This window comes from Dermacentor variabilis, chromosome 3, assembly GCF_050947875.1.
Source record: "Dermacentor variabilis isolate Ectoservices chromosome 3, ASM5094787v1, whole genome shotgun sequence".
In the NCBI taxonomy this organism is placed as follows: Eukaryota; Metazoa; Arthropoda; class Arachnida; order Ixodida; family Ixodidae; genus Dermacentor; species Dermacentor variabilis.
The window spans coordinates 160,254,212-160,326,300 of NC_134570.1; the positions used below are offsets into that span (position 1 = coordinate 160,254,212).

Consider the following 72,089-nt stretch of genomic DNA (forward strand, 5'->3'; position numbering starts at 1 on the left):
TTGTTGGATGGACTTGTTGGAACACCAAGTTGCGGCCTCGAGTGTACGTCGTGGTGGCCGCATTTCAATGGGGGAAAATTAACAAAAGACACAAAGATTCGTCCACGTATACTGATATGCACATTAAGAAAAAACCTGGCTCTAAAAATTATTCTTCAGCTATCTACTGCGGCATCCTTCATAAACCACTACGCTTTTCAAGGTTGGTAAAACCCCTCTCCTTTTATTGTTTTGCATGCGTGATACCCAGATAAATGCAGTTGTCCCTACTAAACATCGCGCCTTCTCATAATCTACGGAGGTAAAAGTGATAAAGCAGTGTAGACCAAGGCGCATAAACGGGTGGCCGCTTCTCAAGACCACTTCGCGGCCGCTTGTACGAAATGTACAGGCTGCGACTGGGTGACTCGCGGTTTGAAGCGAACGCCGGCTGTCCGCATAGGTCGCCGCAAACATTCTTTTTCCCGTGTTTACAGCGGCTCATGCCGAGGCATGCATTTCCGGCAGGCATGCTAATGGAATCGGCCAAAAAATTTACGTGCTTGAGCTTCAGAGGCGCGGAGTGGTGCCGAAATGGTGGAGTTGTGACAGCAGCATGTGCAGCACATGACATTTCTATTTCATGAAATGCACCTGCTCGTGACAGCTTTAAAATGGAAAACAAAACTTAAATTACAGATAGTGTCTGAGCAAAGTCGTTGGGTTAGTTCGCTGAAGCCTATGCTGGAAAACAGTTCAACTCTGCCGTCGTTTCGATGTCCGCCATAGAGAAGTGACACGTGATCTCGGAGTCAGTGAGTACGGCTTCGCGTTTGGGTACGACGGCGTGCGGCAGACGAGTCGTATGAAGCTTGCTTGCACTGCATTTGATTCTTGTTTCTTGGGTGAACGGTTGGCCGTTAACTACCTCCAGGGCTAGTTCGCCGTGCGGCTAATTACGTGCTCCACGCAGAGACGCCAAGTACAGCTGCACGTACCGCTCACTCGCTACGATCGCGACACATCAGCTCGTAGGTTCGTTTCTAATTCATGACAGCCTTTTGGAAAGCTCGCGACAGATCGTCACGCTGTTTGACCCTAATACATTGACAAGGAGAGACACGAAATTACGCTCACCATAAGTTCACAAGTGTGCTTCAGTACAAGAGGAAACACTTTGGTAGGTTGATATGGGGGCTGTTTATGCCGTGACCCCACAGAAAAAGAAACAACATATTAGGTTAATTAGTATGTTTTATGGCCATTAAGTATTTTAGCAAATACTTTCCTGAGGTCAGTGTATTGAAAAATGTGAGAGTTCCGTCAGCGAAAAGTGAAACAGGTTTGGGAAGCTGTTGCACGCTAGAGATTTTGTAAAAGTTCTCGAATGATTGGTTTTAGCAGATTCGCTTACTGACATCCAAGGCGCTTGTTAACATTGTGTTCGTGTTTCTAACAATATCTCTCGTCGACAAATTGCTTATTCCAACATTTTAGTTCTTGAATTTTCAGTGGTGACTGGCGGATCACAAAACTGTGTGAGCAGTAGTGTCTGTGCAGCTGCAAGGATCTGCTGTAAAACCGGCCACGCCACCTGCGACGATCGCAAACAAGTTTGAATTTTGTTACTAGGTCTGACCGCAACTTAGTGTTTCCATTTCAGTTGTAGCAATGCGCATCGTAGCGCATTGCAAATACAACTAAACACCGAACACTCAGTGAAAAAGAGGCATCGTTTTCTTGGCCTCATTTTGCTGAAGTATCACGAAAGCAATCATTTTTCAAACTCGGGTACATCTTTATCATTCTTTTCTGTTTTGTTTTTCTTATTTTACAGCGGTAAAGTGGTAAATGTGCAGCAGCAAGCTGCGTTGATGATGTCTCCTGAATTCGTTTGATTGATGTGCTGACGTGCAGTGTTCTGCAAGGGTCAAGTGTGCAGTACAGGCGCTCTCTTCTCATAGGACAGACACTTATGAAAAAAAAACAGTATTAATGGGCTCGCAGTAAAGTGTTGCTGCAAGGAAAGCCTGCATTCATAATTATTAGCGAGCACTAATTGATGCTTACCTATGTTTTGCCCATGAACACCGATTCACGTTAGGTGCCTCTGATGAATCACCGCCGAAAATGTTCAACGCGGGCGCTGTGGAATGTCTTAAATAAATTATTGTTTACAATAAAAATATGTATTTGTTTTTGCGCAGACTGTCTGCGAGATGTAAGTTTCAGCCCCTGCTCACTTAGACTGCCAAGAAACCGCCGTAGAGTTGCTGTTGGCAGGACAATTACTGTTATGACAACCGTCGACTTAAGCCAGAATGGCCAAGTGCACGACTTAGCAATTGAAATTGTTTGGTTTAGGAGCAGCTGCTCCGGTAGCTGAGTGGCTATCGCCCTGCGCTGGTCAGCTCAAGCCCGCAGGTTGCATTCAGCTGCCGTGGCCACGTTAGAGTTCGCCCTGAAGGCAAAAAAAAAAGAAAACGCTATTGTGCCCAACGTTGGCAGCACGGTAAAGAATCCCGTGGGGTCAAAAGTGATGAGCAGTCACGCCCTGCGGTGTGGCAGGTTTTGTCATGCGAAACCCCGTAAGTCATTTTACCGCAAAAGCAAGTCGTCTCAAGGTCTGCCGCCGCGGACTTCCGTTCCAGAGAAACTGCGCCATCGCACGAGATTGCCGAACACATGACAGGTTCGCGTATATAGAGTCGGCGCATGCGCATAGCCATCTGTACTGCACCTGATAATGTGCCGGTCAGGGGCGGATCCAGGTGCCTAGCTTAGGAGAAGGGGGGAGGGGTGGCGGTTCCCTAATGTGGTTGGGAGGGGGATTGCGCAACTAGCCACACGTATGTAACCCCCAATCATCATGATTTGTTCTCAGTTGTATCCCTTAGCCCCATTTTCACGGAAACGTTGCAGGCAACAATGTTACCAGTTTGAAAACAACTTATTCACACCGGTCGGCATGGTCAAACCTTGTAATAGCACTAGAGACTAAAAACTGTAAGGAGACAGAAAAAAGGAGGTGCAACTCGCACTGAACCTTTTCACTACCTTAAAGAATGTAGGCATGAAAACAAACATTTTCAACGCTTCACTTGAAACGGTCTGAGAAATGCCGAGAAAAAAAATCGAGCGAAAATGTTCATTTTCAAACGGCACAAATGAATGTCCACGAACTAGAACGTTAGTTGGAAGCATGGTAAAATAAAAGAAATATGTTTACGCTTGCAGGCACAAGAAAACATAAGATTTCATGCACAAAACTCCCGACTTCGCTTTGCAATCTTGGTTGCTGCATCGCATTGCATCTTAAGGTTTATAACATTCTGGAAAATGGTCAAAACTATTTTGTCGTGTCGTCGTCAGGCAGCTAGGCTGGTCGGGTCTTTGGAGCGGATGGTATGCTTTCGTACCTTTGTTCCTTGGTGCCATTTCGATTTGGGTTATATCTAGTTATTATTTCGGCTGCATCCTCCCTGAAAGACAGGAAACGCCACACCTCATTTTATTGTAGGTGCAAAGCTGTTACGGTGTTCAACCCACGCATTGTAGACAGCAGTGTCGACAAAATGTGTGAGTATCCCAATGGCCCATTTCCTTGAGTTGACCTTCGTCCTAGTATATCAAGTATACCTGTCGGTAAGGTTTGCTCCCCTCATCAATTGGTTATATTCTAATACACTTCCCTGATCCTCTGGTAATATTTTTTATTGTCACGAGCATCGAGTGACACTCCTGTTTTTTGTGCAGCACTTCCGGTTAACCTACTGAGACGACTGGGGAGGAAAGTCAAAATAAATTAGTAAAGAAAAAGAAAAAAATTTACAGTACAAATTTCATGGGTATCATTATATATATTATATCAGAGCACCAGATTAGTTACAAGTTGAGTTACTGAAGATATAGAATAATTATAATTAATTAGAATTCACTGAGACTACCGGAAACGAAATTTAATATGAATAAAAAATAATAAAAAATCGTACAGTACAATATTCGTGGGTTCCATTATAGATACGATATCAGAGCATAAGTTCAGTTACAAGTTGAGTTACTGAAGTGTCGTGAAAAATTAGAAATAATTAGAAATCACTGATTACCGCATGTAATGGTTAGGATCGTCCTGTTGCAAGGCGTGTGACGCGAGGAAGATGGAGGAGACGGTGCGTGAATAGGAAACACCCGACAATTATATTAGACAGCACGTAAACAAGAAGAAGATCTTCAATAGAACCACGCATACAAGGTGGTTCGCAAACAGAAAAAAAAGAAAATGTAGTCGCACGAGGTTGCGGTTGAAGTCCGGAGCGTGGTGAGACTCGTAGAGTCTCTGAGGTGGAACACTCGCTGGTTGAGTGATGACCGGCGTGGAAAAGTAGACGCAGCAGTGCGGGGCAAGAAAGGGTGGACGACCCACAGCTCCGTAGACGGGAACAGGCCACTCCGAAGTCTCGGGCAAGAAGACAGCCCAAGGCGCTCGCTTCGATGACGGACGCCCGGTCACCCGAACCACGAGCGTAGAAATGGTTCCGAGATGTCAGCAGGCCGGCCTCAGGCCTCGTGCAAGGCGACGACACGAGACGCTCTTCGTCTCGATGAGGGACGCTCGCTCTCCGGAACCTCGCGCGTAGATGCGGGTTCGAGGCTGCAGCAGGCCACTCCGAGGTCTCGTGCCGTGCAGCGACCCGAAGCGTTCTCTGTCCCGAAGACGGACGCCCGGTCAAGTGAACCTCACTCGTAGATGTGGGTTCCGTAGACGCTGCGGCCCTAGTCGTGCCGACGTTCCAACAATCACCTCTGCGCGAGCCCCATTTTTTATTCGCTCTACGAGCCTTCCTTGTCTTTCTTTTCCTCTTGTTGAGGACAGCCGCACTGTCGTCTGCTCTTGTGTTCCGTACTTCGTGAGTACTTTTTCACGCCGCACAGCAAAGTGCAGAATCGTAGACTCTAAGAGACCCACCACGCGAGCACGGCTTTGGCAAAATTCTTGGAAACCCGAAAGCAGAAAGCGGAAGTAATGGCGCCACTAATGACGTCACAGAAAAGACGGTGGTTCGTGCGATGCGTTTGCCTAAAGTTAAGGAAGGAAGGAAAAAGTGGAGAAGGAAGGCAGGGAGGTTAACCAGTGTAGCGTAACCGGTTTGCTACCCTACACATGGGAGCGGGATGGGGGGGACGAAAGATGGGAGGAGGAGAGAGAGAGAGAGAGCACATAACACAGCAAACACATCGTCAGTTACAGTCCGTCACTCTTGCGCGGTACGTGACATCACTGTCACAGCCGCTTGTCCAAGCCCGTATCCTTCATAAACCGAAGTAGTCCCTGCGTCGCCTTCAGCTGCGATGTCTTGTGCTTGCACGGGAGATCACGCTCTCTCTATGGTGCACACCAAGCAGCCAGACCAACCGCAGCAATCATCGACACGACCTGCCCTCATTGATGCATCTGTGTATGCCAACTGGACTCCGCCGAAGTGAGGCCACCCTGCTTTATCGCTTATGGCTAGGGGTGGCCTTCACGAAATCCTACTCGTTTCGCATTGGAATGGCCGACAACGCTCTCTGCAATGCCTGTCTTTGCGAGGAGACGCTGGAACATATTTTGTGCGACTGTCCTGAATATAATGTTCAGAGACAGTCCATGGCGTCCGTTCTAGCGCACCTGGACAATAGACCATTGTCAGTTGCAACCATTTTCACATATCGCCTAAAGTTAACCTAAACAACACCAACTCGGAGGTGCGAATGCCATTAAGAGGCACCTGTGTGAAGGGTTTGTTTTGCCTACCATTTTTGGGGGTTTTATGCTCCGACCTGCACGCATGGAGACATAGAATCTATGAGAGTACTGCGAAAGGAAATTATGTCTTTGTTATCTTTCCATTCCACCAGACACACATTTCTCTTCTCAAACACGAGTGGTCGATGCTCCACGGATTACTTTGCTGTTCATTAGGAATGTGTGCAGCAGCGCCCTCAGTGCGGTTTGGATTTACTCTTCCAGGCAGGAACTTTTTCTCTTGAAGTAAGCAGTCAAAAATCTTCAATGTGGTAAAATATCGATTCGTGAAAATATGTCCCTGCTGCGCAGTTATCTTCACGATTTCTATTAACACTGCTCCGCCTAGGCCACTGGGTTTTATGCCATCAGCATGGACTGTAGCTTTGTCAGTGTATATAAAGAAGATCAAGCACTGACCTATTTTGGGAGGTTGAAACAAAATCCGCGCTATAACGTGTTACGAAACACGCAAAAGCACTCCAAATATACAGACCCACTACTTATGTCCGCGAACGGGACACCGAGGGCTCTCCGTTCACAACTTCTGCCCAAAAACGTGGACGCCCATTTAACAGGTCTGATAAATGCGAATTTGGGCTTTCAGTGCAACGGAACTTTGTTAAGTGATTCACAACGGGCAGGGCCATAAATTTTACCCGCTGTATTCCATATACGAGAAACATTAATTGCGACAATTTGAAAAAAGAAACTCACGCCTTAATCGCCGCACGAGTTGGTCGCCGCCAATTTGATTGTTTTATATTGGCCACTGTAGGTGACTTGTGGTGTCCCCTTTTCGAGCATGAGCAAAGCATACTATGTGCGACGACAGGCGCGAGTATGAGTGACGTCGAACGGTTTCCAGATCTATTGACACAGCAGTGCGGAATGTGGGAGCACGTGCATCTGAGTAAGGGAGGGCGAAGGGAAGACTCCCTCCTTGCTGCCGCAATGATGGGCCCGCTTATGTAAAGGACCTTCGACTCTCTGAAGGAGCTAAGAGAAGAAGAGCACAGCTCCCTTCCACAAAGGCGGCGGTTGCGTTAGCCAGTTTCGAGCCCAACAGAAAGGTAAAAGTGAGGGGTGCTTTGCTCGCCGCGGACAGCGATGGTCGCCGCAGGGGCTTAAAGAATTGCACGTGTCGAAAAAGTCGCTGTCGAGAGAGGTGGAAGAGGGGTGGGGGTGGATTAGTTAGCGGCATCGGGGGGCGGGGCGCAATCGTCCAGCTGCACCCCTCCTCCCCCTGGACCCACCACTGGTGCCGGCTGCCGGCTCTACATACATGCCTTCAAGCACCGTCCAACTTTATTAAATCCAAATTAACTTGGTTGCTTCTTTATGGCACTCAAAGCAAGAAAATAGCTTTCATTGGTTCTCCAGCCCATTTTGACACTCGAATGGCTGGGTTCTTTGCCAAATGCCAGCTAGCTCTTTGAAACCCTTAAAAAAATTCTTTACGATTACCACAACCTGCATCAAGTGGACGTGCTTCGTTAGGTAGCGCACACCTCTGCAAGCCGTAAGCCAAGCCCAAGCTGTAAAAACAACTTCAACGTCCCCACGAACCAGTGAGCTAGCTGCAAGGACTGCTGGTAGAGTGCAGATTTCTACCGGAGAAGGCCAAAAAGTCAAGCTGGAGTGAAGGGGCACAGTGACAGCGACTGTATCAGTTGTCGCGCGGCCAAAGTCCAGGGAGCCACCGGCTTTCCACGGATCATTCATTGAAGATATAGGAGGCTGGTTGTAGACACAGCAAATGGTGGCGACGTTTAACAACTGGAACTGTGACGACAAGTCATTCCACGTCTATTTCTGTTTGGGTGACGCTGCTTGAACGTAAGCCTAGCGACATAGGGTTATTTTCGGCGCCTTTATCTACAGACCTATACGAGCATCGCATGGAAAGTGCTGAAATCTTGCTAGGACTTCTAATGCAGCTTCCGAATGAAACAGTCCCTACCTTTACTGAGGAGATGATCTGACTGTTTCCTCATGCCAACCTCGGCATGTCAAAACAAACGAATAGTACTTCTTTGATGAGGGACGGGAAGAAAAGCCATTCGGCCGGATTATTACGTAAGACACCTAAGCCTATATCAGAATTTTTATCCCTAACCACGGCCATGGAGAAGACGCTGCAAATGCGCAGCAGGCAAAATGGCCGTCAGATACTTATCCCGACGTATCAATTTGAAGGACTACGCTCCAACGAGCTTCGAGACACCATCAGGGCCATTGTGTGTGAAGAACTACGAAAGATGTTCCCAGCCTCGAAGCTCCAGGTTGTTTTGATTTCTGACAGCATCTGTGGAAATATCAAGCAGTCTCTAGAAGCTTCAGAACTGCAGCTTGAACTGCGGCCCCAACCGGCCACCACGACCACCGCAGCCTCAGCTGAAAGAGATGAGGTATGCTGCTTCCTTCCACCGTCACGCTCACCCTCCGCACCCAGGTCAAATGCCCGCAACGCCTCAATTCCGGTTCACTGAAAGGACTCCATAACCGCAATTATACCATTCGAGCACACGCGATTGGAAAAACCTTTGTCAAGTACTGAGTGCCAATAACAATCCATATACCTCAAAGAAATGCACATGTAGATAACATCTGTGCGAGGCATTTCAATAGTTGCGCGTCTTATAGACAAAATTAAAGCCGAATGGTGAATAGCATTCAGAAAATGGCGCCTTCCAATTGTCTTTTTTCTCAGATTCATCATTCGGTCTTTTTTTTTTGTAGCACTCGCAGAAGAAGGAAATTAGTCTGAGTAAATCTTTCAGAATCTCATGCGTATCGCTTGGAGTAAACAACACCACATGCGCGCGGAACGACCGTCGAAAGGAGATTGCAGCTTCATTTACAGTAGAAGTAGCGATACCAGGTGGTGCATTACAGCAACGCGTACAGTCTACTGCTTGCTCCCATTTTCTATACTTTCTGTCGCATTTTACAGCTGGCTCTATTTAGGTACTTCCGCTCGGCGCTGGTTTATACAGATGAGCAGCTGGCACCGTGAGGCCGTCCTTTTCAGGTGCAGTATTCCTCTCATCAGTAATATTGTTGGAGCGACTTGGCTTGTGCCGCCAAATAAGGTAGCGGCAGCTTGATCATTCCCTGCGCATCCACGAGTTAATCATCATTCCACTTAAAGAAAGAGCGACTGACTGTGATGGCGACACAGTAGCCGCGTTAGAACCTATCCTGAGCAATCGCCAGGTAAGTTGAAGCCATCCTTTTGCCGTTTCTGCCAGGTGCTTGCAGCTTGAGAAGAAGCAACTGTGGTGCGACCTGATTCAAGTGTTTATCGATTTCTAAGCTCACCTAATATGCAACGACATGAGTACACATGGCCGTGGTCGGAAACGCGTGGGTCCTAAGCACAGTGAAGGGAAAGAAAGGTTTCTCATTGTCTGCATATCATTTGAGTAATGCGCACAATTTGGTTGTTTTGGGTGCCTTTAATCGTGTGTGTATGCTACTGAACAGTTGAAAGCACGAGAAACACTTAATCATTAAGCAACGAGCACAAGCACGCTCGTTTGAACAAATGCTCCGTGCACGATATAAAGGAAGTATTTCATGGAGCTAATGTTCATTGTCAGTGCATCCAATGACTATTATGGTAATTATTTTAATTGGAATCCACGGTACAACATAAGGCGCCACAAAAAAAAAATTCGTATCTCTACTCCCCAAATTTGGCGAAAATTAAAATTTCATTGTAATTCATGCTAATTTCATTGATTACGAGAAAGCGTTTGATTCACTCGAAACCTCAGCAGTCATGGAGGCATTGCGGAATCAGGGTGTAGACGAGCCGTATGTAAAAATACTGAAAGATATCTATAGCGGCTCCACAGCCACCGTAGTCCTCCATAAAGAAAGCAACAAAATCCCAATAAAGAAAGGCGTCAGGCAGGGAGATTCGATCTCTCCAATGCTATTCACAGCGTTTTTACAGGAGGTATTCAGAGACCTGGATTGGGAAGAATGGGGAATAAGAGTTAATGGAGAATACCTTAGTAACTTGCGATTCGCTGATGATATTGCCTTGCTTAGTAACTCAGGGGACCAACTGCAATGCATGCTCACTGACCTGGAGAGGCAAAGCAGAAAGGTGGGTCTAAAAGTTAATCTGTAGAAAACTAAAGTAATGTTTAACAGTCTCGGAAGAAAACAGCAGTTTACGATAGGTAGTGAAGCACTGGAAGTGGTAAGGGAATACATCTACTTAGGACAGGTAGTGACTGCGGATCCGGATTATGAGACTGAAATAATCAGAAGAATAAGAATGGGCTGGGGTGCGTTTGGCAGGCATTCTCAGATCATGAACAGCAGACTGCTATTATCCCTCAAGAGAAAAGTTTATAACAGCTTATGTTACCAGTACTCACCCACGGGGCAGAAACCTGGAGACTTACGAAAAGGGTTCTACTTAAATTGAGGACGACGCAACGACCTATGGAAAGAAGAATGATAGGTGTAACGTTAAGGGATAAGAAAAGGGCAGATTGGGTGAGGGAACAAACGCGAGTTAATGATATCTTAGTTGAAATCAAGAAAAAGAAAAGGGGGCATATGGGCAGGACACGTAATGAAGAGGGAAGATAACCGATGGTCATTAAGAGTTACGGAATGGATTCCAAGGGAAGGGAAGCGTAGCAGAGGGCGGCAGAAAGTCAGGTGGGCGGATGAGATTAAGAAGTTTACAGGGACAACATGGTCACAATTAGTACATGACCGTGGTAGTTGGAGAAGTATGGGAGAGGCCTTTGCCCTGCAGTGGGCGTAACCAGGCTGAGATGATGATGATGATGAAAAGAATTTGACAAATAGGGAAGCTGAGATTACAGAAAGAAGGTAAGAACCATTGCAAATTATTACCCGATTACCGAAATGATTAGGACGCTCGCCCATTCACGCGGCGAGCGTCGGCTTTGTCCCTCGTAACCGAGCGAACGAGCACAGTGAAGGATGAAAGCGAACGCGGAGCGCAGCGGGAGATGAAAGTTGGTGATAGCAAAGAGAGAGCGAGGCGGAAAGTGGAGAAGAAGGGCACACAGAAACCGTGAGAAGAAATATACTGTTGCGCAAGACAGGTTTTGCGGCGACGATGGCTACTAGATGGTGGCAGAATAGGCTATTTGGTCACAGCACGCTATAAACAAGGGATCTGTAAACGGGTAGCGAAGCTTCTATAGAAGCCCACATGTCAAGAAAATGGGACTCATTGTAACCGTCGCCATCTATGTACCGTAGGAATAGCTAAGAGTAAGCAAAAAATAAAAAGAAAGAAGTGACGTCACAACCGGAAATGGCAGTGATGTCAAGATCTTACGCTGCTTGGGGCGAATGTTTCAATTCATGTAGCGTCGGGCACTGCGGCCGTTACTACAGCAGTTATTTTTCTTTTGTGGCTGAGGCGATCTTACGACTCACGTCAGCTGAAACGCCAGCGTGTCCTTGAACTACAAGGAGTGACGCATGTCTTAATGTGAACGTGATTAGGCGTTTATTGACGGCAGTTGCTCCAGTAGCTTCCTTAGGAAGATAAGCGAATAGGATGGAAATCAGTGAGACTGCCAAAGTACTTTCAATATCAACTTCAATTTTATTGCTCTTCAATAATGCAACCAATATAACTGGGAAAAAAATGTTTCAATGATAAAAAGTACTATGACCAGCACAAAGTCGTAATGCATAGCAACCTATGCGAATCATTTTCACAGAAGCATTCGTAATTCCTTGGGAAACCATGTATTCATATCCAACAATTTTCCGACAACATTGCCCCACACTATCATTTAGAAAACATTCCAATTACTAATTTTGCTACCAGTCTGACACTCAAGAGCCTGTGTTATGGAGCGCAAACAAACATAGCGCGACGTTTCTACGCAGGGCGTTCCGCATTTATCGTGACAACGAGACAAGCGCGTCGCATGCCACAGCGTGAACTTGCACGATAACCAAAAACCTTGCACTCACACTGCTCACACCTTTCGCCAACGAATGCTTGAAGTTTGAAGTGAATGCCAACGAATGCTTGAAGTTTGAAATGTTTGAAGTGAAGCGCACGCCACTTTATGAAGAAACACGCAAGGAAAAAAACAACAACACGGACGAAACCGCTGCCTTCAAGTGAGCAACGCCATTCCTCACGACGTAATAGCCGGCTTGCACAGCTTTGCCAAGTCTTGTGCCGGAATCACTGGTTTGTAGGGGTCCCCGAGGAAGAAGTACAATAAATGGTGAAATAGAAAAATGTAACACTTGTTCTTTTAGTGTAGGAAAAATATTTGAAACCGGAAAAGTTATTCGTGTGCCAGTATCTTGATTAAAAATTTTAGAGTATTTTTTTTTTGCACATAGGCTTTTTAGTCTCAGTGGGTTTCATGTGCTCGGTAGCCATAGTATTATCGACTGAAAAGGGTATGAATGCGAGATAGTTGGTACAAATCCATCCGTGAAAAACAGCCCCCAAATATAAATCATGGACAAGGGACGAGCACAGGAAAAGGCCCACCTCGACAACAGGGTCCCCGGAGCAATGGTCATCCCTTCCTATGGCCCCAATTTATTTCATCCAGCTGGTCTCCCACTTATTTTTCTTACTCAATCCTGAACATGCGGTCATGAATGAAATATCGCAACTTCGCTTTGTCAAGAATGTTCCCAGCCTTGTTGCGATGTCAACGTGTATGCGCATACCAGATATATCCTGGTGTTTTCTTAAAGTGGGTAGCTGAGCCATTCCTTTCTTAATGAGTTCGTTTCATCAAGGAGAGTTTTCTTAATGCTTATTCAAAATATGCTCAACTCATGATATAGATACCAAGATGTGTTCAAATGCGTCTGCCGAATGTACCTGCCATCAAGTATAATTTCTTTCGAAAACAGCTCAAAGGAAACCTCTCTGCTAGGACGTGGTTGGAGGCGGAACGTTATGTGCGAAGTTCAGTACCCTGCCACCTATGTTCACAGGAAAGGTTCATAAGACACTGCTTCATAGACTCCAAAGACTCAATTTTTTTCTGGACTGGCCTTCAGGGAAACCTCAAAAACAATGTTAATACGGAATTCTTAATTTGTTCTCTGTCTTTCATCAGCCCCAAAGATTCCTTACGATATGGTTGCAGTAATTGGTCGCATTTTCCGTAGAAGAGCAACATGTGTGATAGGCATGCAGAAATCACGTGATCAACGAAATCATTTGGTTCATATTGGGTAAACGGTTCACAAGCCGCTTCCTGAATGAATAGCTTTGTTGCATACATGTGTTGGATGCATTGCTGAGTAATTCCCATGTGCGCACTTGAAGCTCAGCGCTTGTAGAAAGCTACTCTCTGTTTTTCCATGAAATATATACAAGAAAAGGAAACAGTAGCTCGGAAGTAAAACTTACGTATGCTACTCCATCAAACCGGAGCTCTAATTCCACAGGTGCATTGCCCATATTTTTCTTCATTTCTTTATAACCTCGCAAAAAAAAACTACTTTGGTATTCATCCGGCAGATCCTGGTTTACATCGAAATGAATGGGATAACCCACACCAACTATCGCTATGAAATATTGCGAAACCCTGAACTAGGGCGAATCTCACAGCCGACTGTGTAACTTGGGGTGCTGAATCCTGTCATTTGTTTATCCTAGTGGCGATAATGACAACGATTTACGCACGCGAGCGCTTATTTGCCAATCCTCCGTGCATTTTGCCGTCGTTTCTATGTTACCGGTAATGCAGTGTTCTGTTCGCAGGTATGTGTGCTTTAGAGATGCCGCTTACAGACTTGACATATGTGTACACACGTATAATGTCGAGAGTTACTGTCTCAGTGCGCACAGAGGTGCACTCACTCGTGCCGCTTCGCCTGTACAAATTGTCAGCTATATCAACCGCTTTGTTGGCCCTTGGATTATCTCTGAAGCTACGAATTGAGTGCTTGGTTGTCGTAGTGAAAGCTTTTTGTTTCCCCCTCCGCTTTATCGCAGGTTCAACGTGAAATCAGTAAATAGCCTGACGTCACAACGACGACGACGGCTGCCGTCGGTAACGGCCTCAAGGAAATGACGGAGAGACTAACGATTACAAATAAATTACAAATAACTCAGTTGTAATCTCTTAACGGCTATTGCAAGATAAAATAATGCGGTCGTTTACTACGCTGACGTTCTTACCTTGTGTAAGTTCACGTGTGCACTTACAGAAAGCTTTCCTTAGAAAACGCCTTCTGATTTTCATCTTCTCGCGTTACGTGCGTCAAGCTCGGCAATAAGCGTGAAGAGCCATCTGCACACGCTTGCTGCCATAGTTTGTCACTCGAGTGAACCCCACGACCACATTCGCATGAAATGTGCGCATTGCAGGAAGAACAAACACGCGCAAATCGCAGGCCCTTCCATTTTGCGTCCCATGGTAATGCCTGGAAGCCAAGAACGTAAGCTCATATTTTTTTTTCTAGTTTCGCAAACTAAATGCGCTAATATTTACCCTTTATTTTCGGTCAAGGTCAAAACATGAGTGTTTGACCTCACACATTTTGTGAAGTGTTATCTGATGCGAATGAAATTAAAATGATGGCGAAAACGTCAAACTTCAAAAAATATAGAAGACTATGAATCCTTTACTTCTTGTGATACAGATGCCTTGTCAGTTTTCTTCATGCTTTTTTCAATAATGGGGGCGGGGCAACCTCTTGTTAACACTAGAATACGGCATGTGACTCAGGACAAAGAAAAAGGTGATAGGGGGAAGTGAAGTAATACTAAATAAATATTTATGTTCAGATATACTAATTTATTGCTTCGTGACCGTTTGTAATAGGTAATAGCTTTCGGTTGCCGTATTAAGTTCACATACCACCTACGCGCCACGTGACTGCATCTAGCACATTTTGCACGTACCAGTTTGAGCGCGCCGCCGAGACTAAAGCAACGCACTAAACTCTTTCAGCAGAAAAAAAAGCGTTCTATATAGGCTAAACGTTTGTTCTGTAATTCTTGTTTGTTTCATTTTTAAAGAGATATTCTAGACACTAGCACAGTAGAAATTATATTTTTGCGGTCACATGATCTGCTATTCACGGGAAAAAGCGGATGTGAGAATAATCACCCACTTCTTTTTCTACGGCGTCGTCAGGCCAAGGGTGCGGAACAACCGCTATGGATCGCTGCTGGACGGTGCCTGTTACCATGGCGGCAGCTGCATTTCTGGTTTTCATGCCGTGGTCATGGTTTGGTCTCCTCCTCGTGTACTTTGTGGAAAATTTCCATATAACAAGGGGAACCGCTTCCTGGCCAAAAAGCGTAGCCATGACGCTAAGCAATGTTTCAGGTATTTATGCAGCTGTGTGCTAGTTGAGACAATCTCTTACGGTATTCTTCTCGGCTTGTTACACTACTTCATGAGGTGCTCTTTCGCACTGCCCACGTTCACTGCCACTGCCAGCAACCCACACACTAGAGGATATACCATAGTAATAAAATTGACGCACTCAGGTTGGCCGAACTTCAAATCACTAAAGAAAGCGAATCTGTGGCGTCGGGCTCATCGGTCTCACTGACTCTTCAAACGATACTGTGTTGGCTAAATCTCTCTCAGACTAATGAAGATGAGACGAAGCCTGAATCACATAGACTCACCAAAAGCTGACCTCACTGAAATCTCAAGTTCTCAAGATCTCATGTACTCAAGATCTGTACTCATGTACTCATGTACAGAAGACGGACAATCTCATGTACGCACACTCACTCGGGCTCCAGTTAGGATAGTGATCGGGGTTAGTGGTTTTGAGAACTACTTAGTAAGCTGAAAAAGTGAAACACACAACCCAAATCATATAAAGCCAACAGGCAATAAAGCCAAGGCAAGCATAGGGATAGTTAGCTGTGGTTGAAATTGAGATGTAAAAAAAGAATTAGGAAAAGCGAAAATGAACGTGGAAGAAAAGATGGCCTATCGCCGGTTGGAAACGGTTCCACAAATTCCGCATTACGCGTATGGCCACTGCTACAGCAGTGGCCATCAGTCCGTCCGCTATATTGGGCACTTGTGTGAGCTTGGTGGAACATTTGAGAATGTGAGCCAGCACCACTCAGAGTCATAGCGGAGAAATGTGAAACAACCCATTTTCCCGATGGCGTCACGTAACAGGTGAACTCAGAACCGCGGTCACGTGGCTAAGAAACGTTCGTATGCTACCTAATGGTATCAAGGATGCCTGATTTGAGACTCTCGCTTTGATTCATTGAGAAAAAGGGAGACAGAAGAGCTTAATTTTACGGCAAATATGTATATAGCTACCCTCTGGCGGTGGTCGATATCCATCCGTCCACGCGTCGCGTGGACACGAAAAACTTTACGTCTGCAGTTTCTGGTGAATGCTCTGTAGCTCTCAATCTAATGCGCGTATCTTGGAAAAAAAAATCATACTGAAACTGTCCGATAAGACAACTTTATCAGTACGTCAAGTTTAATTGTCAAGTTTAAGTTCACAGTGAAGTCGGATACGCTACCGAATTTCCGTCTGCTGGTAATACAGGTATATGGCCGTCTACGGAGGGAGTATGGTTACAGAAGACAGCTGTAACGCTTGTTTTATCGAAACTATCCGAAAAATATGATATGAAATTAGCCACTAAGAAGACTTTAACATTACCCCCACTTTCATTTACTTTTAGCAATTACGTAGTTCATAGTGAGGTTGTTAATATTGTGGAATTCCCTTCTGCCATGCGGTGGTACTTGCACACGTCACTACTTCGTAAATGAATCAGAATAAAGCCTTCCACAGTCAATAGTTATATTCTTTGTCGGTGTCCTTCAATAACATTATTATTAATCATAATAATATATACACAGATGCGTCAATTGATCGTAATATATATCGTGATATAGGAAGCAATTACAGACCTATTTCTGTCCTTCCTGTCTTCTCTAAGTGCATAGAAAAATTATCTTTGTTTATATTACGCGGTTCTTCATATATTAATTGTTGTAACAGATGCAGATTTTGGCTTTTGAAGTGGCGGGTAAACTGAAACTGCACTGATGACATTGAAACAAGCTATAGTTTATCAAATTGAAGAAAAAAAAACGAATTAACACTCGGTATTTTTTTAGGTTTCAGCAAGGCCTGATTCTGTTGACCTTAGTATTCTTTTGCACAAACTAGAATCAAATGGTATTCATAATAATTGCTCATTACTGCCTAAATCGTATCTTCAAAACAGATTGCAGAGTGTACACAACAATAAATGTAACTCGTAGTTCTTGCCTATCACTTGGTGTGTACCGCAAGGGAGTATTCTGGGACCCCTAATGTTCAGTGTTTATATCAACGATATCGTGAACATGGGCCCAGTAGTTAAGTGCGTAATATACGCACAAGTTTCAACGATACTTATCTCTAACATTAACATGCATCATTTAATATTGCCACATCCTATATAGTCGCCGCGGGTAGGTGCCAGGCGATGAGAACGACGCTGAAGTAGCGCGCGAGTGGAAAAACAGAGACGACAACGACGTCGCGTTGACTGCGCTGATAAAACGTTTCCATACGTCCTCTACGCCGGCTTTCCCGTCTTCTACTAGGCTGCGACACTGGTGGAGGTGCGGGGTAGGATTGCCTCATGCTCGGCACCCCTTCGCGGAGCCATACCTCGAAAACGGAATCACCTTCGTTCGTCGAAACGCCTGTTCACCGGTACAGTCGCCGCCTGCTAGGCCTGACGCCCGAGTTCAACCCTTTGCAGGACCCTGCTGGAACGCGTCTACCTACTTCCGCCATGGCTACTGCAACTCCATCGCAGGTGACGCTGCAGAATCCTAAGATACCAGAAAGTTTCCATGGCGACGCTTTTGAAGATGTCCAAGATTGGCTGGACCAATTTGAGCGTGTAGCCAGTTATAATGACTGGGGCTCCCAGCAATAGCTTTCTAATGTCTATTTCGCGCTTCAAGACAGTGCGCGGACGTGGTTTGTGAACCGGGAGAGAAGTTTGACCACATGGGATGCCTGCCGCACCCAGCTGCTAGACACCTTCACTAGTATCGACAGAAGAGACACTGCGCAGCGCCTACTCGAATCTTGTATTCAAGAACCAAACGAGAGCGTAGCCATGTATGCTGAAGATATGACCCGCCTTTTCCGCAGAGCAGACCCTGAGATGGCCGAAGAAACGAAGTTACGCTATCTCTTGTGCGGAGTGAAGGAGGAACTGTTTGCCGGACTCGTGAGGAAACCACCGACGACAGCGGTCGAATTCACCAAGGAGGCTACCGCTATAGAACGGGCACCAAAGCAACGGTACCGCTAATATGATCGCGCGAACTCTCCGGTGAATGCTTCAGTTCTACCTGAGAGCTACGGCACGTCTCTGCGTGAAGTCATCCGGGAGATTGTGCGAGAGGAGATCCGGCAGCTCGGGATGGCACCAGTGGTGGCTTCTGTCGCTGATATCGTTCGGGAGGAAGTTCGACAGGCCTTTTCGTCCCCCGACCGGCAGGCGGTGCCGCGACGACTAAACTACGCGGAAGCTGTCTGTCGTCCACCTCCCGCGACTTCGATGCTACTGACACCGTCGACCACTACGACGCAGCCATCACCACCACCCCCGACGCCATATTTTCGCCAGTCACAGCCGCCGCCAGCTATGCCGTATCGCCGCGAGCCGATCGCTGCGCCTCGGTCTTACGGCGAATCCCCTGTGGGCTACCCGCTTCGCAAGACCGATTTGTGGCGCACCGCTGACCGCCGGCCGCTGTGCTTTCATTGCGGCGAAGTAGGACATGTTTATCGAGCGTGCCACTACCGCGCAGCCGGGTATCCAAGGTTTCCCAACTGCAATTACCCTGTGTTTGATGCTGCACGTACCTGTGACGAAAATCCTACAAACTTTCGGCCGGAAGGTTTAGCGACGCCTCGATTGCGTTTCACTTCTCCGGCTCGTTATACCCCACCGACCCGTAGCGATTTTTCTGACGCCTCTAGGGGCAGGTCCCCTAGCCCGCACCGGGGAAACTAGAAGCAGCGACCTCCGGGGGTGAGGTTGCAAACCGTCTAGCTTTCCAAGAGCCCCCATCACCGACGACCGACTACTCTAAATTTCCGACGTCTCCAACCGCACCCCCTGTAACCGATGCCGTAAGCGCCGATCTGGTCGTTTTCATTGACGGCCACCAAGTGGCCGCTCTCGTCGATACTGGTTCGAATTTTTCGATAATAAGTCAAAAACTGGCCGACAAGTTGCGTAAAGTGAAGACGCCGTGGACCGGGCCCAACATCAGAACTGCCGGCGGCCAGTTGATGACGGCGATCGGAAAATGCACAGCCAGGATAGTAATCGCCGGTGAAACCTTCGTCGCCACCCTCGTCATTCTCTTTGAGTGCTGCAAGGAACTTATATTGGGTATGGATTTCTTGAGAGAATACGGTGCAGTGATTAATGTCCGTGACCTCGTCGTCACATTTTCTACGAGCTCAGACGACGTCGACCCCGCCGAGCACCAGCGACCCCGCTTACGTATCGCCGACGACGACGTCACGCTTCCGCCGCTAAGCTGTTCCCTCGTACCCGTTATCTGCGACAACTTGAACACCGGGACTGGTGTCGTTGAACACATCGACGCACTGAGCCGTAATTAACGTACACGACGGACGTGCTGAACTCCTGCTGACGAATTTTACCAGGGAACGTCGACACATTGTTAGAGGCACGGCTGTTCCTTACTTTGACGAATTTACCTCAATACAAGACTGCCTCTCAGTAGAGCACGCGACGGCCGCCATGGCCATGCCTGCCCCTGTGGTTGATATCAGTCCCACCTTGTCACCCGTCGAACGTAACAGCCTTCTTGAGCTCATCGATGAGTTTAAGAGCTGCTTTCCATCTACGTCACGAGTCAGCCAGACGCCGCTCACTAAGCACCGTGTTGTCACCGAAGCCGACGCCAGACCAATTCGGCAGAATCCTTATCGGGTGGCACCGAAAGAGCGAGAGGTGATACAAACGCAAGTGAAGACGATGCTTGAGGACTGGGTTATTCGGCCATCTAAGAGTCCTTGGGCATCGCCTGTCGTGTTGGTGAAAAAGAAGGACGGGAGCCTGCGCTTCTGCGTCCACTATCGAAAACTCAACCAGATCACAAAGAAAGATGCTTATGCGCTGCCGCGTATCGACGATTCACTGGACAGGCTACGAAACGCACGTTACTTTTCGTCGATGGGCTTGAAAAGCGGCTACTGGCAAATAGAAGTTGATGACAGAGACCGTGAGAAGACCGCTTTTGTGACGCCCGACGGACTTTATGAATTTCAGGTGCTCCCCTTCGGTTTGTGTTCTGCGCCAGCAACGTTTCAGCGACTAATGGACACGGTAATCTCAGGCCTCTAATGGCAAACCTGTATGGTGTACCTCGACGACGTGATTGTTTTCTCCGTCACGTTCGAGGCACACTTACGGAGACTAAAGACGGTCTTTGAAGCAATACGCTCAGCTGGTCTAACTTTGAAACCTGAAAAGTGCCATTTTGGCTTTGAAGAACTTCAATTTCTCGGTCACGTTGTCAGTCGTGAAGGTGTCCGACGTGACCCTGATAAAATCTCTGCCGTTGCTAATTCCCCAACGCCATCAGATAAAAAGGCCGTGCGACGTTTTCTGGGCCTTTGCGCCTACTACCGACGCATTAGTGCGGACATTTCGCGCATCGCATGGCCATTAACGCATCTAACCAGAGAAGATGTCCCCTTCGTATGGGGTGAGACCAGCAACGGGCATTTTACGACCTACGGCAACGGCTGCAGACGCCTCCCGTGCTCGCACACTTTGATGACGACGCTCCTACGATTCTTCATACCGACGCTAGTAATGTCGGCCTCGGCGCACTGCTTGTACAGCGGCAGGACGGCGCCGAAAGAGTGATTGCTTACGCCAGCAGGACGCTATCCAGGACGGAGGCCAACTACTCCACTACAGAAAAAGAATGTCTCGCACTGGTGTGGGCCGTCCTGAAATTTCGGCCATATTTGTATGGTCGGTGTTTGACCGTTGTTAGTGATCATCATGCTCTTTGCTGGCTGACTAATTTCAAAGATCCAGCTGGTCGGCTAGCGCGCTGGAGTCTTCGTCTCCAAGAGTTCCACTTCACGGTTGTCTACAAATCAGGGAAACGACACACCGACGCCGACTGCCTTTCTCGGTCTCCTGTTCAGACTGCAGTGCACGACGATGATGACACGGCTTTTCTAGGCGTGCTAGATACTGTCGCCGTTTCACGCCACCAACGCGAGGACGCAGAACTGGTTCCTCTTTTTGATTACTTAGAGGGAAGAACAGGCAGCGTGCCGAGGTTATTCGCCAGAGGGCTGCCTTCATTCTGCTTACGCCACGACGTTCTGTATAAAAAGAACTTTTCACCTAGTGGCAGCAGCTACGTACTCGTCATTCCCACATCTCTTCGCGACGAAGTTCTACACGCCTATCACAACGAGCCGACCGCTGGTCACTTGGGCTACACTCGGACATTGGCAAGAATTAGGCTAAAGTGCGATTGGCCTAGACTTGCGTCGATCGTGAAACGTTACACACAGACATGCCTGGATTGCCAGCGCCGCAAAGCCTTACCCGGCAAGCCAGCTGGACTGCAGCATCCTGTTCAGATACCGCAAGCGCCGTTCGAACAAATTGGCATGGACCTTTTAGGTCCGTTTCCGCTGTCTACTGCCGGAAATAGATGGATAATCGTCGTCACTGATTATCTTACTCGATACGCCGAAACAGGTGCTATCCAACGTGGAACAGCAGCCGAAGCAGCGCGATTTTTCGTCGAAGCCGTCGTCCTAAGGCATGGCGCTCCCGCAGTGGTCATAACAGACGGAGGATCTGCGTTCACGGCTGCGCTTCTGGATACCGTGTTGCGACTAAGTGGTACCACTCACCGAAAGACCACGGCTTATCATCCCCAAACCAATGGGCTGAGAGAACGTATGAATAAGACTCTGGCAGACATTATGAGTATTTACATCGACGTCAACCACAAGAACTGGGACGAGGTTTTACCATATGTTAGATTTGCGTATAACACGGCTCGCCAAGAGACAACACGCGTGACGCCTTTCAACCTCGTTTACGGACGCGAAGTGACAACAATGTTGGACGCAATGCTGCCGCACGAGTGCGGTGACGACGAGACTGGTGCCGAGGAGTTTACGCAACGCGCAGAGGAAGCCAGGCGATTTGCGCGTTTGCGAATCAAAGAACAACAGGAATACGATGCCCGACACTACAATCTTCGACACAGACCCGTCACGTACAACGTCGGTGACCAGGTGTGGGTCTGGACTCCGATTCATCGGCGGGGGCTGTCTGAGTAGCTCCTGCGAAGATACATCAGCCCGTACACAGTTCTGCGCCGCATCAGCGATGTTAATTATGAAGTTGTCCCCGACAGCCATAACTGCTCCAAACGCCTGCGGCATCTGCCCGAGGTTGTGCATGTGCTTCGTATGAAGCCATACATTTCCTTATGACCTCAACTTTGCACCGTCGGTGCACAGCGTTCGGACGTTGGTGCATCGGGACGATGCCTCTTTTTTTGAAAAGGGAGGCAAATGCCACATCCTATATGGTCGCCGCGAGTATGTGCCCGGCGATGAGAACGACGCTGAAGTAGCGCGCGAGTGGAAAAACAGACGACAACGACGTCGCGTTTACTGCTGTGATAAAGTGTTTCCATACGTCCTCTACACCGGCTTTCCCGTCTTCTACTAGGCTGCGACAATATCCAAAGTTGACGACATGCTTTCGGAGATTTCCTCGCGGTCAAAAATGAATCGACTTAAGATAGATCCAAACATAACTAAAGCTGGTATATTTCGTGCTAAAAATAATATAGTGACTACTCACCAGCCGTTAATTCTTTATTCACAGCGAATGCATACTGTTGATATACGCAAAATATACTTGGGGTTTACTTTTCATCGAACTTAGGTTTGGATGCTCCCGTTGACTACCCCTGTGGTAAAATCTCGCCTGTAACAGGAGTCATCTCTCACTGCCGTATTCTGCTGCCACTCAGGGCAGCAGAATACGGCAATAATAATAATAAAAAAATAATGCAATAAAAGCAAACATAAATAAAATTCTTGTTCTACGAAAAAGGATAATTCGCTACATTGGAAACATTGAACGTCTGGGAATAACTTGCAAATCGTTTGAAGGGTTCACTGTAGTACGGGTTGACAACATTACTCATATCGTTTGTTGAACACGCTCTAATTTTCAAACAGAGAACTCTCGAACTTCACTAGAGGCTTATCATGTCTAGAGAGTCGCGTTATTACAGCACCTACAAGAAACAACCATATATGGTCTGTACCTCGATTTCGTACAACTTATAAGTATCAAACTGAGGCATAGAACGCCCCTACAACACAAAACACATATGAAAACACAACCAGTTGGAGTAAAAACAGTGCATTCTTTCTTTTGTTCTATTGCTTCTAGCAAAAGATTCAGTATCTATAAATGATATCCGCGACACTGCTTGCAAAACAGACACTAAAATATAGAAATGTTTTAAAGCATTTTCACTGTATTTGTGTCAGTGATAAATACGTTGTACTTTGTGTTGCAATTTGTATATGCCTTTCGATGTGCATCGTATTTCAAGTCTATTCGTGTGATTTATGAACATGCTGCATTATGCATAGTAATCTGCATGTTTTCATTTTTGCCTTTGTCACGGCGTACCTTAGTCTCTCTACCTGTGCACCTTGTATAGCTGCTGCATCGTAACGGTCGCCTGCGCCCCGTCAAGCCGTGTTCACGGCTTTTAGCCCAGCGGACGTTGCAGCGTATTGTCTGGTAAATAAACTTGAATTTGAAGACACACGACAGCTTCGCTGCTCGTCCTCCTTCACAGAGTGGAAGGGCAGATGGATTTTTTTTTATTCACGGCCACATAAAGCCAACTGGTGTTAAGCCAAGGAAGCATAGCGGTATTTCGGTGTGGTGGAAAATGTAATGTAGAAATAATGCGTAAAAGGGAAAACCAAAGTCGACAAAAATATAACTTGTCGCCGGTGTGAGGGAAACCCACAGCATCCGTATTACGCGTGTGTTGTACAACCAATTGCGCTGCGGTGACGGCTATGAATCCGTTCACTATCTTAGGTACTTATGTGTACTAGATCTCACCCTAGGAGGCGTTAGCCAGCGCCACTTAGGGTCATAGCGGATGGGTGTGGAACATCAATTTTATTGGCAGCTGGTATCAGGTGACACGTGAAATTAGATGATCAGCATGTGGATCAGTAACCCTGATTGCCACCTAATGGCATCAAGGCTCCCAGATTCGACACCATTGCTATGAATGAATGAGAAGGGAAAGGGGGTGGATCTATCTTTTTTAATCACGAAAGTATAAAGTCAGCAGGAAATGAAGCCAAGAAAAACATAGAGGCAATTAGCGGTGTTTGAAATTAAAGTGTAGATGATATCAGGAAAATGGAAAATAAAAGTGGACGAACAGATAACTGGTTGCCAATGAAAGACAAATCAACCATCTCCGCATTACGTGTGCGCTGCACTACCAATCAACGCGTCTAATATCTTGGGTATTTATGTATACTAGATATATCCCTGGGAGACACCGCTTCACGACAGCAACCATTCATATAGATTGTAGAATGTGCGTTGGATGTGGACAATGCTTGCCTGATGTTACTTGTGACGCCTAACAGCGGCTCACATCGGTGAAAGTGTCGACCGGTGTCCGGCCGGCAAGTCACTGGTACGTGCGTGGCCTAGCGATGTGTGTTTCACTGCAGGAATCTGGAGAGGATGAGGAAGGCGGGCATGGCGAAGATGAAAATAAAAATAAAAGAAAATTTCGCAGAACCCATATCATCACGGCTGTAGACGGTGATGCGTTCAGCATTGAATCAATGTAGCGACATGGCGTATTGCTAACGTCGAAACGAGCTATGTGTGAGGCGTGTACATCAATGGGACCCCTCTTTGGCGCTTACCGGTTGAACACTGGGTGCCGCCTAGGTGCTTTGCCGGAAAGCCCGCTTGTGCCCTCCGATGGCGCGTCCATGCGTGCGAACGCCGCTAAACAGGTCAAGAGGTAGCCAAGCTCCTCTGTCGCACTTCTTTCTAGACACGCAGCGCCATCTGATGACGCTGCCGAGAAGTTTGCACCAAGTCCGACTAGAAGTGCCTACGCTGAGAATTGCTCCCTCGCTTGTCGAGCACCCTGGGGTGCATACACCGTGATACAAGGCCAATGCTTAAGCGGGCTGCGCCAAGAATGCACTGAGTATGGGCCGCTCTGCAACGAACCGCTGGCGATTTTAGGTCCCTGAGTGCGTTGCCATCGACGGAACCATTTTCGGCGTTCGCAGGCACCGGCGCGCCACGATTTTCATATCGGAAGCCACGCGCGGACATGTCGGCAGCGCCACTGGCGCAGCGTGTCCAGTGAGAAGCGCTAGGGAGGAGCTCGGGTGTCGCGTGAAGCGTTTCTAAGTGTTTCGCACGTACCAGCGCGAGGCTCATTTCAAAGGGTATGCGCAGCCTTCGCGGCGGCGGAGCTCAATCGCGCAAAATGTTCCTAGGGAAGGGCGCAGGAGTTGTCCAGCTGCCGCACACGGCTCACACATCACTCGTTTCGATGGTGGCAACACGTTGTGTCGCTAAGGCATTCAATGCTAACGCATTACCGTAGACCGACCGTCATCGTAAGATGGGTTCCGCCGAATTTTTTTCCTCGTTCATTAGAAAAAAAAAACATTTTTAAGCGGCAAATTCAGTGTGGCCCAAACTTAGCCAAGTTGGCGTCAAAGAGGTTCATTCAAGAGCAGCACAGACCGAGTGGTGGCACATACCCCGTGCTCCAAGTCGGCGTCAAGGAGTTTCATTGAAGAGCTGTACATAACCAGTCCCGCACGTTCTTTTGAAGAGCAGTGCACATATGCAGAGTTCCACATACTCAGTGGCTGGTTGTCTGCTAACCCTGTTCCCTCAGTACAGTAGGTGGATACGCTACCCATTCGACCAAGGACGACACAGTGACCTAAGTAGACGGGAAAACGGTTCGGCAGACACACACAAACACATGCACATACATACATACGTACATACATACGTACATACATACGTACATACATACGTACATACATACGTACATACATACATACACACATACATACATGCATACATACATAGTCGGCGGAAAGTGCGTGAGATACCCTAGCAATGCTACAAATCAATAAGGTCTCTCTTCCTAGGATTGATCGTCTATGCCCTTCAACGACGTATCAAGACATTCTATATCGTGTTGATTAGCACGATTCTCACATCTGTGGCGTTTATCTCGTCCACTTTCGCTCCCAACATCTTCTGGATGACAATAACATTGGGCCTTATCCACGGTAAGGAAGTCTCTTATTTGCCTCACTCAGACGATGCTTTCCGGTTCATACTACTCATTTGCTTCAATGATGTAAATAACTCGTACGACTTATACATGGCTGAAGAAGAACGATAAGTGTTCTGACGAAATTGACAGCTTTTTTTGTTTTAGTTATTGTTGCATGGACAGAATGTATAAGAAAATAACAACTAGCATTTACGTGAATACGAGGCGTCACGCATTTATAATGTTACTTCCTCTACGAGGATGTCGACTTACGTGCTACGACGGGACATCTGGCGGCATTACAGAAGCTTTTTACCCTCACGACCGCTGATCATTACCAAATGGCCAACAACGGTTTTTACCTAGTAGACAAATTGTTAGAGGTTTTTGATTGGGAGAGGGAGGGGGTTAAAAATGAAAAAAAAATATTTTGCAGTGCATAGGAACAATCAAAGGTGGAAGTCCTCGACAGGCGATAACTGGATCTGATAATGTCTTTATGGCCTGGCTACAGCTTCTTGGTCTCCATCTTTCCAGCAGCACGCATTTCCTGGATAACTTTAAACTTTTCGCCTGATCATGGGTGGCGCTCATTGACGTGCAAAAATATTTTTATGAGTGGCTACCCTTGGCGCATTCTGGACGCAATATTGTGCCAGACTGCAGCTATGGGCAGCACTACCGTCTATTGAGAATATAAAGTAACATATGGCATTTAAAATGTAGCATACGAAATGTTATTGACCATTAATAATGTGTGAAAAGGCTTTCAACAACCCACTATATATGTCATGGGTGAGATCGTACATTGTGTTGAAACAGTTTTAAGTGCAGGATCCTCTCTTCCCGCTAGAAAAATCAGTGTTATGGTCGATTCAGTGTCGCTTTTCCCTTGGCTGTAGATAAAAATTATACTTATATGTCGAACCAAGTACATAAAAACAAAGCAAAGGCATGGATCAGTTGAGCTTGAGTGAACGAACGCGACTACGCCTGCAGTCACAGTGACATTTTCAATCTATATTGTCTGAATGTGATTGTTTGAATGTTGCGCTGGTAATTATATGGACACTCAAGGTAAATTTTCGTCATCAGTGTTGTCAACGTGATATTCCGTAAATATATATATATATATATATATATATACATACATATATATATATATATATATATATATATATATATATATATATATATATATATATATATATATATATATATATATATATATATCAATATCATCAGCTAGTTGTATGTCCCTTCCAAGTCGAAGATATCTCCCTGCGATCTCCAATTAGCCCTGTCCTCCGCCAACTGATTTCAACCTTGTGCCTGCAAATTTCCTAATTTCGTCACCTCACCTAGTTTTCTACCGTGCACGACCGCCCTTGCCTTTCTATTGGCACCCATTCTGTAACTCTAATGGTCAATCGATTATCATCCCTGTTCCCATTACAAGGCTGCCCAGCTTCATTTTCCTTCTCCTAATGTCAATTACAATCTTGGCTGTCCCAGTTTGCTCTCTGTTCCACACCGCTCTCCTCCAGTCTCTTAACGTTTCGCCTAATACATTTTGTTTCATCGCCCTTTGCGGCCCTTGTTCTCAATGTACTCTGTCAACCTTCAAGTTTCTGCCCCGCTAGATGGGACCGATAGAATGCAGTGGCTGTACACCTTTTTTTTCGATGATAGTGCTTCCGAGTGAGGATCTGGCAATACCTGCCATATGCACTCCAACCTATTTCTTCTGGCAATTTTCTTCTTATGATCAGGGTTCCCTGTAATTGACCTACATAAATGTACTCCTTCACTGACTCAAGAAGCTGACTAGCGATCGCGAAGTCTTACTTCTTTTCCAGGCTACTGAACATTACCTTGGTCTTCGGCTTATTAATCTTCAACCCCACTCTTACTCTGTTTCTGTTAAGGTCCTCAATAATTTGTTGTAATTCGTCCCCACTGTTGCTGAACAGGACAGTGACATCTGCAAGCCGAATATCTGCCAGCAGAAGGTTGTTGAGATGTTCGCCGTTGATTCTCACTTCTAAGTCTTCCCAGTTTAATAGCTTGAGTACTTCTTCCAAGCATGCAGTGAACAGCATGGCAGAGATTGTGTCTTCTTGCCTGAACCCTTTCTTTACAAGTATCTCTGCTTTCCTTGTGGAGAATCAAGGTGGCTGTGGAACCTTCGTAGGTATTTCCCAAGATATTCGCGTGTGCCTCCTGCACTCCTTAATCCGTAATGTCTCTAATAGTGTTGCTATCTCTACTGAATCAGACGCCCTTTCAAAATCTATGAAAGCCGTATAGAGAGGTTGATTGCACTCAGGAAATTTCTCGATTTCCTGAATGATGCCAGGGATGTGCTCCATTGCAGAATATCCCTTCCTGAAGCCATCCTGTTTCCTTGGTTGGCTGAAGCCAAGTGTTGCTCTTATTCTATTGGAAATTATCTTGGTGAATATTTTATACAATACTAAAAGGAAGCTGCTGGGCGTATAATTTTTCAACTCGTTAACGTCACATTTCTTGAAGATTAGTATAACGTTGACATTTTTCTAGTTACCTGGCACACTTGAAGTCGTGAGGCATTGCATATAAAGGGCCACAAGCTTTCCAAGCATGATATCTAGTACATTTTTGATTGAATCGGCTGTTATTCCATCTTCTGCAGCCGCTTTTCCACGGGTCATGTCTTGCAAGGCCTTTCTAAGTCATTGCTAGTTATAAAAAATTGGCTGAAGGCTTCACTTGGTTAAGCCTGGAAGATTGCGAAAGCAATACCCTTGGCTGCGCCTTGGTTCGGCTGATGGTGTGCACATGGTTGCCCTTTGTTAAACTTATGGCTATACATCATCCGACATAGCGAAAGGCAGCGCGCCGACCACTGCGAGGAGCCGAGCTATAGCCCCATTTATCCTCCTAGCGTGACGTCACACCAGCGAGCGCCCTCTCTCGGTAGCGCCGCAGCAGCGGCGCACAAGGCTTCGCCTCCACCATCGATGCCGCGAGCTGGGGCCCCGTCTCTCGGTCTGGCGTGACGTCACACGGTCACGTGACGCGCAGCTGTGTAAGGAGGCGCCACGACCACCGATGGGCCGAAAGTGCGAGCAGTATTGCTTTCGCAATAAAAGGAGCCTCTGTGTCCTGTTCATTACTGCTTCAAATAAAAGTAGCGTGGCTGCTTTGGGTACTGAACAGGTCAATATAGAATCCTTCCACTGATCTTACTATATCTTCAATATTGCTGAAGATATTACCCTGCTCATCTTTCAGTAGATACATCTTGGCTCGTCCTATGCCAAGTTTTTGCTCGGGGATTTGATGCTGCGTCCATTTTTTTACTGCTTCCTCAGTCTTTCTCAGGCTGCAATTTCGAATAAGCCTTACTTTCTCCTTGTTGATCAATTTTGACAGTTCCGCGAATTCTATCTGATCTCTTGAGTTAGACGCTTTCACGCTTTGTCGTTCCTGTATCAGGTCTTTGGTTGCTAGGGAGAGCTTACCGGGTGGATGCCTTGGTGCCTTACCTCCCACTTCAATTGCTGCTTCTGAGACCAGCATTGTTTTGGTTTCAATAATTACCTCTATGTAATCTTCGACTCTCGGTTCTAAAACTGCATATTTGTTTCCCAGCACCAGCTTTAATTGGTCTGATTTTGCCCTTGCTGGTGTCTATGTTGGCCTGTTTCTTCTTGACTAATTTTACTCTTTATCTCTTCATACTGAGGGAAAGCCTAGACCTCACTAATTTATGATCACTGCACTTTACCCTGCCTAAAACTTCTACATCCTGTGCTAAGGTGGGATGGGCAGAGAGTATGAAATCAATTTCATATCTTTTTTCTCCATTAGGACTTTTTCAGGTCCACTCCCTTTTTCTACGCTTTCTAAAGAAGGGACTCATTATACGAACGTTACTGCTTTCCGCAAACTATACCAATATTTCTCCTCTGCTGTTCCTAGAATCGATGCCTTATTGCCAGTTGTTTGTTCACCAGCCTGCTTTTACCCCACTTTTGCATTAAAATCGCCCGTGACTACAGTATACTGACTTTTGATTTTTACCATTGCTAATTCGACATCTTCAGAAGCATGTTCTATTGCTGTATCGTCGTGACTGCAGGTTGGAGCGTAGGCTTGTACTACTTTAATTTTATACCTCCTAGTGACCTTTATTACTGCTACTGCTACCCTCTCAGTATTGCTATATAGTTTATGACTGCTCCCCGCTGTGTCGCAATGGATCAGGGGTCCCATCCCGTATTGCCTCTTCTCTTGAGGTCCTCTGTAGCAGGGGACGTGGGCGTTAGTCACCACTGTATAATCCTTACCAGTTCTTTCAGCTTCACTGAAGCCAATAATATTTTACGCGTTGCCTGTTGATTTCCCAGAGTTCTGAAAACTAGCTTCACTCAAAAGGGTTTATGTGTCGAGTGTTTCCTGGTTCAGCTCCCTTTGGCGGCCTGTCCAAATTCAGAAATTCTTAGCACCTTCTGCAGCCTCGTAGGTGTGAACGCCGTCTTATTCAGGTGCTCCGCAGCCGCTGAGGACTGTAGGCCATGGTTTGACTGTACGCATCATGAGGGAGATACGATCAAGCAGGGAGATACAATCTCTCCAGTGCTATTCCCAGCGTGTTTACTGGAGGTATTCAGAGACCTGGATTGGGAAGAATTGGGGATAGGAGTTAATGGAGAATACCTTAATAACTTGCGATTCACTGACGATATTGCCTTGCTTAGTAACTCAGGGCACCAATTACAATGCATGCTCACTGACCTGGAGGGGCAAAGCAGAAGGGTGGGTCTAAAAATTAATCTGCAGAAAACTATTGTCTCACAGTCTCGGACGAGAATAGCAGTTTACGATAGGTAACGAGGCACTGAAAGTGGTAAGGGAATACATCTACTTATGGCAGGTAGTGACCGCGGATCCGGAACATGGGCTGGGGTGCGTTTGGCAGGCATTCTCAGATCATGAACAGCAGGTTGTCATTATCCCTCAAGAGAAAGGGGTATAACAGCTGTGTCTTACCAGTACCCACGTATAGGGCAGAGACCTGCAGGCTTACGAAAAGCATTCTACTTAAATTGAGGATGACGCATGGAGCTGTGGACAGAATTATGAGTGTAACGTTAAGGGATAAGTAAAGAGCAGATTGGGTGAGGGAACACACGCGAGTTATTGACATCTTAGCTGAAATCAAGAAAAAGAAATGGGCATGGGCAGGACATGTAATGAGGAGGGAAGATAACCGATGGTCATTAAGGGTTACGGACTGGATTCCAAGGGAAGGGGAGCGCAGCAGGGGGCGGCAGAAAGTTAGGTGGGCGGATGAGATTAAGAAGTTTGCAGGAACAACAGGGTACCACAATTAGTACATGACCGGGGTAGTTGAAGAAGTAATGGAGAGGTCTTTGCCCTGCAGTGGGCGTAACCAGGCTGCTGCTGATGATGATCATGAGGGAGGCAGTGTCTCAGTACTGCACCAACCAGGCGAATTCCTGTTATTGTGAGAGAGTCACTTATTTTTACTGTTTGTGTGCCTTCCTAATTTGGTTGCACGTGGACTAGTAAATGCCACTGGCTCTCGGCACTTTTTGATTGTCAGGTGCCACTCTCAGCCTGAAGGTGTAGTATACTAGAGCAGGATTCGAGCTTACGGCCTTCAGATTAGAGGCCGGATGTTTTACCGCTACTCCTCAGTCACATAGCTAGAAATGGAGCACTTCCAATTATGGGCGGAGAGTTTTCATTCATAAGGGGGTGGGGCGGGCTGTGGTCCGACCAGCTTTCCAAACCTTATATTATATATAACAGGGACAAGAAGTGTTCAAGCTATTAAACTGGCAAGGCTTAGGTGTAAAGGTCGAAGGCGAATATTTCAGCAAACTTTGGTTTGCCGATGACATTGTTCTATTCAGCAACAGTGCAGACGAGTTACAACAAATGATAGAGGACCTTAACAGAGAGAGTGTAAGAGTGGGGTCGAAGATTAATATACAGAAGACAAAGATAATGATAAATATCCGGGCAAAGGAACAAGTGTTCAGGATCTCCAGTTGGCCTCTAGAGTCTGTGAAGGAGTAGGTTTACCTAGGTCAATTATTCAGAGGGAACCCTGATCACGACAAGGAAATTCACAGAAGAATAAAAATGGGTTGGATAGCATACGGTAGACATTGCCAGCTCCTGGCTGAAAGCTTACCATTATCATTGAAAAGGAAGGAGTCAATCAGTGCATTTTACCAGTGCCGAAACATGGGGCAGAGACTTCGAGACTGACAAGGAAACTTGAGAACAAGCTGAGGGCAGCGCAAAAAGCGATGGAACGAACATTGCTAGGCATAACGTCAAGAGACAGAAAGAGAGCGGTTTGGATCAGGGAGCAAACGGTTATAGACGATATTTTAATTGACATCAAGAGGAAAAATTGGAGCTGGGCAGGTCATGTAATGCGCCGGTTAGGTAACCGTTGGACCATTAGGGTTACAGAATGGGTACCAAGAAAAGAAAAACGCAATCGAGGACGATAAAAGACTAGGTGGAGCCATAAAATTAGGAAATTCGTGGGCGCTAGTTGGAATCAGTTGGCGCAGGACAGGGGTAACTGGAGATAGCAGGGAGAGGCCATCGTCCTGCAGTGGACATAGAAGAAGCTGATTTTATATATATATATATATATATATATATATATATATATATATATATATATATATATATATATATATATATATATATATATATTGCACTTGCAGACACTTTGTGTGACTTCGAAGTAGTGCGCGCTGAAGTCAGGGCGTTATATGAGTTTATGCAAGACATCATAGTAGGAGACAGTTCGATTTCCCAGCCTGAGTCCTCTCGGTGGTGTAAGCTCCCTTCGCGTAATTGCCGCATACTTCGCTATCACTAATACTGCTTCGCCTTTCCGGCGAAACTACAGCCTCTCTCTCTTTCTTTTGCAGTGAGTCCAAGTATCAGCCCTGCTGCGCATGACTGGTGATGATTCTGGTTTCGAGTCAACCCGGCTTGCGTCCATTTCGGTTACTAAGTGAATTATACATCATCATCATCATCAGCCTGGTTACGCCAACTGCAGGGCAAAGCCCTCTCCCATACTTCTTCAACTGTCCCGGTGATGTACTAATTATGGCCGTGCTGTCCGTGAAAACTTCTTAATCTCATCCGCCCGCCTAACCTCCTGCCGCCCTCTGCTACGCTTCCCTTCCTTTGGAATCCAGTCCGTAACTCTTAATGTCCATCGGTTATCTTCGCTCCTCATTACATGTCCTGCCCATGCCCATTTCTTTTTCTTGATTCCAACTAAGATATCATTAACTCACCTTTGTTCCCTCACCCAATCTGCTGTTTTCTTATCCCTTAACATTACACCCATCATTCTTCTTTCCATAGCTCGTTGCGTCGTTCTCAATTTCAGTAGAACCCTTTTCGTAAGCCTCCAGGTTTCTGCCGCGTACGTGAGTAGTGGCAAGACACAGCTGTTATATAGTTTTCTCTTGAAGGATAATGGCGAACTGCTGTTCATGATCTGAGAATGCCTGCCAAACGCACCCCAGCCCATTCTTATTCTTCTGATTATTTCATTCTCATGATCTGGATCCGCAGTCACTACCTGTCCAAAGTAGATGTATTCCTTTACCACTTCCAGTGCCTCGCTACCTATCGTAAGCTGCTGTTCTCTTCCGAGACTGTTAAAGATTACTTTAGTTTTCTGCAGATAGATTTTTAGACCCACCCTTCGGCTTTGCCTCTCACACAAGGCAATATCATCAGCGAATCTCAAGTTACTAAGGTATTCTCTATTAACTCTTATCCCCAATTCTTCTCAATCCAGGTCTCTGAATACCTCCTGTAAACGCGCTGTGAATAGCGTTGGAGAGATCGTATCTCCCTGCCTGACGCCTTTGTTGAATTATAGTCTTCCCGAAATATCATGCACCGAGACTTTAAAAAAGAGCAGTTGCGTTACTGGTAGAAAACCAAGTGGATATTGTTTCCAGTACAACGGAGTAAGCGCCAGTACTTCTTTCGTTACTGAGATTTAATTCGGTAATTGCAGTTAATTATCTGACTCGAGAAGTGCTGCCCTAATTTTCAGTGTCAATGAGGCATTTGTAGGCACCTTAAAATGAGATCTAACTGTGGTGTTTTCAGCGACGCACTAATTGGATAGAAATTTTCCGAGTAGCAAAGGAAGCTCACGAAATATGAAAAATACCACTTGAGGGGGGCCGGGCGGCGATCCCACTGGCATCACAAAGCAACGCCCCCAATTAGGCTGATTGAAAGCAACTGCATTTTTTGTCGCAAACACAAAGAGACAGCGCATCACCTTTATAATGGTGCGGAAGGGGCACCAACAGCAGGTTACGCAGCTTTGCAGCCATTTCTTCCTCTCTACATCACACTTATTATCCATTTCTCAAGGCTGACAGATCATATTGAAAACAAAAGCCCCTTGATAACGCGGCCGAAGCGCCGCTCTGACCACGCACGAAATGCGAAAAGCAATGTACTAGGCAAAGAACGTTTCAAAATCCCGGCTTTGCGCGCACCGCATCGAAAGAGTGCGCGCGAAGCTATATTTTGCTCCAGAAACTTGCTAAATTAAAGTTAGCGTTTGAGTTTTTATGAAAGTGTTTACGGTCTGCAAAGAGAAGCTCGTGTCAAAAAAAAAAAAAAACCGCGAAGCGACCAACCTGTACAGAAAAGGCAAAATCAATGCGTTCAAGAAAGTAAATGTACCACTTCTAAATGAGCTGAACTTGGCAATCAGGCTGTCCGCACGAAAAGAAAGGAAGAAAGAAAAATGGAAAAAAAGAACATCAGATTTTAGTGTGACCTTATTATTTATCAATTCGTAAGCTCCGTTGAGCAGCACCCTAGAGGACGTGTTCGAATAGGTCTCTTTTTGCAGCTATGCCTTACTGTGTACGCTCTATCACACCTTCAGTGACTTTCTTGATGACCGACAACAGAATTCCACGGCAGACATCCGTTATACTTGCCTTGAACTAATCTGACGTCCGTCTCGATCATGTAAGCATGATTTTTCACATTACCCCAAATAAATAAATCGAATGAGAGAGGTCAGGTAACCTAGCCGGCCAATTTACAGGCCCGTGCCTTCCAATATATCGCGCATGAAAAGTCGCATCCAGCCAGTTTCCTGCTCGGCTGCTGCTGTTTGCTGGTGCCACATCTTGCTGATAGTACAGAAGTGGAAGACGTGACAGCGGGACTTCGCTGAGAAACTCATCCACTACACCTTCAAGAATTTCATTCACGTAGCGTTGTCCAGTCAGTGTGTGATCGAAGAAGATGCAGGTGGGCTGATTATAACACCGGCCTAAATTCCGAACCAGGCAATAAGCGACCACTGGTACTGGTGCCGATTGTGCTTTACACAGGGTAGATTGGAGTTCCCCCAATAGTGTGCATTAGGCAAATTTACCTTGGCGTTTCTGCACAAACTGCGTTTCTGATGCTTTTGTTCTGCGTTTCTGAACGCTGTTTGTGCACATCACAAACTGCGTTTGTGATGTGCACAAACAGCGTTTCTGCACATCTGTTCACATGATGTTGCTCAAGAAGTCCGGTGACACATGGGCTTTTGTGAGGATCCAATTGCGGAAATCTAGACAATTCTGCAGGTCCTTATGTTTGAATCATTGGTGCTGGTTAAGGTGGTACGGGTGAAAGGATGTCATTTAGAATCCTCCAAACTCGTGCCTTAGAAATTGGTACCTGGAAGGCCATGTCCCGCACGATAGCATGAAGGTTTGAGGCCATAAATGCTGGAACATCCGTGTCTAGGCTAGGACTCAGAGATGGAGTCCTCTGCCGCTGTTTCTGGAAGCTGCCGGTTTGACTCAGGTTTTCATAATTTTGGATGACAGGCGCTGCGTTTGGCCTACAGCCACAATTCCATGACTGATATATATATTTGTGGCCTTTCTCTTGTCATTTCCAGATCCTAATGCAAGGATCATGTTTACCTACTGCGCATTAGAGAAAGACATGACGACTGGCACGAAAGGAAACGCACGTTTAAACCTTTGCAGTCACGTTGTCAACTAGCTTTTGTGGTGACAGATATTGTGGCAAAAAACATCCTTGCACTTTATCTGCGTTAAGACAACCAGCAGTTATCACAGCTTGTTTCCAATTAACACGAAACGCGACGTGTTGCTTCGGCCGGCGCGCGGCAGTTCAGGCACTAGCTGGATCCCGATGTTTTTCTTTATATTCTTTATTTCGTTCTGGCTAACTCATAGGGAGCCTATTCGAGGGCGCTGCTTTATGATTCGGGTGGGAGCGCAGTCACATGGTATTCTCAATATTTCGCGGGGTTTATTTTTTTGCCGGAAAAGAAAATTGTACGCAATTAGTACGTCGCTCAAAATACCGCAATTAGTTGTCCATTGGCTGTGCCTTCAAATGCCTCATTGACACTTTGATAATTAGGATAGTAGGTCTCGAGTTAGATAATTAATTACAATTAGTATTCAATTACCTACAATTAATTAGAGTTAGATAACTAAATGCAACTACCAACCTATGTCTCAGTAACGAGAAAATTACTGCCAGCTACTCCACTGTACTGTTAACAATACTCACTAGGTTTTCCTCTTGTAACACACTGGTCTCCTTTTAATTATCTTGGCGCATGACAGTTACTTGGGAGACCCTGTAATTATTTATGGCCTTTGCATGCAACTAACAATGCTTCCATCACTAATGAAGGTTGTAAATTATTGGAAATATTCTTTTTCATGAGTCGTTAGCATTGCTTACTGGAAAAAGAAGAAATGCTAAGATACACAACATTCACGTGCATTTCACACGCCATTGATAAAAGGCTGCCGAAGGAGTCACTGAAGTCTATAGATTTTTGTCATGGTCAGAAAAGCACGCGAAGCAATTTGAAGCATGGTGAACACACAGAAACATATTCATTCTGTAGGCATAGCCTATCCATACTTTGAGAAATAATCTTTAATTGGCTACCTCCATCTCTTTCAAAAATATAATAATATTTTTCCTGTGTGTATAGGTGTACATATTATATATGTGCATGGTGTTTAAAATGAAAAATTCAAGCAATGTTGAAGTGACAAAATACGGATGAGGCAGCCGCCGATAGTACTTCTAATGCGTGTGTCCTCCTATTGTCAGGATCTGCAGAAATACAGCGAATGTATGAACTAAAAGCCGTGCAAGTCCGCGCCAACAATGATGCAGCAAGCCAACAGCCCCAGCAAAATTTCAAGTGAAATGGTCGAGGAAAGTCAAAAGAAACATCAAATAGTGTAGGTGACAAAGCTCTGGCAATGGCACTTTAGGGGTGTGTGGGGGGGTAGGGGGGAGGTGTCTTCGGCATCGCGGGGTGGGGCTTAGCCCCGTCAGAAAACTCCGGAGAGGGCTCAGGCCCCGGAGCCTCCCGCTGTCGGCGGCTATGCTTCCAATGGTATATTAAAACATGCGGCTGGTGATAATGGCGTTCCAACCCCACCAGCCCGAATTACGACGAGCCGCCTAATGACAAAAAAGAATTAAGGATTCAAACTTCTGACTATAGCGACCGAGCATCAGAGATAGCTGTCAGAAAATTATGTACGGAGTGAGGCCAGCTTAACGCGCAGAAGACAAGCCCAGAGGATCCTACATGCATAAATACTCACTCGAATTATCCCCCATATAGGGTTTGTGTGACATTCTGTTAGCTATCGGGATAGGTAGCACTATGCTAGCCGCTAGTCACGTACGCATGGAGACGAGTCTAGCTGCTTACTGGCCAACTAGCTGCCACATGCATAAAAAAAAGCCTTTATCAGACCCGGTCGCTAACAGATCAGGAATGCTATGCCACCTATTAACTACAGCATACGCCTCTGTGAAATAGAGGTCGTGCGATCAGTTAGACATGGTTTGCACACTTCGCGCAGCGGAACAACCATGTAAGAAATATGATTACCAGAACAAGTCATGCGCCACATTCGAGGACCTAGCCACTGGGCATGACCCAGGTGAACTGGAAGGACAAAGCAGTAAATAATTTATTCTAGAAACCAGTGAAAAGCTAACGAAGCGCCACTTAATGCACTGCGTTAATTATTCGCTCCAGGCTCGGCCTGCCCGTCCCAGCGTGGGAGCGGCCCGCTGCGAGATGATAGCGTATCTCAGGACTCACAATAAAGTTTTCCAGCCATCCATCCATTCCGCTGTTTCTGGCCGCGTCGAGAGGCTACAGAGAAAGAAAAAATAGAAAAGAATGACAAAAAGCGAGAAAAAAAGGGGAGAAAATGTTTACAAATGGTTGTAACATCGTGGTTCTGAACCGCAAGTAAGCAGGCGACCGTGAAACGGCTAGGTGCGCTAGACATATTCGACTAGCTTTACGTCCACGAAACGGGAAGGAAAATGTAGCGGAATGGGTCTCCGCGCTCACCCGAAAGCAACGGGCCACCTATGCACGGCGACGCATCCAGCTGAGGTGCCACAGGCACCGAAGAAGCATCATTTAAACAAATATACGTAAGTAATATTGTTGGTAAGCCGGTTTCGAACAAAGGTCATTTAGCAGAGTAGCCCGATACCTCAACCATAAAGTTACGGACGCTTGCCTCAGTAGGTATGATAGGATACTCTCAAAAGTTGCCTGCGTGCAAAATAGGTTTCGTAAGTGGCCAGGGCACTCTTCTTCCACCAAAAAAGTAGCCATTCGTACTCCGTCATGCCGATATCTCGTGCCAAAGCACTAATTGGAAAAAATAATCAATAATTATTGCTAATTAAATATTATTATACGGCTTAAAAATGTACATACACTTGAGAGGAAAGGGAAAGCGATGAGTAGGCTGGCAATTGACACCGGAAGGGGCGCCAGGCCTTCCTACATTTGAGAAAGTAGGCAACAGAAACGCATTCATACTCAATTACTCATTCTTTGGAAGCTCGCAACTAAGGGAAAAGGCACAAATTTAAGAGGGCATTTGGCTTGACTCCAGCAGCAATTCCTGGACAGCACCTCAAGCATTCCCGTGTCTGAATCGCAGTGTAGAGGTCCCAAACGAAAGAGTAATAGTAAACCGTGTTGTTGCTGTCACTGCTTGGAAAAAGAGACGCTGTTTTGATGCCCTGTTAAATAATAATCGTGGACATCTAACGCATCCGGGCTGCGTTCCATATAGTCAAACAATAAGAACGCACAACGTATTTTCTTGATATCGATATAATCAAACAGTCAATGTCTTCCCAAAGTTTTGGCAATACTATTTGTCTGAGTATTTACCATAATGGTTTTCTCAGCTAGCTTAACAAAATCGTTTATAACATCAACAGAATCATGCTTAGCTCTGAACATGCTTTTTGAAGGCAGTATCAAATGTTCTTTTATATTTTTAAATTATTTATTCATACGCGTGCGCATCTTAAGCTAGGTTAGTTCAATTTTTTTGGATTGTAAAACTTTATTTGTCCAACAGGTGTAGGGAAGGCTTTAAGTCTTCCCACCTAGACGACGGCCAGGAGTCCTTGGACCCTAGCGGCGATTTCGGCCAGTTGGACGGTCTTCAGTTGAATCTCCGGATCGGAGCTGAGTAATAAGGTCTCCCATTGTTCTAAAGACTTTATTCTTCCCTCAGAGGGAGCCTGTGGGCATTCCCACAGAATGTGATTAAGATTAGCCCTGGCTTTACATAGCTTACACTGGCTGTAGTACTGACCCGGGTAGTAGAGGCTGCACGACACCGGGCTTGGAAACGAGTTGGTTTGCAGGCGACGCCAAGTGGAGGCCTGGCTCTTGTTTAAGGATTCATCAGCCGGAGGATATTTAACCCGCCCTAGTCTGTAGTGTTGTGTGATTTCTCTGTAGCACACTAAGCGGTCTCGCCCCGTGAAGCCTTCGGCTAGCCCACCAGCTCGGAATGTAAGTCCTCGAGCTAATTCGTGGGCCGCCTCGTTCCCAGCGAGGGAGGCGTGCGCAGGTGCCCAGATTATTTCAATTTTCCTGCTATCTCTGCAGGTCTGCAGGATTCTGTTCGCCTCGGGAGAAATTCTGCCTCTGGCAAAGTTCATCACCGCAACCTTAGAGTCGCTTACTATAATTTTGGCTGAAGTACTTGCAATTGCAAGTGCTATAGCAGATTCTTCTCCAATCTGAGAGCAATCCGTTGGAACTGTGCCACTGGCTATCAGTCTAGTTTCAGCGCTCGCTACAGCTAGGGCCATGCGGCCGTTGCCATAGTCTGCAGCATCAACGTAGAGCACGTCCTTCGAGTTTTTGAAACGCTTCTCAAGAGCCTCAGCCCGTTTCTCTCTGCGTTCCTTGTGATGGATTGGGTGCATGTTTTGAGGTAGTGGTGGGATTATTAGTCGGTTCCGCACGCTTCGCGGCAGGTCGACTTTGATGCCTTCCTGCCCCTCATAGTTTATGCCTAGCCTAGCTAGGATTTTCCTGCCCGTAGGGCTTCCCGCAAGTCTCTCATACTGCGAGATCCTCACTGCTTCAATAATCTCCTCAAGAGTGTTGTGGAGCCCTAGAGCTAAAAGCTTTTCATTTGCAGTGCGGATGGGAAGCCCCAGCGCCTGTTTGATACTTTTACGTATGATGCCCTCAATCTTCTTCTTCTCGAATGACCTAAAATTGAGGAAAGGAGCAACATAAGCTATTCCACCTATCACAAAGGCCTGGACTAGCCTAACTAGATTCGCTTCTCTCATCCCGGACCGCCTGTTGGCGATCCTGCGGATCAGCCTCATGGTCTGCAGTGCGCAGCCGTCTAGTTTCCTTATTGTTTCACCATTAAAGCTGTTGGCCTGAATCAAAAGTCCCAGAACTCTGATTTTGTCCACTTTTGGAATGGGGATCCCCCCAGCTGTGAGAGAGATTTGCGGTTCCTCCTTACTGGCCCTGCCTTTCGGCTGGTATAGAAGCAGTTCCGATTTTTGCGGTGAACATTTAAGTCCCCTAGGTCGGACGTAACCTTCAACTGCCTGGATAGCCCTTTGGAGGGTCTCCTCTATTTGGGCATCGCTGCCCCTAGCTATCCACAACGTAATGTCATCAGCGTATATGCTGTGATTTAGTCCTTCAATAGCCTCCAGTCTTTCAGGGAGTTTGATCATGGCCACATTGAAAAGAAAGGGCGAGAGCACAGAGCCCTGTGGGGTCCCTTTGCTGCCTAATTTAATGTTATCCGATTGGCATTCTCCAATCTGGATTTTTGCTTCTCGGTCTGACAAGAAGTCCCTAATGTAATTGTAGGTTCGTACGCCTTCTCCCAAGTCCTGAAGGTTCTCAGAATGGCTTTATGTGTGACGTTATCAAAAGCCTTCGCTAGGTCAAGCCCTAGGATGGCCTTTGCGTCCCCCGTTTCCGCATCGATGATTTGGTGTTTTAGTTGCAGCATCACGTCCTGGGTGGAGAGCCTGGGCCTAAAGCCCACCATCGAATGCGGATAGAGGTCATTATCCTCCATGTAGTTATTGAGCCGCGTTTGAATAACGTGCTCCAAAAGCTTGCCTGCACAAGAGGTTAGGGAGATAGGTCTTAAGTTCTCTATCTGGAGTTTCTTGCCTGGTTTTGGGATCATCACCACCTTAGCGGTTTTCCACTGATTTGGTAGTTTACCCTCTTCCCAGCACTTCTGCATAAAGTTAGTTAATGCAGTTATAGAGTTATCGTCTAGATTGCGTAGCATTTTATTGCTAACGCCATCCGGGCCTGAAGCTGATTTGGTTTTGAGCTTGGCAATCTCCGCCCGGACCTCCGCCTCGCTGATGGGTTCGTCTAGGCTGGAGTTGCCTACGCCTTCATAGTTAGGTAGGGGTTCCTTGCTAGTGTCGCCTATGTATCTCTCCTGTATGTCCTTCATTAGATCTACCTCTGTACCTTCGTACAAGTGAAGAATTTTTTGAAGGTTCTGTCGCTGCGCTGTTTTGCAGCCCTGTGGATCCAGCAGGTAGCGGAGTAGATTCCATGTCCTAGCTAGGCCTATATTTCCGTCCATCCTATCGCAGGTGGACTCCCAGTTCTGCCTGGTTAGTTTGAGCGCGTAATCTTCTATATCTTTATTGAGCCTAGCGATCCGTCTCCTGAGATTGCGGTTCCACCTTTGCCTCCTGAGCCGTTTTTCCATGCTGAGCTTAGCCTCCCACATATGGAGGAGGTGGCTGTCCGCTATCTCCAGTGCAGAGTCCTCCGTTATCTCCTTGGTTGCGTTTTTAACGTCCTGGCCCAGTTTCTTAGCCCATTCCTCAATATCCCTTATCTCACTCACTGCCGTCTCGCTTCTTATTTCGCGAAAGGCATTCCATTCAACAATTAGCTGGTTTCTGCCTTTTCTCCTGGCAGGGCCTGCGCTTACCACTGTTTCGAGAATAAAGTGATCGCTGCCTAGGTTTTCCTGGGTATTAACCCAGGTTGCATCTCCCACGTTTTTGACGAATGTGAGGTCGGGTGAGGTGTCTATGCTGACACTATTCCCCGTTCTAGTGGGGGTTTGGGGGTCGGTCATTAAGGTGAGCCCCTCTTGCTGTGCATGCAGCCAGAGTTCCCTTCCCTTAACTCCTTCTTTTCTGTACCCCCAGGCAGCGTGTTGGGCGTTAAAGTCTCCCACCACTACCAAAGCTTGCCTGTTGGCAATACGCAGAGTTTTTTGGAGAAGAGGTCCAAATCGGGCCTTCCTTTGTTTCGGGCTGCTATAGATATTGAGAACAAAGAGGCTGCCTTCTTTCTTTTTTGCTGGAATGAGTTCAACAAGGACGTGGTCTACGTTGATAACCTCCGTGTCGTGCTTAACGACTGCCAAGTTTCTCCTGACCAAGGTGGTTACCCCGGATCTTCCATCATCTGTACTAAATGATATGTAGCCCGATAATTTTGCCATCCCCGCAGTTTCTTGTAAAGCGATTACGTCCGGATTGTCTTTGCCAAGAAGGAGCTGCTGTAGGACCGCTCTTTTGCGACGGTACCCGCGGCAATTCCACTGCCAAATCGTGTGTTTATTGTGACTGGCCATGATTGAATTGTGGATTATCACCCAGTGGTATTAAGGTCGCAGCCGTGTGAGAACCACCATGTACCTTCTGCTCTGTTTCCCTCTGCCAGTTATTAATGCTCACCAACGCGGCCCTGTGTTTCTGGCTTTCTTCCGATAGCGCCTGGATGGCTTGGATGACTGATGCGAACTTTGCCTCCCAGCTCGCCTGGAAGTCGTCCATTTTCTTGCACAGACCTGCCATTGTGGGTTTTTGCGGCGCATTCGCGCCTGGTTTCCTTTTCAGAGGTGGGGAGCGGGTGTCATCTACCTGCATCGCCACAGTGCTTTCAACGGTTGGGTGGGTCCCAATCGTGTTAGCTGTTTTGACTGCGTTAGCTACTTTCTTCTCCCTTTTTAGCATAGCGTTTTCCTTTTCGAGGTCATCTACTCTTTTAATGAGTTTCTCTACCGTGATTCTCATCTTGGCGAGTTCCTCGGACTCCGTATTTTTTTGGGAGACCTTATCTACCCAGCTCACCTCCCTTTGCTTGTTGGCTTCATTCCTCGGCCTTGACGACGATCTTGCCCTGGAGCCGGAGTGGACCCCGGAGCCGGAACGATCCCTGGAGCTGGAGCAGCCCCTGGAGCTGGAACGGCCCGGGTGATCGAGGCGAGGGAAGGAGCCGGAGCGGCTCCGGAAGCCCTCCCGGCTTCTTGATCGGCTTTTTCGCCCAGACGGGGGTGTTTTCTTCGCCTCCTCTTCTTGGAGCTTCCGCTCCCACCGGCGTTTCCTGACGATGTACGGAGTTCGGTAGATCTCGCGACACTTCTTGTTGCCCAGTTCATGTCCCTTTCCACAAAGAGCACATTTGGGATCGCACACGTGTCCATCCGGTGGCTTCACGGTACCGCAGCCGCGGCACTTGACGTCGTCCGGGTCCGGACACACGTCAGAGCGGTGCCCAAGATGTCCGCATGCGTTGCACACCTCAAACTTCTTTTTGTAGAGGAAGCACTTGAGGAGCCCGCCTCCATAATAAATCCAAAACGGCACATTATCGTTTACGAAGAGTATTAGAACTGAGGTCGATGTCTTCCCCATTCTTCTGACCCCTCTGATTTTGGGGTTCCTTGAACAATCCAGGTTGTCCAGAATCTGTGCTTCCGTGTGTTCCACCGGGATCCCATGAATAACTCCTTTGCCACTGCCATCGGGGGCTGACAGGCAGGCGTTTACTTCGTATTTTGCCTGATCAACCTGAAGTATTTTTATCTTCAGGTAGCGATGCATTCTTTATTCACTCATGGTGCCAACCAAAATGGTGTTTTGCTTGGTGTTAAGTTGAATAATGTCTTCCTTAGCCTCCTTCATATTCACGCCCGCAGCGGCTCGAACAATCTCATATATCTTCACGTCTCCACCCCAAGATAGAGCTTTCAATCCTCCACTCGGTCGGATTATCACCTTATGCAGGCCAGTAGGTAGGCGTGGTTGCTGTGACGCCACGGAGCGCAGCGCCAATTTCCTCCCCGCCATCTTGATTGATTTGGTGCTCACGTGGCCGTGGCCGCCATCTTGCCTCTTTCCTCGATCCGAGCCGACACCTTGGCTTCCTCCTTCGCGGCCGCCATCTTGGCTGCCGCGTTGCTGGCTTGTGTTGATCGTGAACCAACCGACCTTTTCGGAAAATTCTTCAGGAGAAATATCCTCCCCTTGAACAACAACCTCCATTTTCGCCGAAAATATTCAGCCGTGCTAATCCCCAGGGGTCGGCAGCGCGGCGCACCGACGCTTGGCCGGCGGGCAGTGGTCGGAGTCGACGCTAAGTCGAACGCAGCTGCCGGGACGACGCGTCAGAGTCGAAAAATAGCCGAAAATTGGGTCCGCTTGCCGCAATTTTGGTATCCAGGTGATCCTGGTGACTTCCGCTGATGATTCCAATCGAAGTTGGCTTGAGCACAAGCATAAATCCGCGAGGAACAGTTCCAAAAAGTACACCGCACAATGCGCAATTTGTGGGCTGAGCAGATTCAAAGAGCACCGAATAACATGCACTGTTTTGCCACGCAGGCTTGGGACACGGAATCTTCCTGACGTCTTCCTCCATATACACGCTGCTACATTTCAAGAAGTACCGTGCCATCGCCACATCATTTATTTTTATCGCATTTGGTTTGTCAGCAGTCGTCAGCCAGTTTGTACTCGCCGGGCTGCTGGTAGTGTATGACCTGGGAGGAGCACTGCTGTTGTACGGAGCGATTCTCATGAACTCGGCTGCGATTGTTATGTTGGCCAGGAACCCATTCAGACTTGGCTGCGAACGAAACAGCCCCGCGGTTCGTGAAAATGCGTTTTCCACGGAACAGATCCACAGAAGAACAGGCGATGGCACCGCATCTCTCCAAAGGTAATGCAACCGCACTTTGAACGTTTGGTACAATATAGGGTACAAGAGCAGCTCACACCGAAGGGCATAAACCTGAGTAATCTGTGCTGTGAAAGGCTTATTGCAGTTGGGCATGGAATAGTGAATATAGCTGCTTTGATGAGATAAACTCAAAGGTTCTGATGACTGGCCAGCGTACTGAGAATGGCGAAGTGACTCAGGGGAGCACAATTTTATTGCACCTGTATTGAATGCACAGCAAAGAATAGAGCAATCCCACGTGTGCTGTTTACTTCGCAACTACGGTACATCCCTGCTTATCATCCTGACTGCACGTATTAGCCTTTTGCAACGGCGCAGACACGCGAGAGCTGCGTCGCCTTTGTCCGACGCTTGCGCGCATGTGTGAGTTGCGAGAGAGAAATCAGGGAATGGTGCCTACGTACTACGAGGGAGTAGGCGCTTTGCTCCGTTCGTGCCTAGCCGAGGGGAATCCACACTAGGCGAGAATCGGCGCTTAACATCCGTAGAATAAGAAGCACAGCGGGCGGTACGGAGTCCATTATTGGTAAGCATAAAAAAAACAAATTCACAGTAAGAACGTGTTGTTAAACATTGGCCTGCGGCCGTTAAAGAGGCATCTACCTCAGCCCCTAGCGGCCCTCTTCGCGCCGGGTCACTTCGCTCCTCTCGGCAGGAAACTTACGTGTCAGGCCTAATGGTGAAGCTACGCGTCGGTAAAAACTTCTGCAGAAGTGAAAGGGGGAAATGATACAATAATGTACTCGAAAAAAAAAAACAAGGCAAAAGAAAGCCACGTAGAAACTCCTCTGGGAGCTGCCTAAGTATGCAGAAGCATTTTGCCACTTGCTCATCTCCGTGCAGCCCGGTGTCATTATCAATGTTATGAAACTTGATCCGACCAGTATCAACGACAGCGTTGTGGCGACCGGAATGGCTGCGGGCGGCGCCGCAAGGTGTATTGGTGATGCAAGCAAACAACTGGAGGTCACAGTACCAGGCGCGCTGCTGGTGTTTCGATCGTTATGGGCAGTTGTCGCGCTTTAGCGCTTTATCTATCCACGTCGAGCCATTATCAACCTTGCCCTAGCGGAGGCTGCAGACGGCGCGACCGCGTGGGTCCTTGTCTTGAACGCTATCTGCGACCGGGAAAGAATCTGTGGAGTGCAGATAGCTTCGAGTGCACGGTTTCTCGCCGCTTGGTTTACGTTCAAGCGACATGCTCGGAACCTATCTTGAAGGCGATCCGCGATGGAGACACAGTGCGCTGAGTGGTGAGAGCTCCGCGTGCACTATGTTGTAGCCGCTTAGTTCGCGTTGAAGCGAAATGCAGGGCTAAGGTCAATTCGCTCGCTGCTGCGGTCCCTGTCGTGAAAACGATCGTCTTACGTGAAGGGAGCCTTCCTCGTTGGCTAGGCGCAAATATATATGCCTACGCTTTTAAAAACCTTCCAACATGCGTACGAATTACTGAATACCCAGTCGCAAGTGCGGTGCTGTGATGACTAAGCCACGTAGAACTAACGGAGAGAGGACTTATTCTGGAGTATTTATGCGTGTTCGCGTGGTGCAGCTATGTTAGCAACAAACGGGGGACACGTGTCCACGTTCCACGTGTCCGCGTTCTCAGTAGCTAGACACGGCCTACCTATTTCTCTCTCCCAACTCACGCATGCGCAAGCGTGTCAGGCATTTGCGGTGCATCTCTCTCGCGGCTCCAACGTTGACAATACGGAAACGCGTTATTAGTGCACCTCAAGCTCGCATTAATTTAAACTTGGCGTTATTTTTTTTTCATGGAAGCCGTTCTGCTGAAACGGAGGGAGCGGCGCAGCCCGAGAGCAGTTCTTGGAAGCAAGTCCTAGGCCTCTTCGGCACGCCTTCATTCTACGTTCTACTTTGGGCTATCATCGTCGGAGAGTACGCTAGCGTCGAGTTCTTGGGGACAATTGTAGATTATGGAATCGACAAAGGCATAGCGCTTGACAGCGCGAAGAATTTCGTGACGTTCTCTTCAATAGGCCAACTTCTGGGCCGCATCGCGATCCCACTGCTAGCGGACTGTGTGCCTTTCACCCGTCGACCACTGTACGCGTTCAGCTTTGCGGTAATTTGTGTGTGCATGATTACAATGGCATACGTGACTTCCATCGTTCCGGTGATAGCGTTAGCAACACTGGTTGGAGTGGCGCAAGGCTACATCTTGTGCATGAAGTACGTGCTTCTCGCGGAATGCGTGGGCGTGGAGAGGACCGCAGCCTCCAGCGGCATCATCGGCGCAGTCATGGTGCCAGTGTCATTGCTCAGCCCAGTGATCATAGGTAACAGCACAGTGAAACTGCTGTGTGCCTTCAATATCCTCGCGTCTTGTACCACCGGCTGCGTTTCCCATCTGTTTCAGTGCGCTGAAGCTAAATGGCCGCCATTTTTTATACGTGTGTGCGCATTCTCTTCCACATTTCTTGGTTTCATTTCCGTATATTATTTAAACATCATACGCTGTGGTATAGCGTAAGACAGTATTTTCTAATATTTCTAATATGATCGAATGAATCGATCGATGACGTACGATGTCGGAAAGACGACTGTTACGGTCATTGTTGCCAAGACATTCAGCATTTTGCCTATCCACCTGCTCTCACTTAGTGCTCTCACACTAAGTGAGAAACTACTTTATATCATTGCTCAAATGAATCACCTGCAGATTTCCGATTATATACACTTTTATACATCTTGCGAAATCAGGGTAGTGATAAAAGAGGGAAGCCATTCGCTCAATATTCTTTCGAGAATAACTGGAAGTGCGCGGCAATGATAGGACTCTCTGCCTCCACAAAAACTAGCACACACAAAGTTCCAATTTGTGCGCCATTTTACTCGGAAAGTGCGTTATCCATGCGAAAGCATTATGTGCCTGTTTAGGCGAAAGTCTGTCGACGTCGGCGTGAGCGAAAGATGGTGACAAAAATTACTGACGGCATAAAGAGTAAGAACACGGCAAAAAATGGGTGTTACTGACGCCGAATTTTTCAGGAAGGTTCCTGTAAACCAACTAAATTAATGGCTTTCAAAAGAAAATTTGGAGCATGTCCGGCTGGGTGAGAATCGAAACCGGATCTCCGGGGTGCCAGACAAGCACGCTTCCCCCCCAACACGGTGGCTTCTCGGTTGTGTCTGTCAAACGTGTGCTTAGACCGTGCGTCATTGCACAGGACACGCCGCAGCCATCTGCCTGACTGAAGGCGTGGTCTAGTGTGTGCGTGATTGGGCACGTGAGTGCGCAGGCAATGGGGAAGAGGTGGCGCCATGTCATGAGTGTATGACCAAAGCACGTTCATGACGCTGCGGGGTCTCCAAACGGTATAATGATTTCGCATCCCCATACGTTAGCAGTGTCTCTGTGGAAATATTTGATCGCCCCTCTCCATGCGTTCGATAACTTGAGTTTTTTTTCGATCGTTCATTATGCATTAGACTCTCCGCAGTAACGTTAGTGATGCGAAAGCATTATATGCTCCATAAGGCGAAATTATAACGTAGTCGGCGTGATTGAAAGATGATACCAAAAATGGCCGACGGCGCAAAAAATAACAGCACGTCAAAAAGTGCTCGGATAGATGAAGATTCTCAGCGAGGTTCCTGTAAATAATATGAATGAATCATTTTGCACAGAAAGTTTGGTGCCCTTCGGTCATGGTGGGAATCGAACCCAGGTCTCCGGGGTGCGAAACGATCACGCGAAACGAGCATCCCCAAAAGTACGGTAGTTTTATAGTTCTCCATGAATGAAGAAATGTATAATGCGTGCGTCATTGCACATTGAATGTCGCAGCCATCTCGCTGACTTAAGTTATGGCCCAGTCCTAGTGCGTGCGTCAGTGGACACGTGACGGCGCAGCCATTGGGGAGAAGGTGGCCCACGTCATGAGTGTATCACACCAGCCTGTTCATGATGTTCCGGGGTCTACAAATGGCATTTTTACATTCCCACACATGAGCACTCATAAGTGACTCTGCTGAATTTACAATTATTAATTATTTAATTTATTCTTTGATTCATTCATTTGATGGTTTTACCATACATGCAGGACGATTTCGGGATGCAACAGGATCGTACGACGGCTACTACCAGATGCTGGGAATACTGAGCTTGGTCGCCGCTGTTCTCATCGCTGGCCACGATTTTTGCCAGGCGATGACTACAAGAAACACCCACTCTAAATAAACATTGTCGCATTTATATGACAAATGCGGTTCACTTAGAGCATAAGAGGGCAGTGACGTTGCAGGACTGGACGCTTGGCATGGTGGTGGAAGTACAGTTTTGTTATCGTGAAAAGCAAGCGGTATTTCTGAGTTTCGGCGCACCATCTATTATTGTTTATGTTGCTGTTACAGGCTTGCGATATATTGCGTCGGCACTTCAGCTAATTCGCTTTGCCCTGCTAATACAAGCGACCACGTATACGTGTAATGGTGGCGACAGTGCTGTATAGGTTCTGTTACATTATTAGGATCCTTTTACGGCGAAGCTATATATGACTTAGATCCGCGGTTTAATGGTGTCTGCGACAAGCAAAAATTATCATAACCATGAATGGCTCGAGCATCGCTGTCTTCAGCGTTGGCGCCCCTCAGAGCAACCGCATGAACACGCTCGTGCCACTGCTCACGCGTTCGTCGTCGTCGTCTTCTTCCACAGCTGGCTGCGTTGTGCAAAAACCCATCGTGATCACCACTGGATCTTCCGAGTGCGCCTGGCGTCACGGCTGCATAAGTGAACGACGTAGTTGATATCGATTACTCCGCGAACCACGTTCGCACGCACTGCCGCGTTGAACCCCGGGTCGCTGTGTCTCCACGCGTCGGATGTCGCCCACGTAGCCGTGCTCAGAAGATGCCTCTCTTTGAAGTGGACGGATACGTTGGCGCCGTGTACGATTCACGCGTCGAATGTCGAGCCGGCGGCGTTGCGATCCACGTGAAGAACGACAGCGCGGCCGTCACGCCGTGCACCCCACCGGCGACAGAAGAGAACGCTGCCGACGAGTGCGCCGCACAGACCGGGGACGGAATCGTTGTCGCCACGGTATACGTCCTTCCGGAAACATCGAATCGCGACATCGAGCACTTTATCAGCGACAAATTTGGGTGGATCACCACGGTTGACCCCACTCCCGCCGTCATTGTGGGTGATTTCAACGTCGACGTGTCACACCCCGATGGAGAGTGGTTAGTGGCGTTCCTCTGGGAAAGGTTCGGTCTTCAATGTTACAAGGACATTGACTTTGGCCAAGAACCTCTCCAGTGCCATCGCAGAGCCCATGGCCGTCTACCATAGTGACCATAAAGCCAAAGTCACGTGCGTCACGAAATAAAAAGGAGATGTTAAAAGAGTACGTTGTGTTACATATCTGTGTGTATTGTGTTCTCTTCCATTGTCTGTCTAAATAGAATCTACGATGTTCATGCGGATTTCCTGGACAACCACCTTCGTGGAGTGGAAAGGCTGAATTTTATTTCCAAAATGTCAATACCGTAAGAACGATTGCATGGCATAACTTTTTCGCGCAGTGCGTACGGCGTTCTCTTGAAATGTCGTGTGGCGGTAAGAGCGGAGCAACAGGTCGTGGCAGGGGTGTTTGTGAGCCGGAAAAACTGCGAGACGACGCGGCGACTTTTGGCTACCTCGAAGCGGCCGCATTCTTTGACGATGGCATCGACTGTAGAAACGTCGTTATAGAGCAGCAAGCTGAAGGCTTCTTCCGCGATGCCTTTTAGGATACGGCCCACTTTATCAACCTCGGTCAAGGGCTCGTCGACTTTCCGGCAAAGCGCGAGCACTTCCTGTATGCAGGAGACATACGATTCGGTCGCCGATTGGACACGGGTGGCAAGCCTTTTTCGCGCAACCTGTTGGCGACTTGATGGATTGCCAAATAAGTCGCGTAGCCACTCTTTGAAGATGTCCCGGCTGAAGAGCTCGATCTCATGGGTGCGAAATCAGACATGCGATGTCCCGCACAGATAAAATATCACATTGACAAGCATAATGGTAGGGTCCCAGTGGTGGATTTGGCTAACACGCTCATACATGCTGAGCAAGTCGTGGACGTCAACGTCATTTTGGGTGGAGAATGTCCCGGGATCACGGAGACTAGGAACCGCAACGCACTTTGTGGTTGGCGCCGCAGGTGTAGGTGGCGACGGGGTGGTTCAATCGGAAGCCATGGCTAAGAAGACGACTGCACGGCCTCTGCTGAGCTACGTGGCGAGGACGAGGAACGTTCCACCTCCACCATAATGTTACGCGAAGGGCGGGTCAGTAAGACGAGTACCTATTTACAGGTTATATTTACAACAGCGGTTGCAGCGCTGACCGGATAGATTCAGAGCGCGAGCCCAGTTCGTTCTTCCTCCTCTTTTCTCGAGAGATGGTGCCCACGCGCCTCTTTCAAACAATGAAATACCACACGCGTGCAGCAATATATATATATATATATATATATATATATATATATATATATATATAAATATATATATATATATATGTATACTGCAGAATACTGCAGAATAGCGCGCTTCATAATATTATATTATATTATGTAAATCTCTCCCCACTTATGTAGGTGAAAGTCTCGAAAGTACGAAAGATATTGTCGCCTAATAACACATTGTCTAGTCAGCGGGTGGTGCATACATCGTGTAAATGCATTATCACATACAGTCTCAACAGAACAGTCAACATAACATAATTCACAAACAGATGGATATATACAGTGACAATGAAATGAAGGGAACAATGAAAGCGCTAATAACGTCCAGCAATGCCGATGTCTTCAAGAAAAGTCTTTAGTGCTTTTAAAGCACTCTTCTGCAAGGCCGTTGTTGGCCAAGGGCCCAAAAGTTTCCTTAAACTGAAAGGTCTGCGGTCTAATTTAATTAGCGCTGATTTAAGTCGGCTTCTTGGTGTGTCGTGATGTGGGCAATCTAGAAGGAGGTGATATATATCTTCGTCTACAAATCCACAATCACATTCGGGGGTTTCCGCACGGCCAATTCTGTGCAAGAAATGCTTTGTGTAAGCAGTGCCTAGCCTTAATCGATGAATAAGGGTTTCCATAGTTCTATCTAACGACAATGAAAATTTGAATTCAATAAATGGATCAATATGGTATAAGTCCGAGCTCTTAGAATTCTGGTCAAACCAAGTGTTTCTACATAATTTGAGAGACGTTGTCCTTATAATGCAGCGTAATTCATCCTTTGATATTGGGAGCGGAGCCGTATCATCTTTTAGGTGCGCTTGTCGTGCTGCTTCATCGGCTGCTGTGTTGCCAGGAATGTCGCAATGCCCTGGTATCCACTGGAATGATATTGCATGTTTCGCTTCGCTTGCCTTTGTGAGGTTTTAAGTGTTTCATATATTATACTGTCACTGAATGTTTTCCCCTTTGTGTTGCAGAGTGATGTTAGAGCCGCCTGTGAATCGCTGAAAATTACCCATTTTTGCGCATCTCTTACTGACAAGATAAATTTTATCGCACATAGGATTGCGAACAGTTCAGCCGTTGTAGACGAAGTCGCACGAGATAATTTAAATGATTCTTGTTTGTGGAGGTGCGGTATAATGAATGATGAAGTTGAAGAGGTTGCTGTACTGGAGCCATCTGTATAGACGTGTGTGTATCCTGAATACCGCATATATATCTGGTACAGCGCTAGTTGTTGAGCAGCTCGAATGAACATATCTCTTTTGCTGAATATCCCATCTACTGACAATTCGATTTTTGGAACTGTAAGCAGCCATGGAGGATATTCGATGTCTGAGTTCCAAAATTCATTTCTTGGCAGTATGTGAAGATGTTCTCTAATTTCTATATGAACATAACTTCTATCTCGTTTCATTATGTCTAGAGCCAATGGGTGGTTTTTATGCTGGGTTTGAAGACGGAAATAATGCCGGCATGTTTCTGTTCGCATAACTGGAAATGGTGATTGGCGAGCCTCAGCTATTACAAGAGAACTAGAAGTCGCTCGTGGAACTCCTAGACATAGGCGTAGTCCTCTAGCTAAAAGTCTTTGAAGTCGCTCTTCTGACGTGTGGAAAAGTCCGTGTAAGATGGGCGCGGAATACGCTACTTTTTGTCGTATTAATGCATTGTATACAGTTAGCATGGACGATACTGATCCGCCCCATGATGTGCCTGCAAGTCTGCGAAGTACAGTCACTACGGCATTGACCTCGTTTTCGAGTTTCTTTATGTGGGCTGCCCAGGATAGCTGCCTATCAAGTATTATGCCTAGAAATCGATGCTGTGTGACAATCATTAGAGGGTGTCCTTCCTGACTAAGAGTGAAATTTTTTAACCACCTTCGAGTGAAGGGCAATACAGCTGTCTTTGCGTGTGATAGTACCATTCCTCTCTCTCTCAAAAATTTGTTGATTATATTTATGCCGTCTTGCAATGCCATTTGAAGTAGTTGAGCATTAGACCCAGATGTCCAAATACACACATCATCTGCATACAGTGAAAATTTTAACTGTGATGGCAGCCTTCTGGTTAAATCAGCCATGACGCAGTTAAAAAGGAAGGGGCTGAGTACGCTTCCCTGTGGTACTCCCTGTTAGACGAGATGTTCGGCACTCTTTCCTTCACCCGTCTGAACAAATATTTTGCGACGTGATAGAAATTCAGAAATCCATCGCAAGGACCTGCCAGACAGACCAAGTTCCAACATGCTTAGCAAAACATGAACGTGACTAACAGCGTCAAATGCCCTCTTGATGTCTAGGAATACTGCTATAGTCATGTTCCTACGTGCACGCTCGTGCTCTACACAGGTTACTATATCTAATATTGCATCCATTGTGCATCTATGTTTTCTAAAACCTACTAAGTAGTTGGACAGCACATTCGTTTCATTACACCACCACTGAAGTCGCGCGTCAATCATTTTCTCCATTACTTTGCATAAACAACTTGTCAAACTAACAGGGCGGAAGGATTCAAGGCACAAGGGCGTCTTACTAGGTTTTAAAATTGGTTTGATTCGACCGACTTTCCAAGAGTCAGGTACCGTTTCCTCTATCCTTAAGTTATTATAGATGTCTAAGAGAGCATTTGTACCTGTCGGTCCGAGGTTTCTTAGCATATTGTACGTAATGCCGTCCGGCCCAGCAGCGGACTTTTGGCGATTTTTACACACTCCCAAATCTGTAAATATGCTCGAATCTGACATACAGTTAAAATTGAGCCGCCATTTTAGACGGTGCATGTTATTGCTAGTAGAAGAAAGGCAACGGAAATAATTGCAATGGAAACACAGTGAACAGAAAATATTAGAATGCGACTGAAATACAGCGAGTAGATACACTATCAAATTCAGCGTTTTCTATTGGTGCTGTGAGGAAAGAGATAAACAGGGGGCAGGTAATATTCATTGGAAGTGCACAATTAAAACTTAACTTGGACAACAGGAGTTTACGTTAACCGCCGCCTTCCGTTGTGGACAATCACGTCAGTCATTATCAGCACTAAATTTTATTACAATAGTCATTGTAGCATTCAAATCATCATTAATAAGGCGTTTCCTTAAACGAATAGACATTGCTCTTTACTTGGGCTAATACACACGGTAAAGTCTACGGCAACATTATGAAGGTTGCAGTTCCGAATTAGTGACGAAAAGAAAAAGGAAACCCATTTTTCAAAAATGTTCGCGAAAATGCTTGGTAACATTGGATTGCATTGCATTGCTGGGCCGTGCAAACATGTGCAAGAAGTTTGTAGTCAGCGCCTGAGAATGCTTAATTTAGATGCCCATCAAAGAAACATCAAGCTATGCCCAAAGTAGTCTTCTCTGTTGTATATCACGCCATGTATTCGAGGCATCAAGCTGCGATACAATAGTCATTGTGCTGTTCAGTAGCTCACGCGATCTCTGCGCCAACAGACAGAATTACGACTTTAGTCTCAGCGGCCAGCCACTGTTAAGCTCAGCCCGCTGATTTATCTTCGCTGCTATAGATCCGGTACAACCTCAGATTGTGCACTTAGCGTCAGCTCCAACTGCGCCTGCTTGCAAAATCGCAAACGCGCTTCATTGCCTCTCTCTTTCAACTCGGCCACGATTCGTTTGATCGCCCATCTGGTGCACTTCGGCCCGAATTCCAGCTACTGGTTCTTCACGTGAGAGACCCACTAAAGGCATATTTGTTGGTTCTCTTCCGGTGAGTCTACGCATTCGTTACAAAAGATTCGATAGCAACGCAAATATAAAAAAAATTCTCAGTTGCGACCAGAAGAACTATAGGACATAGGCGCTGTCCAGGACGTAACATCGCTAAACTTGGAAGCTGTGCATTGATTAATTTAAAGTGATGTATTATGCAAGTAGTTCCTTGACCCCTGATTTTATGATCAAAACAGAGAGCAAATTCATCGTTGCGGTAACAAAACCACTCGCCCCTTTCGGGCGCCATGACATTCCCGGAACCACGGAACAAGACTGAGCGCCATGCATCGGTGCGTTGGCACGCGTTGAGCCAAAAAAAGACAAAAAAAAACATGGACTGGTGATGGCAACATGGCATGCCTAGCCTTCTCCAACTCAGTCATCGCCAGCTTGCCTATTCTTGTTCTCGCTTTTGTAGAGCGCTCTATGGCTGTTGGTTTTCTATTCGCTAGCTGTTTGTGGAAAACACGCACGGCAAGCTCATTGATGAAAGAAGCGAAAATGGCGATGGCATGAAAAGAGCAATGCCCGTCGAGGTTGCAACCATGTCCGAATAGGGAAATATGATCGCGTTTTTGCTAAAGAAGTGTTATTGAAATTCATTTGTCGCTCGTAAACTGCAGCAAAAAGTGCACCATATTGAACTTTGACTATGTGAGATGTTCTCGATGATTTCGGGAAGGTGGCGTTATAAGACGTGTATTACCTTTATATGTTAAATACAGGTGCAGTATCCCAACGGGAACAGTGTATTGGTAAATGCCATCCAAATTAATGCAGATTTATGCGCACAAGGCACAGACAGAGAAGAGGCTAAGACACCCGAGCACACACTTACAACAGTGTTTTATTTCAAGGAAAGCAACCACATACTATATGGAAAATGCTGTGGCACATCACGTGTGCGCCGCTAGCAGAAAATTGCTATTTTTACGCAAGCAACATAGCTCATTCTTAGAAAAGGCAATAGACGGTTTTGACGCAGAGGTGTCACATCACCTGTCCGTCAATTCGGCTTCGATGATCTCACAAATGAGGTGCCCTCGTCGTGTGGCGATCAAGCTGCATTCATCCCTTAGTGGGCATAGAAATCGCAAGGGAAACATGCCTACAGCGCGCTTAAAAGTATGTCAGTGCTCTTGTCTACTTCACCTGAGTAGCCATGGATATTATGATCAGCCAGATTTGCAGCTACAAGTGCATAATTACTCGCCGTTAAATCTATAGCTTGCTTTACCTTTACCTATTGACGTCATCAATCTGGCACAATAAAATGTGTAGAGAAAACATTCACGAGGAGGAAAGTAAAGAACGGACAGAGAAAGGGTTGGTGCGGAGGAGCAGGAGGAGAGCAAGACACCAGATTGGTTAAGACGCGCACTGGTGACGTCACACGCTAGGCGAGGAGGAAATTAGAACGGCACTAACCAGGTGTGAGCGCTCCATTAGCAACAGACAGCTTGCAAATATGACGCTCGCGCGGCTGACATCACGGAGTAGGGATTGGGCGCGTAATACATTTACAGCCAACCTGCTGAGACACCTGTAGAACTAAGAAATCTAAATGTGTATTTAATTTGTGATTTTCCTGCCACCTTCGAGCACTGTCGTTGCATGAATAGCTATTGTAACGAAGTTGCACGACGGATGCAAGAGATAGCGCGGCTTTCTGCGTAGTTTCAGCTCGAGTGCTGCGATTACAAGAAATCGTCTCTTGTCGTAATATCATGGGGTACTGTGGTTGGCAGTGAGATGGCGATTTCTTGTATCCGCTGACATAGGCTGAAATGTTTTATTGCTCCGGGGGGAAGGAGAGGCTGGGGCCCGACCAGCTTTCCGAACCCTGTATATATATATATATATATATATACGCATGAAGAAAACGAAGACCGGTGAACGTGCTTGCGGTCCCGAAAGAAGAAAACGACGCTGAGTTGCTTAACCAGCTGGCCGCTCTTGCGCTCACCTTCGCGACCTAAAGTAAACGGTCCCCTTCACCCGTAAGGGTTAAAAACGGTCTCCTTCGCGAGTAACAAAGGGGTGGAGGTGCTGGGTACCGTCACTGCTACTGCTTCTTCGAAGCCGTCGACTTGCCGGCCTCCCGCCATCAGCCGTGGCTGTCTTCGAGATGCCAGATATATATATATATATATATATATATATATATATATATATATATATATATATATATATATATATATATATATATATATATATATATATATATATGTATATAACCTTTCTTAGCACTTTCATTTGAAGAAACTTTGTGTGACCTCGAAGAATTGTTCACTGAAGTGCCGGCATTATATGAGTATATACAACACCACGTAGTAAGACAGTTAAGTTTCACAGCCGGAGTCCTCTCGCGCCAGAACCTGGCGTCTCTCGGTGGCGTAATCTTCCTTGGTGAAATATTCTACTTCGCTATCACGAATACTCTTTCGCCTTTCCGGAGAAACTGCAGCATCTTTCTCTCTCTTTCTTTCAGTGATTCCGAGTATAGGCGCTGGTGCACTTGGCTGCTGTTTATTCTGATTGTGAGCGAATTTCGCTTGACCTCATTTCGATTATTCAGTGAATTATGCAGGCTGTCGCAACTACCATGCATCAAGACAAAAAAAAAATAAGAGCAATTGCATTACTCGAAGGAAACCCAGTACATATTGCTTCCAGTAGGTTGGAGTAGCCGCTAGTAATTGTTTGTTTTCGTGAGATTTAATTAGGTAATTATAAGTACTCATTAATTATCAAAGTGTCAAGGAGGCATTTGCAGGCATGCCCCAATGACTTGTAACGGTGGTGTTTTCAGCGATGTACCATGGCGTACAATTTTTACCGATTTGTAAAGAAACTCTACGAAGAATGAAAGTGCCACGTGACTGCGCTCTCACCTGCATCATAAAGGAATGCACTCAAATAAGCTGAGTGAAAGCAATAGGGGGTCTCGATACAGTCTTTAACTATGAAAGCGTCTCCTGTATACTAAATACTTGTAATGCGACCCAACTTCTAATAATAAATTCTGATTCTGAACTGGTTAGCCTGACGAAAACCCGAAAAGACAACGCATCAGCTTGATAATGGTACGGAAAGGGCACCAACAGCAGATTTCTCGGCTATCCCTCGCTCTCATTTCTGCATCGCACTTATTATCCCTCTCTCAAGGCCGACTGATCACATTGATAACGAAATTACTCTGGTAACTTGGCCGAAGCGCCGCTCCGACTACGTACGAAACGCGAAAAGCAATGGAATAGGCATAGAATCTTTCGAATTCCGGCGCTGCTCGAACCCCATCGAAAGAGTGCGCGCGCAGCTACATTTCGCGCCAGAAACTTCGGACGAAAGCCGAATTAAAGTAGCGGTTTTATTTTTAATTAGAGTGCATACGTGCTGCAAAAACAGGTTTGTGGCAAAAATAAAAGAAACAAACAAATCGGGAAACGAGTCGCGTGTAGAGAAAAAGGAAAATTGATGCGTTGAAGAACGTAAATGTACCACATTAAGTGAGTCGAATTGGCAATCTGGACGTCTGCACAAAAGAAGAGGGAACGCAGGAATATTCTCTGGGATTTATCTGAATGATGCGTAAGCACTTCGTAGTACTAAAGTGCTGTTTCGTGGTAGTATGCTTATGTGGTAGTGCATTTGTTATAATTGCGAGAAAATGCGAAAGAACCGTAAAACTGAGAATCGCGGTTGTAACACCGAACTGTTAAGTGAAACCTGCACGAGACGACGTAAGAGAGAAGAAGCAATGTTCATTGGTGTTACAGATAACCCACAGTGGTTATGCACGTCGCATGATATGGCCAAGAAGATGTAGCAAATGCAGCAAATATATCCAACATTTATTAGGTATACCGAGCTATTATGAACCGTGATCAACTGTGCTCCGTAGGCAGGTAAAACGGGTGAAGCGGCCCAGCCCGTATCTTGAAAGCGATCTGCGTAAGGGGCAGAGTGCGGCATGTGCTCAGAGATCCGTGAGCGCGGTGTTCTTGCCGCTTCGTTGGCGTTGAAACGAGAGGCAGCACGCAGGTGAATTCGCTCGCTGCTGTGGGCGCTATGTTTAAAGCGATCGTCTTACGGGAACGACGGTTTTTCTGTTGGGTAATGGTGGAAAGCGTTACGCATTTAAAACCATCAAATTTCACTGTGCTCTTTTAATGCGACAGCGCTAAGGAGCTCGAGCTTGCTCAGGCGCACGTTTCGTTGCCGCGCCGAACGCTGCGTTGCTCGGCGCTCACCGCGTGATTGCTGCTCAAGGGATCGCTGCGCTGTAGCGCATTGTCTTAGACCCCTTGGCGGGTCGACGGGAACGCTGTCGCGTTCCACTCTTGAAGCTGAAACTTAAGCGTCCTCCAATTTTTTATCCATGAATTCGAATGCACGGTTTAACACCAGCCGATACATAGAGGACAAATTCGGGTAGGTCTCCTTTTGAAGCTACGCAGTACTCACTCCACTTTATCACATCTTCTATGGCTTTGTTGATGACCGACGCTGGAATTCTACGGACGTCCGTCTCGATCATATAAACACGGCCTTCCACATAACCCGAACGAAAGCCAGTGGAAAGAGGACAAGAGACCTAGCCGTCAACTTACAGCCCCGTGCCTACCCATCTATTGCGCATGAACAGTCGCATCCAGCCAGTTCCGCGTTCGGCTGCTTCTCTGTGCTGACGCCCCACATTGCTGATACCAAAAGAAGTAATACCAAAGAGGTGACAGTGGGACTTCACTGAGAAAGTCATGCACCACTCTTTCAAGGATTCCATCCACATAATGCTTTCCAGTCAGTGTGTGATCGAAGAAGATGGGACCGGTTATAGCCCCAACGCAAATTCCGCACCACACATTGAACAACCACTGCCACTGGTGCCGATTGCGCTTTACTCTATTTCGATTTGAGTCACTCCAAGGGTGTGAATTATGCAAATTTACCTGTGCGTTTCTGCAAAAATTCGCTTCTTTGCGCACATGATATTGCTGAAAAAGTCCTGTGACTGATCGGCTTTTCTACGTACCCAATTCGAGAAATCTAGACGATTCTGCAGGTCCCCATCTTCGAAGCATTGGTGCAGGCTAAATTGCTACGGGTGAAAGGCCGAGTCATTTATAATCCTCCAAATTGATGACTTGGAAGTTGGTACCTGGGCGGCTACGTCGCGTGCGCTAGCATGAGGACTTGAGGCCATAAATGGTAGAAAATACGTGCGCAGGCTAGGACTCAAAGATGGAGTCTTACGCCGCTGTTTCGTGAAGCTGCATGTTTGTCTCAGTTTTTCTTCATTTCTGATGATAGAGGATGCGTTCGGCCTACCGCCACTACCATGACTGACCCATATTTGCGGCCTTCCTCTTGTTGCCATTTGCTGCTCCCAAAACAAGGATCATGCTTTCCTTCTGGTAATTAGAGAAAGGCATTGCTATTCGGTCGAAAGCAAACACAGCTTTTAATCCTTGCACTGACGTTGTCATTCCGCTTTTGTGGTGATATGTTTTGCAGCAAAAAGAAAGAACAATATTATGCGTGCACTTCATTTACGCTAAGGCAAACGCTACCACAGCTTGTTTCTAACCAACAGCAAACGCGCTGCGTTACTTCAGCCGGAGCGCGGCAGATAAGGAACTAGCTCGATCAGGATGTTTGCTTTAATTTCCTTTCTTTCATTCTGACAAATTCTGAAGGTGCCTGTTCGAGGGCCGTGCTTTATGATGCGGGTGGAAGTGCAGTAGCGTGGTATCTTTCATATTTCATGGGTTTTATTTATCAGCCGCAAAAAATTAATACGCAATTAGTACGTCGCTGAAAATACTCCAGTTATGTGTCCCTGGGCCGTGCCTCCAAAAATTTCATGGACACCTTGATGATTAGGATAGCACGTCTCGAGTTAAATACTAGCAGTTACCTAATGAAATCTTAGTGTTGAAAAAAAAAAACTTCTAGTAGCTACTCCACTGTACCTGAAACAAAGTGCAATACGCTTTGTTCGAGTAATACAGTTGCTCTTTTCTTTAATCTTGGTGCATGGTAGTTAATTGAGATACCCCGTATATATTTATGACCTTTGCGTGCAATTAACGATGCTTCCATCTCTAATAAATCTTGTAAACTATTGTAAGAGTATTGTTTTCATGAGTCGTTACCACTGCTTACTGGAAAGACAAACAATATTTAGAGACATATTATTCACCTGCAGTTCACACGCCGTTGATAAAAGACACTGCCGAAGGGGTCACTGAAGTCTGCAGGTGTTTTTCAGGGTCAGAAAGCCCGCAAAGCAAGTTGAAGCGATGTGAACACACTGCAACATATTCATTCTCTAAGAATATATCCATCACTTTAGGAATAATTTTTAACTTCCTACCTTTTTTGTTTCAAAAACACAATAAACTTTGTCATTTGTTTATATTAAATATATTGTGTATGTGCATGGTGTTTGCAGGGAAATTCAAAACAATCTTGAAGTGAGAAAATAGGGATGAAACAGCCGCCGCTAGTGCTTCTAATGCGCTTTCCTCCTATTGTTAGATTTTGCAGAAATGAAGCGAAAGTATGAATTAGATGCCGTGCACATCCGCGCCAACCACGATGCAGTAAGCAATTACCCATAATAACAGTTTAAGTGAAAGTGACGTGGGTGAGAAAGCTCTGGCAATGACATTTTAGATGTGTGTGTGGGGAGGGTAAGTTGCGGCATCACTGGTGGGGGCTCTGCCCCCTCTGAAAAACTCCGGAGGCTACTCGGGCCCCGGAGTCTGCGCGTAGTCGGCACCTATGTCCGATGATCAGCCTATAAACTTTCGTGCTTCACAAACGACAAGGAGATTTGCTGTAGGTTTTAAAAGATAGCTACCGTTGACTTTGACAATCATCTTTGATGGTCTGAGATATACGCGCTTTGCTCAGCTTGGATTTCTAGCGGATCTATATACATACATTCAAACCACGATGGGGTGTGTTGCGAAAGAATTTCGCATTCGTGTGGCATGTTCACGAAACACCACGCGGAATGGCCATTTCTTTAGAAGTAAGATTTCTCAAGAAAATTGCCTTTTGCTGTGTCAAAAGATTCGAAGACTCATAGCGAGCGTAGAACAGATAGCAATGCCGAAGATCTTCAACTGTAGCCATATCATTTACCTGCACTTTTATTACGCCTTTCATTTATGCATAAAGAAAAATAGCCAGTTACGTTCCCAACGAGCAAATGACGCGCATTAATTGTTGCAGAAACATTCCTGAACAGTGATGCGTTATGAAGTTCAAGGCATTAAACCTTCAGAAAAATGTAGCTGCTAGTCGATAAATCGGTTCCATGCTTCACGTTTATTTCAGCAAGCAAGTTTTAGGATGATGCTTATTCTACGTTTCTACGTTCCTTTGATTGACGCTCTTTTGATCGAGCAACCAATTCATTGTGATTCTTCGCTGATGCTGTGACTGATTGCTGAAGTTCCATATAAAAGATGCCTTCTCCCATATTACTACATTGAACACAATAATCAAATCGACCTGTTTCCACAGCGGACGATTTATGCTAAGCGAAAAGGTTGTAGCAATATAAGAAAAAATTGGGGGCCGATCCACTCTGTGAAGCTGCAATGCCAGCGAGGCTGTCGTGCTCCCAAATTCGCCCCCAATCCGTGGTGTGAACGTGATTGGACAGCTAAGCCAAACGAGTGCACCATACAAAACACGATTGACCGAGGCACAGTCCAAATGAATGCTCGAAACAAAACACGTTTGTTTTTAATTGGCGATCGAGCACACTTCTTAGTTAATTAGCTTAATGAAACTTGGAAGGACTAGAGTTGTATTATTGAAGAAAAACATGGTGCTGTCTGTTTCCCTCCCACAAAAGCCAATTTATTGACAGCAGACGAGAATTCCACAAGTTTTTCAACTTCACTGTGAGCTACCTAATTATGAAAAACTAAATGAAACGGCGCAATGATAGAGTCGCTTTGGCGGCCAATTCCCATGTAATTTATGGGGGGAGAGTTTCGATAAAACAAACGGGACAATACGTACGCGCACACGTTCTCGCATCACCTGTGTTAATAAATGCGTAAGCATTTCTACGCCTACCCAGCGGGAAATTTGTCCATCACGTAAGGCAACGAGTGGCTCAAACCCGTTAAGCAACGGCTCATACCCCAGTAAGCAAGCACAAAAACAATGTCTGTCAAGAGCCTACTGATCTTGGAAACGGTGCCTATTGATAAATAATATACTGAAAATACTTATCCAAGTGGCAAGAAGGATAAGCATTTCATAGAATGAAACGATGAAACGACTTTGCATCAAATTGGACAGCATCCAGAATAGAGCCAGCCGTTTCATTTAAAAAAAATTATAGTAGATAGATAGATAGATAGATAGATAGATAGATAGATAGATCGATAGATAGATAGATAGATAGATAGATAGATAGATAGATAGATAGATAGATAGATAGATAGATAGATAGATAGATAGATAAACTTTATTAAAATAATAATTAAAGAAAAACAGCTAATGGTCGGGGCCCTTAGTCCAGGGCTCCGCTGGCTCTTCCCATCTTCTCAGCTCTCTTTATCAGCTTGAGCTGGTCGTCGAGGGCTGAGCTGGAAGGCAGTGCCTCCCATTGCTCCCTCGTGGTGTTCGTGTCTGGGTGTTCTATGTTGTGTAGTGAAGTGATCATAGTGTAGAAGTGATCATAGCGAGCAGCTTCAGCTTCGAGCTCTCTGCATTTTCTATTTTATTTTCTGTGATCTCTGCAATCAGTGACAAGAAAACTGGGGGACGTCGTCCTCTGCAATGGGGGACCCAAACCCCGCCCAGCAGTTTTGTCCTGAACGGCCAGTTCATTATGCCGGTGACGTGAGTGACCGCTTCGACCCCAGCATGGTCCCGATTGAGTCATCTGATGGCTCCTCTACTGATGAGATGGGCTCGGACAGCGATTTTACCGTGGTGTCAAGCCGACGCCTGAAGAGAAAGATACGAAGAACATCACCGACCAGTCGCCAGGCGACGAAAAAGGCAAGTGGCAAGCAATCATACACTATTGCATATGTACCGACAACGACAACAGACAACCTCAACTCACTGAACAGGCAGAGCCTGTCAGAATATTTTGAACGAACTGCCCATGGTCACGTAGAAGAAATACGTATAAACGCTCGAAAGAACATCCTCTCGGTGGAAGTCAATACACCGACCATACTGGAGACACTGAAAAACATCACTCAGTTGGGAAGCATCCCTGTTCGCGCATTCCCCACATACGGCAAGGAAGCGACGACAGGCGTCATCTACGATGTGGACATTGACATTACAGACACTGACCTGGCCAAACTACTATCATCGTCAGCTCCTGTGCTCAGCTTTCACCGTTTTGGACGTTCCCGATGTGTGAAATTTGTGTTCCAATCGGATGGCGACACCGGACAGTACCATATACATCGAGGTGTTCCACAAGGGGGAGTTCTCAGTCCAACTCTTTTCAATGTTGCATTGATTGGCCTTGCATCCGAACTTCCTAGCACGGTAAAGATTAGCACATATGCCGACGACATATGCATATGGGCATCTGGAGCCACCCGTCCCCAAATGCGTGCTAGGCTTCAACGTGCAGTGACAATCACAGCTAAGTATCTTCGGCGTCAAGGCCTCCGACTCTCAACTGAAAAATGTTCTGTGATTACGTTCACGCGAAAACGAATGACCAGGTATCCGATCATTGTTGACGGCGTAGCGATACCTACGGTTACACACCACAGATTCCTTGGCTTAGTCATAGACCGGGGATTATCTTGGTCAAGACACGTCGCCGCACTGAAGTCAAAGCTGAAGACTTTTGTTCACGTCCTTCGCGTCGTGGCAGCAACAAGATGGGGCCCCTCGGAGTCGTCATTACTCCAATTGTACCGAGCTCTATTCGTAGGGTATATACGGTACAGCATGCCGGCGCTCTCAAGCATGGGACTTAGTTGTGTGCGCGCGCTCGAGCGCATTCAAGCTCAGGCATTGCGCACATGTTTGGGCCTCCCACGATGCACGTCAACCAATGGAACAATAGCGGAAGCTCGTGCTTGTCCTATTCGGGTGTACTTGCTCTGCGAGCCTCTTCGAATGTACCTCCGCGTGTTGACCCGACACAGGCACCATCCTCTGTCATCGCTCCCTACCACACACCCAGGTTCCAGCTTTTCAATGACTATATCGCGGCATCAGAGTGTTTTGCCGTCGAGATTCTCTCCCGCCTGTATTCCGAGAACACCCCCGTGGGTTCTGCCTAAACCTGTCGTTACATTGCAGATCCCTGGAATTACTAAAAAGTCTTTCGTTCCATCTATTGGCCTCAGGCAACTCACCCTGTTGCACATTTCTACAGAGTACGGAGATACTGTACATGTGTATACCGATGGCTCTGTCACACCATATGCCTCCACTGCAGCCTTCGTCATTCCACATATGATCATCGCTCGCCGGTTTAAACTAGACCATAGCTCAACATCAACTGCCGCAGAACTTGTTGCTATCCGGGAAGCACTTCGATTTCTCTCCGAGGAGCGTCCTCACGCATGGACGATATTCTGCGATTGCAAGCCAGCTCTGCAAACGATTGACTGTGTCCTCAGACGGGGCCCGTATCATTCTATGGCTATAGAAATTACAGAGTATCTGTAAGAGCCGCTGTAGCTTTTCTCCAAGCCACTGGGCTGGACGCACGCCTTTAGAGATACCACAACTCTGTGAATTTGTATATACGCATCTCTTCCTTATACCATCATCATTCATCAGCCCTTTCCCTCCCCGTCCCTTTTCCCCAGAGTAGAGTAGCAGGCCAGAGCAAGTTATAGCTCAGGCCGACCTCTCTGCCTTTCTGTAAATAAATTTCTCTCTCTCTCTCTCCCACGTAATTTGGTATAGGGTTGGTGTGGCCCCACACCATGGGCATTCGTCCATGTAGGCTGTGGGGTGTATCCTATGTAATATGTGTAAGTTCGTGTAAGTGCCTGTCTGGAGCCTACGCCAGGCAGCGGCATCTTCTGTGTTTAGATTTCGATGGGGTGGTGGATATCACAAGCGACGCCCTCTGTGGTAGTTCACGATGGCTGAATACTCGAGGTCGACAGGGTCCAGGTCTTCTGTAGCCGGCGTGTTGAGTGCTCGGTTATGTACGAATCCTCGAGCTGCTCTGTCGGCCTGCAGGTTGCCCGTGATGCCAGTGTGGCCCGGTATCCAGATGATGGTTTGGGTGGTGAAGTCCTCAGGGTCCTCCTTGAGTATTCCGGTTAGGACTTGTGCAGCAGGTCTTCCAATTCTTCCCTGTAGGAAGTTGCGGCAGGCCTGCTGGGAATCCGTGAGGATCGTCAGTGGTTGGTTTGCGTGTAGGCCCTCGCGGATGGCTAACGCGATGGCCAGCTCCTCGGCTTCCGTAATCGTGCAGGGGCGGGTCGATGCAGCGGAGGTAACGTGGCCTCGGTAGTCGCATGCCACTGCAACTGCGCTCTTGTTGTTCGTGCCATACATGGCAGCGTCGGTAAAACGGGCCGTGGTATTGAATCTGAACGCTTTCTCCATGTACTGGGCCCTTGCTCTCCTCCTGCCGGAGTGTAGGTTAGGGTCCATGTTGCGTGGTATAGGGGCAACGTGAAACCTGTCCTGGACGTGACGAGGTATGGAACAGGTTTCTTGGGTTCGTGTTGTTATTACTGGGAACCCCAAGGTTTCTAGGACATGCCGGCCCGTGCGAGTCCGCGCAAGTCTCTGTTGTTGCGAGACGTAATGGGCTTCTGCCAGTTCGCTGAGGGTGTTGTGCAAGCCTAGCGCCAATAATTTTTCAGTCGATGTACTCATCGGCAGGCGGAGAGCGGTCTTCAAAGCCATCACCAGTCAAGTGTAAAGCAAACAAAAGTCGACCTTTCGTTGCAACCACTAACTGCTAGCCGTGATATTGCCCTTCTATTATTATTTGATATATTCATTCAAACATTTGGCCTAACCTTATCAAACCTGAAAAAAGCATCCTCGACGTCACAAAGGTTGAACACTCATTTCAGCTACACGCGAATTTATGCCAACACACGCGCTTTTTCCATTTCAGCTTTGCCAGTGCAGTCCGTTTAAAGAACGCTCTACCAGATAACATCGCTTGCCAATCAAAACTCAGTGCATTTCGCAATCTTCTAATCGACCAAGCTGCCGTTTGAACTGTCTAAAACGTCTTACCTTCTTTTAATTTCTTTCCTGCATTTTCTACAAGTTAGTAAAATAATTTCAGTATTCCTAATTTTTAACTATACTTACTATTGTATACATGCAAAAGCGTTTATAATGGTATTATGGTATTATGGTATTGTATTTACCGTTTAATGTTATTCCTTTACATATTGTATTTGCTAATGAAGTTTTAATTTTACCATGTTGCGCGCATATTCCTTTCATTATAGAGATGTTCCTTTTTTCCCAATTCCATACTAATATGTTGCCGTATTTTCCCACTTACACGATGCCTTCTCGAAAGCCTGTAAGGCACATGTAAATAAATAAATAAATAATGAAAGAAAGAAAGGAAGAAAGAAAGAAAGAAAGAAAGAAAGGAAGAAAGAAAGAAGGGAGCTGAGGTTTTGCACACGTGGATTTGTTGACGGACACGAAAGATCAACGGTACCGTAGCCATAGACAGATTCGCTGTAAAATATTAACTGAATAAGAGCCAGAACAAGTTCTCCAGGTGAATTATTGTTTGTTGTTTGTCGTTTCTTTACATATACCCTTTCCCTCTCCACGCAGGCGCTTGCCCCCGTTCAGACATTTCGCCAACGCCTCCCAGAGAGCGCAAGACCTGTGCACTTGAATCCCTGACGTCATGCTACCTTGCCCTGCTGTCATAAAATCTCGTGGGTACGGTCTTGAGTAAGGCGCGGCGATTTTAACGTCACCGCTTTCGCCACGCCAGGCTTGGCAATGGAAATTTCGGTCCAAGTAGCGCGATGCTTATGAAATCATGTTAGACCCGCCGTGGTTGATTAGTGGCTATGGTGTCCGGCTTCGAAGCATCAGGCGGCGGGATCGAATCCCGGCCATATGCGGCGCGTTTCAATGGGGGCTAAACGCAAAAACACCTATGTACTTAGATTTATGTGCACGTTAGAGAACCCCAGGTGCTCCAAATTTTCCGAGTCTCCCACTACGGCGTGCCTCATAATCACATCTTGGTCTTGGTATTAAAACCCCATAATATAATTGGTCTAATTCAACATTATTGTAGCACAGTGCACAAGCCTGCTGTCTAGAAGGCGCTGGTTCAGCCCATTGGGTAAGACTCCTGCCTTCCGACGGTAGGTTCTGATTTATTCTGTTGTTTGCAGATGAATTTCTTTTTTAGCGATTACTTAGGCGAGGTTAGTGCTCCCGCGAGAGCTTGCGCGGACGTTAGAACGGGCGGATTGCCCAGGCTTCCTAGAGCGAAGGTGACGTGGCGTCGCTGCGATGCCTTCTTCTCTCCCGCAACACCGGGTGCGTCATGGCGGTAGCGGATGTTCAACTTCACCCGCTCTGCTTCGTCGAAGCGTGCACGTGATGTGGTGTTAATGCTAGTGGAAATTTAGGTGCCGTTTCGCCGCTACACTCGCCAGCTTCTTCGTTCAGTGGGCCATTTGATGCTTTTTCCTTATAAGCGCCAAAGACAACAGGAATAAACCTGTTGACAGGTTTATTGTTGAAAGCTGACATTTCTTACGTTAACCGCACAAGCACGCTTGTTCTTGTTGTTGTTCTTTTTTTTATAAATCGAGCGGTTTGCTTAGGAAAATTAAGTTGTAAATGGTGGCGATCGCGTTGTTTCCTACTCGTGATTCATCTTTTAGCTCTACATACAAATATGGGGAACTATTATTTCTTGCATTTCGTATACGTAATATATTAGCGGCGTCAAAACTTTTCAAAATGGTATTTTAGATTTCTGCGGTGCATAAATTCAGAACCTCTGTAGTAGACGACGCCATCCGTATTATCTGGGTTTGCAGCCACTAACACCGCCTCTTGAGGCGTTGCAAAGCTCACCTTCCTGTGTCCCTTTTCGAAAGCTTTGCAAGTTTCGAAGAGGGCTGGGGAAGAGTTTGATTTTCTCAACATGGCTCAACGCGCATAACGAGTGGAAAGGGCCAGAAAAAGGTATACTTAGAAAAACCAGTCAGCCAGCTCATCCAAAGATGTCGGAGGTCGTATTCTGATGCCCGTTTAATATGTCATTTCTTCTAGCTTCCAACTTCAATCGTAGTACTGAATGTACCCTCCAATGAAAAATATATTGCGAGCTTCCATGCGGAAGAGGCAACACTTCGCACATGTCACGTCCGCCACGTCTGTAGCCTATGCAGGCACCACTTACCCGCCGTGGTGGCGTAGTAGATTTGGTGTTGCACTGCTACGCGCGAGGGTGCGGGGACAAATCTCGGCCGCGTCGGCCGCATTTCTGCGGGGGCTAAACGCGAAAATTCCAATTCCCCTCAAACGCGAAAAGCACAGTTCCCCTCAATTTTTCATTATAAACATGTGCCATAAAGTACGAAACTCCGAAGGTAATCAATGTATCATTGGTCCTTGCAAATGACGTCCACCTAGCAAATATATGGTCCGCAGTGCCGGTATTCGGCTTCCTTCTGTGGTGTTAGGACCCAGCGTCGCGTATCCCACCGCTGGCTAACCAGTTGCATCTCTGCGTCCGAGCGGCCATTAAGGTTCCGTGGCTTATGATGTGCCAGGCGCCGGGCGACCGAGAGGTCCGGGGCGAAGTCCAAAAGATGAAAAAGGAAGGTTTATTTACAAATTTACGGGATGAAAGTTTACGTGTACTAGGACCAGATCGAATACTAGTATGACCATGAGTAGGAGCACACGTGCAAGTGAAAGCACTGAAGATCCACGTTTCCTGCTCTTCTTGTTCCCGTTTCTCTCGTCGGAGAAATCCATTCTTCTTCTCGGCCAACCTCCATCATTGAACCGTTCGCAAAATCCTGCCAATAATGTCGCATCGTTCCGCTGGGCTCCGCCTCCACATATGATGCAACGGCAAAATTGTGTTTAACTGAGCTACCTAGTTCATTATTCGAGGATTGTAGCAGCAAAACTTCTGTGTTGCGTAACTGTAACAAATTCTAACTGGATCAGCAGAAATGTCCGTTTTCCTTATGCTTTGCTGACATAATCCCCGAAGCAGGAGGCAACGACGGGGCGAGCGGGAACTAGTTGTCGAAGTCGTTCCCACGGAAGCCCTCGACGTTGGCCCCTTTGAGTGTACAGTGGGCCATTCGTGACGGTCCGCTTGTCAAGGCCATGCTTCGGTAGAGTGGTGCTCACGGTATGGTGGTTGCTTCCGCGAAGGACGGGGGATCGGGTGCAGTTTCATCCAGGCAGTTGCTCGTCTCTTCCGTCAACTTTGATTGCGTCGATTCAGTGATGCGAGCTTTGTGTTACGCAGAGACCTATCTGGGCATTAGGAAACGTAGCAGAGAACGACCGCGTGACACATTAAACAGTTTCTCGAGTATTTCTCGCAACAGCTGTACTTATTCTGAGCGCATTTATCTTTACGTTTACCGCATTTATCTGATAGAAGGTTGCCACAGCAATATGCCCTCCTGTTTGCTAAATTATATCTTGGTGTCATCTGTGGTTACGACAAATCAACGGGGTAAATTATGCGTTCTTCGAAAAGAACTGAATAATATGTGCGTGGAACGCTTCAAAAAGTAAACTATTCCACCGTCTATTATTGAAACCACACACTTTTATTCGGTGCCCCTTATTTCCGGCAACTATGAACATTGTAGTGGCATTTTGTGTGTAAAAGTATTACGGGAGAATGGAAAGCAGTGTAATATGGTCGGATGACCGCAGGGCATGGACGGATAGTTTTCATATTTCCGGTAGGGGGAGGGGGAGGCTGGGGCCTAACCAGCTTTCCGAGTACATCGTCATCACCATCATCATCATCATCATCGCCACCATCCTGGTTACGCCCACTGCATGGCAACGGCCTCTCCCATACTTCTCCCACTACCCCGGTCATGTGCTAATTGTGGCCGTGTTGTCCCTGCAAATTTGTTAGTCTCATCCGTCCGCCTAACACTCTGCGGCCCCCTGCTAGGCTTCCATTCTCTTGGGATTCAGTCCGTAACCCTTAATGAAGACCGGTTATCTTCCCTCCTCATTACAATCCCTGCCC

At 46.6% G+C, this 72,089-nt stretch overlaps 1 protein-coding gene across 4 annotated transcripts; it reads left to right on the forward strand.

Moving 5' to 3' along the window:
* The first annotated feature begins 718 nt into the window (after positions 1-718).
* Positions 719-49,899, forward strand: LOC142576473 (monocarboxylate transporter 14-like). Of its 4 annotated transcripts, XM_075686617.1 has the most exons (9): positions 724-794; positions 3,500-3,558; positions 8,721-8,798; positions 14,136-14,206; positions 14,908-15,102; positions 26,066-26,209; positions 45,280-45,616; positions 47,420-47,937; positions 49,705-49,899. In XM_075686617.1, exons 3-9 carry the CDS (start codon positions 8,764-8,766, stop codon positions 49,839-49,841), a joined length of 1,437 nt encoding a protein of 478 aa, XP_075542732.1. In that variant the 5' UTR covers positions 724-794; positions 3,500-3,558; positions 8,721-8,763; the 3' UTR covers positions 49,842-49,899. The 4 variants fall into 4 exon arrangements, with proteins under 4 accessions (XP_075542735.1, XP_075542732.1, XP_075542733.1 ...); XM_075686618.1 differs by lacking the exon at positions 724-794 and having other exon boundaries at positions 3,266-3,558; XM_075686620.1 differs by lacking the exons at positions 3,500-3,558; positions 8,721-8,798 and having other exon boundaries at positions 719-794.
* The last annotated feature ends 22,190 nt before the right edge of the window (positions 49,900-72,089 follow it).

What these genes read in the sequence shown, in the direction of transcription:
- LOC142576473 (XM_075686617.1), top strand. Translation starts at nt 8,764, where the DNA reads ATGAGCAGCTGGCACCGTGAGGCCGTCCTTTTCAG. An exon ending in AATGCCTGGAAGCCAAGAAC is followed by an intron (nt 14,207 to 14,907) that starts GTAAGCTCATAT and finishes CGGCGTCGTCAG; the next exon opens with GCCAAGGGTGCGGAACAACC. An exon ending in AACATTGGGCCTTATCCACG is followed by an intron (nt 26,210 to 45,279) that starts GTAAGGAAGTCT and finishes TTTGCCACGCAG; the next exon opens with GCTTGGGACACGGAATCTTC.